The sequence below is a fragment of the Argiope bruennichi genome, chromosome X1, assembly GCF_947563725.1.
Source record: "Argiope bruennichi chromosome X1, qqArgBrue1.1, whole genome shotgun sequence".
NCBI lineage: Eukaryota > Metazoa > Arthropoda > Arachnida > Araneae > Araneidae > Argiope > Argiope bruennichi.
The window spans coordinates 39,685,218-39,757,306 of record NC_079162.1 but is presented as its reverse complement, the minus strand read 5'-3'; the positions used below and the strand labels follow the sequence as shown (position 1 = coordinate 39,757,306).

Genomic DNA, 72,089 nt, shown 5'->3' with positions numbered 1-72,089 from the left:
TCGGTATTCACCGCATTGAGTTCATACTCGGCCGACCAAAAATTGCCAGCAAAATGAAAATATCACCTTTCGATATCTTATTCACTTGTTACCTTGTCGGTTATATTGCCAAAAGTAGTACAAATTATAAGCTTAATGAAAGACATTTGAAAGAAATGTCTAAGAATCTGCGAACTTATCATCTTCGACATCTATTACATTCAGTTCCTAGTCCGGTCTATCAAAAATTATTGGCAAAATATGGTATATTATTGGCCTACCACCCTATTGATTATTTTGCCGAATATAGTCAAAATACGTTAACTGTTACTTGGAATACTTCGACTGTTTACAATATATTAACTAAGGTAGATTTTAAATAATCATATTCGATAATGCTAAACTCTCTACAACCGTCCTGAAATGGTGAACACTTTTGCCGACGAAACTCTCAATCTCTCGCCGATGGGGGGGGGGGGCAATTGGCTGCCGAAAGGAGGGCAATTGCCCCCTTGCCCCCCCCCCCTACCGCCGTCTCTGCAGGCTTCCACAGTAAAATATTTATTTTTCTTAAAAGGATTTCAGCAGATATTTAGTGCTGCAAAGAAATTCCATATGTGATACCCCTTAAATGGATATCAAGTCGTAATTACTGTTATATATTTAATATTTTTCCATGACTGAAACTATTTGAGATTCACATAATTAAACTGCCTGTGCCCGTTTAGCATGAGAATTCCGCTGCCGCCAAAGAATGCCGAGTTTTTCCCCCCCAAGAGATATATGATTTATTTTTAAGTCATTTTTAAAATAAAATATTTTGAATAAAATGCCACTGACAAATTTCCCTATCACAGATTTTTAAATACATCTTTGATGATGCATAGAAATTCATCCAAATGGGAATACTTTTTTTAAAATGTATAACAGAAAATCTAAATATTGGCATATGTCATATACCAAAGATTTTTATATATCATCAATAAAATGGTTGGCAGTCTGGTAAAGAAAACAGTTTTGTGTATTAAAGTTTCTATTTTAATATTCATCTTCAGTGTAACATGGATTCTTCCCCAGAGGAAAAAATTACAATGTTCGCATTAAAATTATTTATTTTAACTAATTCTTGTTTTTTTTTCAATAAATTAATTTTAGAAATATTTTTAATTGCAATGCACATAAATAAATTGCAATTTTAACATAAAGTTTCTAATGTTTTTGTTGCTAAAAACTATATGAGAGGTACAGAAAAGAGAAATGAAATCAGTGGTCGAGAATATAGTAAGTCATAAATTTTCTATAAAGTTTTTTAAAAAAATGCCGATAATACTTGCTAACCTTAATATCTAAAAAAATAGAATAAAAACGAAATTTCTGAAAATTATAGAATGGGAAAAATTATGAAAAAGGGTTGTAACCCACCTTTTGACTGTCAGTCAACTATATTCCAGTGTTTATGATGTCTACACGTTATTTTTATTGGAACTTTATTTTATTTTTTCAGAGAGAGTTTTAATAACAAATATAGAGTACATTAAAAGAATCATAAAATTTCATTCATTACAAGATATTTATTATCTAAATAAAGATATCTTCAAATCATCAGTTTTAAATGTTAAAATGAATTCTACATTAAAAATTTTTTTTAAGGTTCTTAGTTGTTTTTCACAGAAAATGTTTTTACAAACTAGTATCGTGCATAAATAAGCACAGGAAAATGCCGCGCTGAGTCGAACCAAAAAAGTTAGTAATACACCAAATTTCAGACATTTTAGAAATGACGACTTGAATAAATATCAACAATCGAAAATGAATGTATTCAAGCACAAGGTTCTCATTAAAACTGTGACTTGCATTTTAAATTTAAAAGACTTAACATATGTATTGATATTTCTTTTTTTTTTTTAGGAATAAGTTAAAATGTCAATTATTTTCAAAAAGTTATAAATATATTTTAATTTGGTCAATAAAAATTATTAAAAACACTTGATTTTTAATTAAATTTTCCTTCGATCAAAAAGTACTTTTGTTTATCTTTATTATTAAAAAAATAAATAAAAATTTTGTAAGTTAAAAAAAATAATCGTCGTAGGATTGAAGATTTTTTTTATATATATTTCTCAAATTTGGGTCGCGGCTTAAAAAGGTTAAGAACCACTGGGCTAGCGTAACATTTACTAAATAATGGTTTCATCAACGTTATTGGCAGACATCCTGATATGTGCAGAACGGTTGAAAATTGAAATGAAGCGGTTTGTTTGGTACCTGACACGTGACCGTGAATTGACCCCATTCAATAGAGGTCCGCTTTAATCTCATTGTATTTACATAATTTTCTAAAAAATCTGTCTTTTGTTCGGTTCAAATATTCAATTTATAAATGAAAACACTTAATAACAATCTATTCATTAAGAGTGTAAAAATCAAGCTGAATCTATAAGATACTCTTATGTAACTAGCGTAGAATATAAAATTAGTTTACACAAATTTAATATATAAGTTAAATAATTCCCAAGTTTGGTGTTTGCAAAGTATTAAGAAAATTTTAATAAATCTGATGAGTTAAATACTATAATGTTATCTATATTTATTGTTTCCATACAGATTTCTAAAAATTAAAAGCTATTCAAACGAAAATTGAAATCAGTTAATAAATTAATTCAGTTAAATTTAATGACTGAAAAGGTATACCATTGAAGAGATTTCTATTCTCGAAATATCAAATTTTATCAATATCAATAAATGATAAATAGAAAAAGTTTACTTCAACCATTTACTTAAAAAAATAGAATTATTTTTTTCATATCTTTTGCATAAAATGAGTTAAAACGTTTTTGATGTCAATCGTAATAAAACGCATTAAAAAAATTGCGTAAATTAATTGCATTTTTTTTTCTGGCAAATATTTTATCTGGTTGGTTAAATGTTTTCACTCAAGTTCAATCCTTCTTAGTTCCCATAGAATTTATTGACGAAACTACGTATCAATCAATGTCAGGAAACTATGATCCCCGCAGAGAACATCTGCCGCCTGAAATCACCTCAGACCAACACCTCCGAAAGAAGGTGCAGTTTAGCCAAATATGGCTCTTGCACCAAAAAATCTCCCCCCCCCAAAAAAAAAAAAAAGCAAAAAGAAGGGGTGTAAAGAAGGAAAAAGAAAGGCTGTCCCCCGCAGGAGGGGAGGAAACGCCAGAAATAGAACTTTCAGCTTGAAGGAAACTATTCTCCCATTCCTTAACTGAGGTCATAAAAGGGAAAATGAGATTTCTGTGAATATTTTGAAAAGCGGACGGACCAGTTATTCTAAGAATTTCAGTATCATCGAAATCATTCGAAACCACATATCACTGTAATTGATGCTATTCAAAGGAAGTGTTTGTAAAAGTGAAATCATTGCTTGCTGAGTGGTATCAGTGATTTTTTGAACGTCACACTTGATAATACCAGTATTCCATGAAGATAATTTCTAATTGCCTGTGACGTGACCTTCTATTGGCATTCATTCTGGTGGCGACATCTATTGGCATATTATGGAACTAAAATTAACATTTTAAAGAAATAACAATTTTTTTTTATTTCAATTTTTTTCAGAAAATACTTTACTTCAATAAATGAATTAAATAAATGGTTTTGAAAAAAAATCAGACTAAAAACTTTAGCTGAAATACATAAATTAAGTCAATCCCAAGTTATTTAAATTAATAAATAAACTTTTAATTGTAATTAAAATTTTTATTATTAATACTAGATAATAAATTTTAATCAAAAATGTGATTAAAATAACAGTTATTTGGAACAAATGTTTAAAAATAACTATAGCAAAAAAATTTGTTATTCAAACAATCGTGGATTATGCATCTTTTAACCACAATCTTGTTTTTTCAGGGTTGATGAATATTTTAAACATTATCATTGTTACAGCTTCACGCCGATAGATGGCGTATCTGTCGAGTACAAAGTTCTGTTAATTCCTTTTTTGTATCAGAACGTAGAGTGTGTAAGAACGATTCTGTGAGGAGACGAGGCATCTAACTGTGAGAGGTCTCCTAATCTGTAACAGTCTACATGAAGTGGCACAAAAAATGTGTCCGAAAATAAAATGGTGTTCACCAGAAAGAAATGAGTAATTATTTGTAGAGAATTACATTAAGTGGTCCGTCGACTACGCAGTATTGAACCATCGAGAGTTTAGAGAAGTCGGCAAGTGTTTCTGTTTTGCCGCGTGTGTTTATTTGATATTGTTCTCAGTGAATTCTGAATCCTTAGAGTGATCTTCAATGGATATAAAAGTGTAAATTCCTATGATTGGACTATCCGATGATTGGATTATTATGTCCGTTTTGGTTTCAGGGTAACTGTGAGTATACTTTTGTTTTCCAAATTTGTGTATTAGTTTCGTTTTTATGAGTTGCATATATTCAGAGTTCTCTTTTCAAAATGCTTTCAAAACTTAAAAAGAGTGAATTAATTGAAGTTGCCGAGGAACTAGAAATTGATATTCCTTCGGGTGCCAAAGTAGTTACTATTAAAGATTTAATTGAAAAGAGCGAGATCTATATAGATAATTATGAATTCGTAAAAACTATAGTTGAGTCAATAATTGATAGGAAAAAAGATTACGAGAAAAATGAAGCACAGAAACTAGAATTGGAAAAACTTAAACTCTACGAGAAAAATGAAGCACAGAAACTAGAATTGGAAAAACTTAAACTCTACGAGAAAAATGAAGCACAGAAAGTAGAATTGGAAAAACTTAAACTCGCGCAATTAGAAAAACAACTTGAGCTTGCGAATTTACAAAAAGATGTAACACAAAAGGTTAATGTTACAAATAGCGATTCTGATTCTAATTTTAGCTTAGAAAGTTTGATAAAAAGTGTCAAAACTTTAACTATTCCTGTTCCTACACGAGCAGAGTCGTATAATTTATTTTTCCAATCGCTTGAAAGAGCTTTCAAAACCAAAAATGTCCCAGAACAATTCAAATCAGAGATCCTATTAAATATTTTAGGCGAAAAAGTTACCAACTTAATGATATATTTAAATGAAGATGAATTGTGTATGTATGACAAATTAAAAGAATTAGTGTTAAAAGAATTTCAGTCCACCCCACAAGAAGTTTTAAATAATTTCCGTAAAGCGAAAAAACGTCCAAACGAAAGCTATATCCAGTTTGCATCGCGACTTAGTGCAGCTTTTGATTATTATTGTCAATTAAGAAAGGTAAATGATTTTAAGGGAGTTTGTGAACTCATGGTTTCGGAAAAAATATTTGATTCATTAGATCGTGAACTACAAATTCATATTGGCGTGAAACAAGGAGAATCTTGGTATGTGCCATCAGATTTGGCCAGGCATTGCGATATTTATGTATCGTCAAAATTCAAAAATGATAGTAATGTGTTTTCACGACCGCAAATTGTAAACCATTCTCAAAAATATCGTAAAGAATACAGTCCACAAAAAGCTTTTGTATCGGAAGTTAAAACTCCGAAATGTGTAATTTGTAAATCTAATGAAAATCATTCCCTGAATGTATGTCCTGTGTTCAAAAATATGCTTGTTAATGAGAGAATAGAAGTCGTTAAAAATAAGCAATTATGTTTTAATTGTTTAAATCACCATAAAATTGCTAACTGTTATTCAAAATCCAGTTGCTCCATTTGCAAAAAACGACATAACACTCTTTTGCACTTGGGAAATACTCAAAGCGAAACTGAAACTCGCTCGCAAAATGCTAACGCGGGATTAAATCCAAGGTCAAATGTATTCGTTCCGCGAATTGAAAATCCTAGTCATAATTCTTCACAACTGACGAATGAGTCACCTGCGAACAGTACGCATTCATTCACTGCTACCAACTTAAATCTAAACAAAATGGTTTTATTAAGTACTGCAAATGTAATGATTCAAAATAATGGAGGAATGTTTATGAGTGCACGTGCGTTACTGGATGTTGGTAGTATGAGTCATTTCATTTCAAAACGTTTAGCCGATAAACTGAATTTGAAAAAAGAAGGACGAAACATTGTGGTTTCTGGACTAAATCAATCTTCTTCTGTTATTAACTGGATCGTAAAAACAAAAATTTCGAACGTTAGCGGAAGCTTTGAAAAGGGAATTGAGTTATTGGTAGTGCCGCATATAACAGATAGTATCCCCTCCAAACAATTTGACATTGATACGCTAGAATTAGATAGTTTCAATTTAGCGGATGTGAGTTTCAATGAACCTGGAGAGGTGGATATTTTATTAGGTGCCCAAATATTCTATGAACTTTTAAGATCGGGTCAAATTAGGTTTCCGGGAACAGACATTGTTTTTCAAAATACTGTGTTTGGGTTTGTTGCTACCGGAAGTGTTCCAATAGAAAACGAAACTACTGTTCATTGTGGGTTGGTAATAGAAGATTTGGATGCAAATTTAAGGAAATTTTGGGAAATTGAAGATGTTGAGGGGGATAAATTACAAAATGATGAGAGTTTAATATGTGAAGATCATTTCATGAAAACACATTTCAGAAATGACGATGGAAGCTATGTTGTTAAAATGCCGTTTAAAATAGACCCCCCATGTTTAGGCGAATCAAAACACATTGCTACTAAAAGATTTAATTCACTTTGGCAACGTTTGAAGAGAGAACCAGAGTATAGGCAACTATACAGCGAATTTTTAACTGAGTATGAGAATTTGGGGCATATGCAGGCAACTTGCGAAACTCCAAGGTACATTATGCCTCATCATGGCGTTTTTAGGCCAGAAAGTAGTACTACAAAATTACGCGTTGTTTTCAACGCATCAGAGGCAACGTCATCTGGACAATCGCTTAATGATAATTTGTATTCAGGATCTGTTGTCCAAGATGATTTGTTTGCTATTTTGTTGAGGTTTCGAAAACATTCTATAGTTTTCACCGCTGATATAAAAAAGATGTATCGTCAAATTTGGATGCATCCAGATCAGTGTGATTTACAATGTATTTTATGGAAGGATTTAGAGGAAGAGAAATTACGTGTATTTAAGTTGCTCACTGTTACCTACGGAACCAAATGCGCTCCTTACTTGGCGACCAGAGTACTAAAACAAATATGCTGTGATGAGCAGAACAACTATCCTTTAGCCGCTGCTGCTGGCAAAGATTTTTACGTCGATGATATACTCAGTGGTACCGAGGATTTATCTTCTGCCATTGAACTACAAGACCAGTTAATACATTTGTTAAAATCAGCTGGTATGGAGCTTCACAAATGGAGCTCAAATAATCCTGTTTTGTTACAAAATGTACCAACGTCGGACCGAGAATACAATTTCGATAACCCCAACTCAGCAACTTTAAAAACTTTGGGATTACAATTCAATCCTGAAAAGGATACATTTAGTTTTAGTGTTCAAAAAATTGTGAGACCTGCAACAAAAAGAACAATGCTATCGGACATATCCAGATTGTTTGATCCTTTAGGTCTCTTAGGACCTTTGATAATCACAGCGAAGGTGTTCTTGCAGAAGTTGTGGATTTTGAGAATTGATTGGGACGATGAAGTTCCCTTACACTTAAATAGAGAGTGGGAAAAATTTAGTTCTGAATTGAGTCAATTGAAAAATCTAAACATAGATCGTCATGTGTTATGTTCTGAAGTTCTGAAAGTAGACCTGATAGGCTTCGGAGATGCTTCGAAAAATGCATATGGTTGTGCTGTCTACACCAGGTCTTTGTCAAGGTCTGGTGAAATAAAGGTGTCACTCTTATGCAGCAAATCTCGAGTGGCTCCCATCAAAGAAATTAGTATCCCACGTTTGGAGCTGTGTGCAGCGGATCTGCTTTCCAAGCTTACCGTTAAGGTTCTGTCATCCTTGCAACTAGACATTGATGGAGTACATTTGTACTCGGACTCCACTGTGGTGCTTGCTTGGATCAAAACTCCACCAACATTGTTGAAAACTTTTGTGGCTAATCGAGTCGCTAGGATTCAAGAGTATACTAAGAACTTCCAATGGCATTATGTAAATACTGCTGAGAATCCTGCGGACTTGATATCACGAGGAGTTTTCCCTTCAAAGATCCAACAGTTGGACATTTGGTGGAATGGACCGTCTTTTCTTTCATCTAGTAGCTGTCCAAACTTCAATGACGATCCTGGTGTCTCAGATGATGAATATCTTCTTGAGGTGAAAAGAACTGCAAGGAACTCTGAACTGAATAATGATCCTATGATTAATCTTTCCATTTGTAATACTCCTAGTTTTTTACAGTGCATATTAGATATAAGTAATAATTATAGTAAAATTGTTCGTATTTTAAGTTATGTTTTCAGGTTTGTCAAGAATCTAAAAGAAGCAGTGAAGACGACAGGCCCACTGAATGCTGAGGAATTGAACTATGCAGAGACATTTTTAATTAAAAATGTCCAAATCCAAGAGTTTGCCAAAGACGTCAGTAGTCTCCAAAAACACCACTGTGTGCCTCCTGGTAGTAAATTAAAAACTTTGAATCCTTTCTTGGATTCTAAAGGATTGTTAAGAGTCGGAGGACGGTTGGATAATAGTAATTTTAATTTTAATAAAAAGCATCAAATAATTTTGCCAAAAAGCCATAGATTAACTTTAATTATAATAGAACATTTTCACAATAAATATTTACATGTTGGTGCTTCTTCCTTGCTATATCTGGTTAGAGAGAAATTTTGGCCTCTAAATGGACGTAATAGCTGCAGAAAAATCGTTCATCAATGTATCATTTGTTTCAAAGCCCAACCAATTGCACCTTCTCAAATCATGGGCAATTTGCCCAAGGAAAGAGTGTCTCCAGATTTTGCTTTTAATTGTGCTGGTGCCGATTTCTGTGGGCCGTTTTATATTAAGAATAAAGCTCAGCGTAAAGGTGCTTTACAAAAAATTTATATTTGTATTTTTGTATGTTTTTGTTTTAAAGCTGTTCATATAGAAATTGTTTCAGATTTGACTTCTGATTCCTTTATATCGACTTTAAAACGATTCATGGCTCGAAGAGGTAAATGTGCGAAACTATTTTCAGATAATGCTAAGAATTTTGTAGGAGCTAATAGAGAAATTAAAAAACTTCATGAAATGGTTAGCAAACCAGATGAAAAGCTGGCAGGCTATTTAGCTGCAGAAGGCATTGAGTGGAAATTTATTCCACCTAGATCCCCACACTTTGGCGGTCTTTGGGAGGCAGCTATAAAGTCATTTAAATACCATTTAAAAAGAGTTGTTAAGGGAATAAACTTAACTTATGAAGAGTTCTTAACGAGATAATGAGGGGTGCAAATTGAGGGAATTTTGAATTCTCGTCCACTTTGCCCCTTGTCAGCTAACGAGGACGATTTTGAGGTTCTTACTCCTGCACATTTTTTAATAAATAGGTCTTTAACCTCTTTGAGTGAGCCTGATTTGACAAATTTAAAAGAAAGTCATCTCAAGAAATGGCAAAAGGTAACTAGACTTGTACAATATATGTGGAAATTTTGGCATCGTAATTATTTAAGTCAATTACAACAGAGATCTAAATGGATGTTTGACAAAAATAATGTAAAATTAGGAGATTTAGTGTTATTAATTGAAGATAATTTGCCTTGTTATAAATGGGCTATGGGTAGAATAATTAAAATTTATTATGGCGATGATAAGAAAATTCGTGTTGTTAAGATTAAAACACAGTCTAGTGTTTGTAAAAGAGCCATTTCTAAAATTTGTGTATTGCCTATGGAACATAATTAATTTGTAATATTTGATGTTGAAATTTGTAAGGTTTGATTCTTATTTCTTAGAGATATTTATTATTATGTATATTGTGTATTTTTTACTAGCTTTGTGTAAAAGTTGTAATATTGTTTATGTTATTGAACATTGTAATGTCTTGAAACCTTGGGGTTTCAAGGTGGGGAGTATGTTACAGCTTCACGCCGATAGATGGCGTATCTGTCGAGTACAAAGTTCTGTTAATTCCTTTTTTGTATCAGAACGTAGAGTGTGTAAGAACGATTCTGTGAGGAGACGAGGCATCTAACTGTGAGAGGTGTCCTAATCTGTAACAGTCTACATGAAGTGGCACAAAAAATGTGTCCGAAAATAAAATGGTGTTCACCAGAAAGAAATGAGTAATTATTTGTAGAGAATTACAATCATAAAAATTAAGAATTAGCTCTAAAAATTATTTTTTTTTAAATACATAATACTCTCGAAATTTAATGTATATATTATAGCAAAATTTACTCGAAATTTCAAATTTATCAAACTGAACACGAATATGGATCTAGAGATGCATAATCCACGATTTTTTGAATAACAAATAATATTGCTATTGTTATTTTTAAATATGCGTTCCAAATATCTGTTATTTCAATCATATTATTAATTAAAAATTATTACTTAATATTAAATATAAAATTTATTAATTGTAATTAATACTTAATATGCTAATTTAATTAACGTGTGATTGAATTAATTTATCTGTTTCAGCTTACTTCTTAAATATTATTTTTTTTTCTCAAAATTATTTATTTAATTTATTTATTAAGAGTGAACCATTTTCTGGAAAAGATGAGTTAAAAATATATGTCATTTCTTTAAAATGTTTACTTTAGTTCTATATTCTACCAATAGATTGCGCCAGCAGTATACAGAGTACATGTAATCAAAGTCAATCATGTCACGAACAATTAAAAATGATCTGTATGGAATAGCGCATCATCAAATACGAATATCGGTCACTCCCGTAAAGTGGAGCGGTGACTTCGCACTTTCCTGTGAAATCACCACTCCGATAAATTTCAGTGATATGCAATTCAATGATACGATACGATAATTCCAATAACCAGTCCGTTCACTTTTCAATCCAATCACATATTTCTTCCATTGGACCAATCCAATCACAGCGCTTCCATTGGACAGATCGTTTCGATTCTTAATTTCCAGTAAAGTCACTGCTCCGGCAAATTTCAGTGATATCGTATCGATTGTTACTTTCTATCGTGATCCAAAACCTGTAATCGAAATATCATCAGTAAGATCGTATCAAGGATTTGAATCACACCCCTCTTTGAAAAGTATTGATCACTTGTATTTGTGACTTTTTGATATTGGTTACGTAATAACCGCTCTGAAAATATTCGTCATCCCTGTATGGATCAAGTTTGATTGCCGAGAATATTAACTAATTATTGGTATTTATGAATATTTTTTTTATTGAAAACATTGCCTGATAATAATAATATAAAAATATAAAAAGTTTTGATAAAAAGAATCTAAAAGTTCGTTTTAATTTTTCAAAAGACAATACGGTCGATTATAGTGTGTTTGGTTTGCCCACCTCTTTTTAATTATTATTATTAAGTAGCCTCGAGCCCAAACGCGGTGCTCAAGGTTTATTATCATTTCACGCCAAACACGCCAGTGTGCTCGTTATTACTCTCGTCGTAAGGTAAATATTTGTTCTTGTGCAGTTTTGGCTGAATTTGAAAATTCTAAAACACGAGTTTGGAATAAAAAGCTGCCTTTATTTGTGGTATGCTTTTGCTTTTACTTCTGGAAATTGCTGATCAATTGCCATAGTTTAAATTTGAAAGCATTTTTTTGAAAGGTGACGGACAGTAAATGTATATTTATTTTGGCTTCTTCAAGTTGCTAAACATTTGCCATATTGTAAATTCCTCCTTACTGTAAAGGTTTTCTATTAAATTTTAAAATATGAACTCTAATTGTTCCATCTGCCATGAACCATTTAAACCCGCAATTGCTATGGTTACCACCCTGTGTGGGCACATCTTCCATTTCAGTTGTATAAGTAATTGGCTTGAACACTGCGGCGTAAACGGATCTTGCCCAGAATGCAGGAGAAAAGTTGATAAACAAAGTCTCATCACACTTTTCTTTAACTGGGATGATAATAACGTAGAAGATGAATTAAGAAAACAACTGCATGAAATGTACTTAGAAATAAAGGAACTCCAGACATCTAATGATTTATTAAAGAGGTCTTTGAATGAATTAAATAAGGACGTAGAAAATTCTCATAAAGACATGGAAAGCTTGAGACTTTTAAATCGTTTTGCTCTTTCTGATAAAGAAGATTGTGAAAGGAAAATAGAGACATTATTGGATTGTCAAAGAAAATATTGCGAGGATATCCAGAATTTTCAGATAATTTGTACTCATCTTGAAGAAAAAAACAAAATTTTGCATCAAAACGAGGAGGCATTTATTGAAGAGATTCTTATTATAAAAAGGGAAAATGAAAAGCTAGGCCGTATTAAAGCTGAATATGAAGAGTTATGGCAATTATTTGATAAATTAGAGTTTACGGGGGAATATATCAACTATCTTAAGAAAATTGTTTTCTCAAATGTTGATGACGTAAATTTAGCTTTAAATGGATGTAGTGAAGAAGAGAAATTAAATAAAATAGCTTTATATTGTTCAGAAATAAAGCGAGGGAATTCTGTTTTGATGGAACAGAAAGCACATTTACAAAATATATCAGCTCTATCACGTTAAAAGCTCTATCACGTTCTTCTCCTACCCTGATTACCATTTTAAAAAATGCAGCAGATTTGACAAGTTTACTAACATTCCAGGAAATAAGAGACTGAATGTTTCAAAAGTATTTCCTTATTTTCCTGATTGCCAGGAATAGAGAAAATTCAAAAGACAGAGAAATCCACAGCACGGATGCTTTTAATGCTGTAATTACTTTTGTTGCTAGACATATTATTGTGGACAGTGAAATGAGGAAAATACCATTCAGAAAGAAAACTATGTAATTTTAGAAGACATTATAATGTTAATATATTATAATGTTTTATGCAATAATTTTATTTGTTAGAGGTATGGTCATCACATGCTGATGTTCAGCAGAGTACTGTAAAATGTATAAAGGTAATTAGAGGTAAATTATATACTTGTTTTTAAAGAATTTGTATGGTAAATAATTTTTTGAAGATTTAAAACAAAGCTTTAGAGTCATGGATCTTTTATGAGAGTGCAAATTTAATCATTTATTTTAATACTTTTTAAATATTTATTTGCATTCCTTTAAAATATTTTTACTTTATTTTTTAAAAAATGAAAAATGGTTCTAATGTGGATATGTTAAAAAAAATTAGAAGAGTATAGAAAATAAGCATACAAACATTATATATAACTTAATTTTAAATTGGTATTTTATAAATTTTCCTAAATTTTTTTAAGTTATCAATTGAGAAATGCACATTTCTATAGATTCTTCAAGAATAATTTACTAAATAGTTGAAAACATATCATTAAACTTGCTGGAAGTAGCATTTATATATCTATTCTCTAAACAATCTGCTTTCAAATTTTTTGTAATGATTCTGAAGTTTAAAATTTTATTCAAAAAGCTTCATTAGTATTTTCTCTTGCATATAATGTGCATTGGAGCATTATAAATTTTATTAGTGTAAATAAGGCTACAAAATATTTTTCTATTAAAAATGGGTTAAAGAATGAAAATTTTTTTATAACTCCTGCTATAGCTGAACGAAACGAGTAATTCTCTATCAGTTATGTCTAGATCTTTAAAAAATGTATGAAATTAATACTTTTAACTTAAAAATTAACCATTTTTATATTTGATAATATTTTTACCCAAATAATTGTAGGAAATTTTAATCAGTCAGTTAGTGAACTTGATTCCTGTTAAGAGAAATATTATTTTGTGGAATTTTTACGAATAAATTTTTTTTTTCTATTTTCTTCCGATTATATATCAATATTTCAAATAACTTGTATTTTATAAGATTAATAGAACTTGGCGTTTCTGAACAAATTTAAATGTGAATTTTAATCGTAAGTTTTTGATTTTTCATGTTTGCAAATAATTAGTAATTTGTATATGTATAAATTTGGGTTTATTCGTATCTTCATGTAAGTAAGACTTTAACTGTTCTAAAAACTAAACTAAAAAAAGGCATTGTTTCACATCTTGAAAATTTGGTTTTATTTATTTACAATATTCTTGTAAACCTGTATATTGAAAAGTTGTAAAATGATATTCTTTTTTTTTATTTTTAGTATTATATGAATATTTTAAGAGAATTTTCAGAAAATTAAAATTCTTTGTTTTATTCATAATCTTAAGACTTAAGCTGACATATATGAACCATCTCAAGTACGACTTATTGTAATAAGTTTTTTTTCTTCTTTTTGGTAAATGTGAATATGCTTTTTTTTTTTTTTTCACTCATTTCATATAAACTAGGAACATCTTAAAAACTGAAATTAAGAAATAAAGTTTTTCAGACTATTGTGATTTTATGCGAAAATTTCAAATGAGATTTGAGAACTTATGATGAAATATAAAATTCATCACTTAGAGGAAATTAGAGTTCGCTTTGTTTTGGAATGAGTTTTCATAATATTCACTTTTTGTAAAATATGAAATGTTTTATATTGTTGCTTGCCTTACTTATTATTATTGATAAAAAAAAGCTTTTGTAAAAAGTTAATAAATACATATTCCAGGGAAACTACAGACTATAGTATTATAAAAGTGGAAGAATATTTTAAGATGATGAATGATGTTTTTCCTTTTTTCGATTAACAAATTAAAAACTGGAACAATATGATCCAGTATTTGCTATATTCATTTTTCTCTCTTTTAAGATAAAGTTTATTTTGTACTCATTAATCAAAATTGATTATGAAAGAAGATTAAGCATTTATTCAGTTTTGTCTTTTTATGTACACCTTTGTAAACTTTGATATGTTTAATATTTTAATAACTACACAATAGTGAAATGATCATTCTGAAGATGCTATAATTGAACTGAACCATGGATAAAGGAATGAAATGTTTAAAAAATTTTGGTGAATATATATATATATGTATATAATTCAGTATTTAAAAAAAATTTTATCTTTGAAATTTTGATATTTTTTCATATGTGTACACTAAAAATGGTTGCAACAGATGAAAAAACTATTGCTACTAGAATAGATGTTCTGTATGTGTTTAATGTTTATGCAATTGTATTTATATATGTAATCTTATTTGTTCAATTAATTTGTCATGTTTCTAAATGCTATGCAATAAATAGAGAAAGGGAACTATAATCAGAGCTGTTTCAGTGTAAACCTGTAATTGAAATTCTGTAAAATGGTATTCTGTGTATTATTATTATTATTATTAGTAGTAGTAGTATTAATTGAATATTTCAACTGATGCTTGCAAAAATTAAAACTTTGGTTTTATTCTTTCTTTAAAGATTTAAACTGATATATGTGAGCAATCTCAAGTGGGAATTTTTATTTCATATACATGAATGCTTATTTTTTCATTTTCTTCATAAAGATTTGGAATATCATAAATTTTGGAAAACTATTTGTAAAAAAAAAAATCATTGTTTCATTTCGTGAAAACTTTTTTGTATTATTTTGTTTATATGTGAATATTTCAAATGATATTTGAGATGAAATGAAAATGTCATTATTTTTAGAAGGAAATTAGAGTTTGTTTCCTTTTGAAATTAGTTTTCATTATATTGACTTATTGTAAAATATGAAATGCTTTATTATTATTGATAAAAAAAGATGTTGTAAAAAATAAATTTATTTGTCATAAAAAATTACTGGGTAAAATAATATAGAAGTGGAAGAATATTGTGACCAATATATTAAAATCAGTTATTGCATATTAAACCATGATACATATGTTAATCCTTTTTATTAAAAAATATGGTTATTTAACCAATTATAAATTTACATGATATGAATTCATGTTTATTATATTAAATTTTTAAGATGGATTTTCATTAACCAGAATTAATTTAGATAGTGAATTAAACACTTAACTTATCATTTTATGTATATCTTTGCGAATTTTGATGTGTAATTTATAAAGTGAAATGATCATTTGTAAAATCCTGTAGCAAATGTGAGCAGTGGAATGAAATATTTCAAATATATTTAGTGATGTAATTTTCCTGCTTTTCAATTCAGCGCTTTTTATTTTGTTTTCTGAAATGTAGATACTGTTTCTATGCATTTATCTAAAATGACCTCAACAGCTGAAAAAACTGTTGCTATCAAAGTAGCAATTTATTGCGTGTATTTTTCTTTAAAAGATAGGATATAAGAATTTTTTATCTTGCATATATTTACTTTTAAGGTCATGTTCATTTATTAATTTTTAATATTATTTGACTTTGAATATTTTTTTTAAAATCTTAAAAAGATGTGATTGGAATTATGGATACGGTTTCTATGTGTTACCAAAAATTACATCAACAGATGAAAAAAACTGTTGCTAGCAATTCGTTGCATGTATTTTTCTTTAAATGATATGAACATTTTTGTTAGGAAACTGAATATATACAAAATGTTTCTTTGTTGTAAGAAAAATTATATTTCTATCTTCTTACTTATTTGTAAATGTATTTTTGTAATGTTGATAAATATTTTGTTAGAAGAGTTTCTTCCCATATTTTTCCTCATATAATCAGTATTTTTTTGTTTTTGTTTTTTTGCATTCATTTTCTTTTAAAGTTAAATATTTCAAAAAATTGTATTGTTTTCATTTTAATAAATTAATAGAAAGCAAATGTTATTTTGTGATTATCAGCTGCCTCTGTAATTATAATATTTCCTATATTTTTTTAGATATTATCATTGTATTCACATATACATAGTTTTTTTTTTTTTTCTTTTCCTTGCATACCTTGTTATTAAGTATACTTCTATCTATCAAATTTTTCAAATTCAAAATCAGTATTTTTAACATATAGATGTAATTCTTTTTTCATTGGCATATTTGATATAGAAGTGCTTTATATGATGCATTCTCATCTCTGCATTTGTTTTGAAAGATTTGAGTTTAGCTTTACTGAAAAATTTCTATTGTGTGGTTACACTATATATATTGTCTATACAAATAATTTTATTGTCTCTGTAATTAGTTTTTATTGCTGAAATAAGATTTACATCAGTGCCATAGCCGAAGATTTAGAGCCCCTTTGCAACAGATAACAGGGCCCACCACTCTAACTACTTTTCTTTCTTAATTAATTTTCTTCATAAAATTTTTTTGATAAATATCTTGTTGGTGTATTCTTTTTTTAATCTTTTTGGTCAAAAAGAATACAATATCCAAAGCTATTTGGTATCACATAAAAGAAAATATGTAATGTAATTAAGGTAAAATGTTTGGTAACAAATTACTGAATATGTAATTTGGTTATTTTAGTGAAGAACAAGGATAGAGGTTCTATCAAGATATCAAAATATAAATGTAAAAAATCAAATATTAATACATTAATTCTATAAAGATACTACAGATATTAATGCAAATGGAACACACATATGATGACAGATTACTGTTGAAATCTCCAGTGCTAATTTTTTAAGGCACATACAAGAAAATAATATAAGAGGAGTCTTCATGAATTAATTGGACTAATTTATTTAGTTTTCGGTTTATTGGAAATCATGCAACATCATATTTTTTAGTATAGCATTATTTCTGATCTATTTTCATTTCTTGCAATTTATTAATTTATTTCATTCATGAATGTTGTCATAATTTTTAATTAACTTACGTTTGATACTGATTTCATGCATAGATTGATTTATTTTCTGATAAATATGTAATGATATTTCTTAATTTAATTTAAATCTTAATTAATTTTTTTAATTTACCAACATTACTTTAATCTAAAATATTCTTTTATTTCCTGATCTCTTTTTTAAAATCCCATTTTTTTAAATTTAATTATTTCCAACATGAGCTCTATAAAAGTGTGATGTTTTTAGTTTCTCATGCTCCTAGCGATGAGTTAAAAATTCCTATTCCTAACACCTTGACATAACTTCAAAGATATATAAGATTCCCATTTGTTACTCGACACATGTCAAAGAAATCCCTGAAAGTATATCTCATTAAAATCGCTAAGGGAAAAACATCTTACACTTTGCTCTTTTACTCTGCTGCGAATAGATGTGCTTCGCCTTTGCCTCTGTGTACAAACCATATCTCCCCTAAAAAAATAAATTGAATTTTAATTCCAAATTTGTTTTCCTTTAAGCCTTGCTTGTAATTACACACTTGTAAAATTATGTAACAACAAAATGATTTGACAGGATTAGTTATATCTTAAAGAAAATCTTAAAATTAATAATAAAATTTCCTTGCAAATGGTAAATTAAATCAATCTCTACAGTGAACCACTTCAATGAGTATGCAATGACTTGCCACGTAATTTCCATATAGATGGCGAAGCACTGATTCCATGTTTGCTACATCTGTATGGCATATGTTCTCAATTCGTCTATTTTTTTGATGTCTCTCGTCTACAGTGCTCCATGCATTTCCATGTCATCGTTTGTGGAAAAGTTCCCTCCATTCCTGTATTTACATAACCTTCCGAGGAAATGTTGACATCACTTATATATCCCCCCTCATCACATTAATTTGTATTTCTGCTGATGAATTCAAATTAAAATGTACATCAGTAAATGTGTATTTCTCTCCTTAAAGTTGCTCTAATTTTGTTGTTTTCCTGTGATTGGGTTGATTTAAGTGCTCATGAATTCCAATAATTTGAAAGAAAACAAAAAATGCTGGTGTTCTCAACAAGGGAAGGGTATTATTAAATTCATAAAATAATATCTTTATTTCCTTTCATCTGTCAATATTTATGTTGCTTCGTTGATTTTATATTGAATTGCATATTTATATTATAATAGTAAATAATCTTTTTAAATTATTATTTTTGAAATATTGTGAGTTTCAAAATCTTTTAGCAAATCCATAATTGATTTTTTTTATTGCATATGAAATTCTAAAATATTTTTCAGTTAGAATTTATATTAATGTCTTTAAAATCTCTAAATATATTCTCTAAATATTTTGCAGTGATATGATTGTATATATCATTTTCTTTCATTTATTAAATAATTAGGAATTTCAATAATAAATAAAATACAAAAAATGATATGTTTGAAGAAAACTTTAGTTTTCAATTGTATATTAACCACATGCTAACAATTAATTGCCAAGGATCATTGCTCATAAATTCTTTCATAATTAAATCTTGACTCTATTCATCAACAGCATGCAGTTAATATCCAAATACTTAATTTATATGTGTAGTTTATTCAATAATTTGTAAATAAATTATTTTTTTTTATATATTATGCAGTTTTACACTATAGTTATCATAACATTATTTTGGATTTATTTAAAAAAAAGGCATCTTTTATTTTTTTATGAATAATAAATATAAAAGTTATTTAAAGGCTGTTTATAACATATATAGTTATTTGTCTTATAATAAAAATGTGAATACAGATCTTGAAAATTTTAATATTAAAATTTGAAATGGTTCCCAGGAAGAAAGATTGACAATAAATGTGACTATTTTAACATATTTATCACATATATTTTGTAAATAAGATTCAGATTTATATGTAATTTTACAGTTTTTTTGTGTATAGTTTTACATGGCTAGTATGATTTTTAATAGCCAATCTAATCTTGCAAAATTTTCTATAATGATTATTATATTGTATGGGTTTAAAGAAACTTGCTAGAAACTCACTGTATGCATTATAGGAAACATCTAGTTCATCCCTACTTATTTTACACAAATTCGAAAAGGAGATTTTAGAATCAGTCAAATAAATAACTCAATTTGCTAATTGAGTTATCTTTGAGTCTTTAAAATAGCTCAGACTCAAATTTTATATGAATCTTTTCTGTTTTTAGATTAATTTTAACAATAATTATGTCTTAATTTTCAATGAATTCTAATTTTATTTTTGCATAGCATTGTGAGAAATAAAAAACAATATTTATAATTTAGTTTTCCATTTTATTTTAAGCTGTTTTATTTATGACAATTTTTAATGATACATTATTTCCTCTTGCTTCATCGAGTGTAAAGCATTGTAATTAGGTCATTTTATAATAATTTTAATAAAAAACTTTCTTTTATTGTTAAGTTGTGATGTTATGTTTACATTTACTTTAACAGCATTTATGTACTTTTCAGTGCCCTGTGGCTTTATTTATACATAATATTATTCAATCTAAAGATCAATATTTAGTTTTGTTTACCTCCAATCATTCATAACAAATTTATTAGTTATTATGTAAATTTCTTTCTAATTCAACAAATATAATATATAATAGTTACCTGATTGACAATGATTTTATAAAAAAGTCATCTTCTGTCTTTAGATTTTAAGTTACAATACTAGATTTTGAGCTACTTATTTATTTTTCATTTGGTTTCTATAATATTATTTTGTCTGTGTTTTTTCAGTGATTATATCTCTGTTTTCTAAATATCTCATGTTCAAAAATGGATACAGTATTGCAGTATTGATGTTTGATAATATTCAACGTGAAAATATTGGATAAGAAAGTGGAAGATTTGCTAAGGAAGAAAATCCAGCTGGCATCCGTGGCAAACTAGATGATCTGTTCATCTGTGATAGCAGTTATTTGCATGCATCGCAGCTGTGATAGATCTTCTTGAATGGATATGCCAATAAATTATTCACATGTATCTTAGTGTAATATTGATTTTCATATTATATTGAGATCTGTGATCCGCCTTCCCAAATAACTCTTTTAAAAAATTTTAAATAGTAGCTTGATTATTAATACTTTTATGTGTATATTCAGTTTTGATATATTTACAATAGAAAATTGAAATGCTATTATTTCATTCTTTAAAACTAAATAAAAAAATGTCATGTATGTAAATATTTTGAGCTACACCTGCAAATTTGTTAACATTTTTAAAAAAATTTCTATTTTTAAATTGAGGTTATTTAATTTCTATTATATGGATTTTAAATGTATTTTTATTTCTTATATAAATTGATATTTTCAAAAAATAGAATAAATGCCATAATTCTGCGATGATTATAAATGCATTTTAACATTGAGTACTAAGAAAACGAATTTTTTTTTATTTTTATTATTAAATAGAATTCACAATGAGAAGGTATAGCTTTCGAAAGATAAAAAATATAAATACTGCTTACTGATACACGTTTCTCCCTTTGCTTTCCATGTAGAAGAACTTAAATGATTATCCTACTTTATATAGTATAAAAGTAATCCTGAAATCCTAACTTAATTTCATGGTCATCTACTCCAATTTAATTCCTCTCCCTTTCAATATGGGTTTCCTGTTACTTTCTTTATTAATATTCTTATCTTTTATTTTCTACGGATTAAGTACCACAGTGTAAAATTATTACTAAAATTTCGTCTTTCTCAGCTGATTATCTGTTTCTGTAGTTGGAGGGCTAAATTATTACTTTTAATATGAAAGGTGAACAACTGGTCACCGAAGGCGGTTAGTTTCTTTTAAGCTAAAAGAATATCTATCAGTCTTTTGTTTATTTAATGAAAAGGCTTAATTTTGAATAATATTTACCTCAAACGTCGAACTCTGATGCTATAGTGTGATTCTTCTTTTCTGCTTGAATCAAAGATGCCAATGATGAAGGGATTCACCCCCCACCCACCTTTCCATCGAAAATGTCATTACTGAAGGCGAATACCTCCATTTTAAAAATGTCAGATCACTTAAATTGATGAGAATAATAATAATATTTTTTTTCTTCTAAATTAATAGAAACATTCTAAATTCAATGGGTTATAAATGGTGATTGAATATTTAAGTAAAGATTCTTTGTTTGTTTTTCATTTATTTTCTTCCGGATTGAAATCTAACGGAGATCCATACCGAATCTGTAATGCAAGTTGAAAGAGACCGTTTTTTTTTTTTTTTTCTTTTCTAAAATAGTTGAGAACTGTTTGTGGAATAGTATGATTCAGTTGTCTCCGTTATTTATTTACCCACCTTTATTTATTCACCAAAGAAATATGGACAAATTTTCGCAGTTTAAAATAAGAAAAGTGACATTTTGATATTTTTATGTTTTTCGATATCAGTTTCTATGTTTGTTAAATTTTATTTTCAGTTTTTTTTTTTTTTTTAGTATTATATCAAAAGTATAAATTTATTGCGACTTAATATGCACTTTTGTACCTCCCTCTAAAATTGAATTTAATTTTGTTTGTTATTTCAAATTAATATTTCTTTATCAGAAGATATGCTAGATTAAAGAATATGCCATTCGAGTTATTGAATGGCATATTCTTTAATCTAGCATATCGAACGTCGAACTCTGATGCTATAGTGTGATTCTTCTTTTCTGCTTGAATCAAAGATGCCAATGATGAAGGGATTCACCCCCCACCCACCTTTCCACCGAAAATGTCATTACTGAAGGCGAATACCTCCATTTTAAAAATGTCAGATCACTTAAATTGATGAGAATAATAATAATATTTTTTTTTCTTCTAAATTAATAGAAACATTCTAAATTCAATGGGTTATAAATGGTGATTGAATATTTAAGTAAAGATTCTTTGTTTGTTTTTCATTTAGTTTTCTTCCGGATTGAAATCTAACGGAGATCCATACCGAATCTGTAATGCAAGTTGAAAGAGACCGTTTTTTTTTTTTTTTTTTTTTTTTTTTTTTCTTTTCTAAAATAGTTGAGAACTGTTTGTGGAATAGTATGATTCAGTTGTCTCCGTTATTTATTCACCCACCTTTATTTATTCACCAAAGAAATATGGACAAATTTTCGCAGTTTAAAATAAGAAAAGTGACATTTTGATATTTTTATGTTTTTCGATATCAGTTTCTATGTTTGTTAAATTTTATTTTCAGTTTTTTTTTTAGTATTATATCAAAAGTATAAATTTATTGCGACTTAATATGCACTTTTGTACCTCCCTCTAAAATTGAATTTAATTTTGTTTGTTATTTCAAATTAATATTTCTTTATCAGAAGATATGCTAGATTAAAGAATATGCCATTCGGGTTATTGAAAGCTGACATTGTTTATTTCAGCTCGAAGTTCAGAAAGGATATAAAAATTCCCCATAATAGTTATCTGTTTATAATAAAATTTATTATAATTCATAAAAGAATTAACTGATTTATGAAGTCAAGCCCATTTTTACTTACTAGAAAAACGAAGTATGCAAATAAAAAGTATTGTAATCGTCAAGAATCCGACTCGAAATTTTAACTAATCTCAATATCTTAGTTTTAATTAATTTCCTGAGTCCATAAAGCACAATTTGGAAACTATGTCTGTTCATAAGTCTGTGAACACCATAACTCAAAAGCATCTTTAGCAAGACAAATTGAAATTTGGTTGCATGTTCTTTCAACAAATTTGAAGATTTCTATCAAATCGATTGATGAATGAAATCCATTGATGTGAAGTCTGTCTATTTGGCTATTCGAATAAAAATGAATAGGATAGACAGTAAATAGCTATACGAATAAAATCGGTATAAAAATTTAACATTTAAATTAGGTACTTATCGAATTTTGAATTAAATCCGTCAAAGAGTAGAATGTTAGTTGGTCCGTACGCGATAAGATAAAAACACAACGAGTTAGATAAATGAAATTTAACATATAATCGTGATATTAAAAATGCATTCTGTGTTAAATTTTGATTTCAATTGGTTGAAAAAAAGGGCATTCGCAATACATATTTGGTTTTCTTCACTGTACTGTGAAGCACAAAAGTCATATGCCATTGTCTAAAAATAAAAATCTGTGCATTTTTGGCGTTGACGGTATTGTCCAATGCCCATGATTTTATTTGGGGAGGGAGGTGATGTCTTTATTAGAGAGTATATTCGAAAGTTATACTTATTCATTGGACTATTTTTGTACAGTAATTTTCGTATTTCGAATATTCAACTGTACATAATTAGACTGATTTTATATAGAAGAAACCCGTCATTCGAAATAATATATCTACTTTGAACAATGAATTGCCTTGCGGTTTTTCAACAACGAGCTTGCATTTTCTTTCAGCCTAAGAGTTTTACTCAAGCGTATTTAAATTTTTTAGCATGAAGCATTTCGCTGATTGATTTTTTGGGGCAATTTTTTTTTTCTTTCAGTACAACAAATTTTAAATTTTACATTATAACTTAGTGAATAAATTTTTAAAGAAAAGTTTCATATTATGCTTTCAAACATTTTTGTTTGGTTTTAATGCGTTGAAACGAAAACTGACATTAATACCCCATTTTAAAAACATTATTTTTCATCTAATTTTACTAAGAATTCACTTTTAAATTATTAATAAAAATTATTTTGCCAAATTTAAATAACAAATCATATATTACCATAAAAGAATTTTGTTATTTGTCAAATGCGATTCAATAATAGAGATGATAAAGTTTTAAATCTTCATTTCATACCGAAATAACGGAACCTACTAAGCAATCAATAACAAATAACACTTTTTGAAACATTTTATTCATTTCGAAAATAATATTTCTTACGACATTCGGCTTAAAATTTTACTGTAATTATCTTCAGTATTGCATCTTCAGAATAAACCATTATTGTTATTGATTTTTTAGCGTTGAATTTTTCATTATAAAACACGATTTGGAATTTTCTGAAGCAATACTAAGAATTATTTTTTTCTTAGAATTTTAAATAAATTTTTAAAGAAGTTTATACATTATATTTCTAAAAAGTTATCCATTCTTATTTTGAACTAAATCATTAAAAAGGAATTTTGGATATATTCCAAAAACATCTTTAACTTGCAACTTATTTTTACTAATCTCTTAATCTACTTAATCATTAAGTAGATTACTAATCTACTAGTAGATTAAATCTACTAGAAGATTAAATAGATTTACTAATCTACTTAATTTTCTTATTTTATAACTTTTAAAATTTTGTCAAACCAAGAGATTATGTCATATATTATGTTTACAAAATTTCATTTATATCAAAACAATTCTATAGACGAGATAACAAATTTTTAAATCTTCATTTAATGCTGAATACAAAAGTGTGCTAAATAAAATTCGGAATTAAAATATATTTTGAAAATACATTTTGCGAGCTTTCAACTTAAAAATTTACTTTAGTTCGTCATAAGCATTACTTTTTTAGTATAAATCGTTATGCTTTTTGAATTTTGCATATTGAATTTCTGAAAAAGTAATCTGAAGTTTTCTATAATATTATTACGATAAGTTTTTGGTCTAAAGCTTCATATTAAATTTCCAACAATTTATTCCAATCCAGTATAATCTAATTTTTTCCAAAATAATTCTCGCTAGTTTCAGTTCATATTCTTTATTGAGATACATGGAAGATAAGCTAAAATATCTTTGTTTTGGTCATTCATCAATTTCTCTTGACAAATTATCATCACTTTCATTAGAAGCAAGGAAAATTGTTTTAATATCTTCTTTAGTGATTTCATGCTTTCTTTTATTCATAATGCAAAAATTACTTCGATAACTTCAAAAATAGATTCAAAATACGTAAAATATAAAGTAACAATTCACGACTAAATAAAAATTTTCAGAATAGCACTTGAATAATGAATTTAGAATTTTTTTTCTTATATGTAATCATAAATATATATATATATATATATATATATATATATATATATATATATATATATATATATATAATCAAAATATAAGCATTATGAAATTAAATTTAAATTATTTCGGAAACGAAACTAAAAAAATTATTTCGGAATCAAACAAAAACAAATTAAAAACTGCATTTATTTGGTTTAATTTTGATTCAATTTTTTTTCCTTTTAACTTGGTATTTATTACTGTTACTAAGAGGTATTTATTATTGAGAGACTATAGTCTGTCTCTCTATATACATAAATCGCGGCAGTTTGAAGTTTTTCGGGTCTGCCTTATATGAAACCGATAGTTTCTATTGAGCATCAAAACTTCCGATAGCCCTTTTATAGAATAAGAAGATTACTTCCTTCCGCAAGAACAGTATTCACAATACATCTCATGAGAAAACTGCTTTGTAATTTGCCGCAGTGATAACCCAATAGTTTGCTATTATATCCTTACACAGCCTGAAAAGTGTGCCTGGCATTTATAGGGAAAATAAAGGTGTTGGTATTCTTACATATCATTCATCGTTAAGAAAGCAGGGGAAAACATTTCTTTCCGTAAATAGCCATAAAATCTTCCCTATTTTGAGCTAACAATACAGGAATATAGACACCAAAACCTTTGGAAACACAATAATTACGCAAGCCTATTAAATGAGTTCCACCCGACCCCTTCCGCCTTAAGGTATAGGGGAGTTGGCTGAGAAAAAGCCACTACCGTCAGTGATAAAACAGACCTCCTATGATGCTGTAGCCGCTTTTCACATTGATCTCCCCTCCAAAGAAAGCAGGCGCCCAAAATCGTCCCTCTTGAAATTCTCAAAGCACCCCTTCTTCTAAAATAAAAACTTCTAATATTTAATCTGTGACGAATGGGCGAAATGAAAACACCGAAATTATTATTTTGTAGTCTGTTTAACAAAATAATGATGATCTTGCTAAATTTGTATATACGGATACATTTAGAATTTTTAGGAAAATTGTTCAATTTTGTTTTATTTTTAATTTATTCAAAAACACCAGACTCGGTATTTTTTTTATTTTTTGCTGTACATTATTTTCTAGAGAAAGTGGAAATTCTTCACGATTTATAGGTATCTATAACAGTTGGAAAAAGTTATCAACTATAATTCAAGATCATAAGCGTTCTATTTGTCATTTAATTCATTTATTGCTTAGAACAGTTTATTTCAAAAGAAAATTTAATAGGCAAATAGATAATTTATTTAACACATTAATGCAAATGGAGAAAGATAGACATCTGACACATGCTTACAAATTATATATGGATTTTCCATTCAAAACTCAGTCATCCACAAAGATTGAAGTAAATCACAGAAAAGGAATCAGAATTAATAAAGAAGACGTCTATCAAGATTCAGAAAATACTTGGAATATGTCGGCAAATGAAAATAAAAACAAAGAATATAAAGTGGTAAAAATGCATAAAAATAGCCCAATACCAGGGCATTGTTTGGAGAAATGTACGAATATGACATGCGACTCATTATGTGGCCATCTTTATAAAGGTTCCAGATGATAATTTGTGCAAATATATCCACAAAATTCATTCTACCTTTTTTACAAATAAATCCATTTTAATATCGTATGTTTTTTCAACAGAAGAAAAAAATATCAATGAAGATAATATGTCCATTTCTGCAAAAGAAATCAATATAAAATCTACAGAAAGACAAATTATTCAATGTCAAAATCTTTATTCTGAATTAAACAAATTAATAGAAAATTCAGATGTTCAAGAACCAATGCTTAAAAATGTTATATCTACATTGAAATTTTTAGTAGAAGGATTCCGTGGAGCCGCAAAAAATAAAAAGCAGCCTCAAGAAATGCTCTCCAATGCCTCATTATTCAGTGTCATCGAATAAGAAAATGACGACCCAGATGAAATTTTACAGAACTTCTCAAAAGAGAAATAAAAACTAGTTTACAAAAAAAAAAAAAAATCTAACTGAAACTTCTAAAAAAAGGAAAAATACCAATGATTTGATCATTAGCAATAAGAAAAAACGGATATCGAATGAAGACAGTAGGGAAAATAAAACTGAAAATGAAATGTCTAATTCTGTAGAAAATTTTCCAATTAGTAGTAAGAATCGGCCAATTTTGAAAGAAGATAGTTATTCTAACATTTTAACGGGTGATGTTTCAATAAAAAAAAGACGGGTGATACTTCAAGCAAAAAAACTAATATTGTTTTTTTAAAACCAAACAAAATTACGAAGAACCCATGTGAAACAATTATTAAAATAAATGATGTAAACCTTTCCATTTTTATGCTGAAATCGCTTGACTTAAGTGTAATAACAGAAGAAGAAAAATATTTGCAATCTCTCTCTCCATCTTTTAAGATAGAATGGTTATATGATAAAATCATTGATGCCTTTTTTTTTTTTTCCCAAATTAACTAAAGATTCAGAATCGTGTAAAGCAATAGACTCAATTCATTCAACTTTACTCTTCCATAAAAAAGATATCTTGAACTTTCCAGTGATTCATGATGTACAGAAAATGAACTTTTTATTAACTCCGGCGAATTGAAATAATCATTGGATTCCTTAAATAGCTAATATAAATGAAAAAATACTTTAATGATATGATTCATTAGGTCCAAATGTAAATGAAGATGTGTGCATATTAATTCGTGAATGGAATGCATTAATTAAAAAACTACTGAACACAAAGAAGCAGTGGAAATTGATTACTCCACGTCATATAATTCAAAAAGATAGCTACAACTGCGGAGTCTTTGTTTTTTTTGCATATCAAAAATACCATAATTTACAAGTCGGTGAAAACTTTGAGTGCTAACATAATTTGAATTTATGTGATAATATTTGCATATCTGTGCAAATGATGGGGACCAGGCCTGATTAGATTTCTAATTGGGGATACCTCAGTGATGAATTTTCAAATTTGATATGATCGGAGCATATCATTGACTTCGAAATCTTGAAAAAATCTATACCAAAGCTATCAACCCAAGTCAGGTTTGTTGAAAGGAAAATAAAAAAAACATTTTATCATGACAGGAACTCTTGTATTTCGCATTAAAGCATGCATCCATCAGCACACCAGTATTTCCTCTGTTAACACATAATAAGAGGAAACAAAATGACTCAAAAATTATAACTTCAAATGTAAACAAAAAATCCGCTTCATACTTGGCGGAGAACTTTAATGGCAGACTGATCGACGAGATCGGCGCGGATGAAACTTAAATGCCATGCACAAGAGGTACATGACATGTGACTTTTACGTCACATGAATTGACCCCATTAAAACTACAAGTACTTCCTAAATTTGAAATATATATATATATCGGAAACGCTCAAGTTTTTTTATGCACCCTGATGTGATTTCATTTGATTAACTGAACTTGTCCCAATTCGACTAGTTGCAAATTGAAGAATTTGAAATGCAAAGGTTTGACTTCCAGTCTAGTTCTATATGGATTCAAAAATTTATTGACACAAGGAAAAAGTTGGAATTGATTGAAACAGAAATATTAACAAGCAATATACGTAAAAATGCAAGTAACGAAATTTTGGAAACGTGGAATTCAATTCCAGACACATTTAACTGTTTGGAGAAGTTGGTTCATGCTATTTTAACCATATTTGCATCTACATATGCCCATGAGTCATAATTTTCAGAGATGAATAACATTAAAGATCGTTTTGCAGATGACTCCAATTCAGCATGCATTCTGCCAAAAGTAACATCTTGCAATCCTAATATAAGTTATTTGTCATCTAATCTAAAACAAAAGAAGTCACACTAATGTTATTTTAATTTGAATTACACGTATAACTAAAACCTTTACTACTATACAGTGCAAAATGTATTTTTTCGTAGTAAATAAAGTTTTGAGTTGTTAGTATTCAGCTTTATTATTTTCCCAATAATCACAAGTCAAAATTATTTGACGGCACGTCTACACCTCATTAAAATTTTCTTTAGAAAAAATGGCACGTTCATCCATAAAGGTTCGTCATGTCTGGGTTCGGGTGTGAAACGTTTGCAGTCATTGTCATGTTTTATGTCGATGTTTCCGGCGGTAATCTATGATGGTATCTTTAGTTGAAATCTTTTTTATTTTATCTTTAGTTTTCATCAATAACGCACGACAAGCTGTTTTACGAAAACAAGGGGAATACTGCTGTCGCAGCTTCTTGAATTTTGTCGTGTAAAGAACCTACCGCGCAGACCAATCTCTACTAAATGTATCCGGGCCATGATTACGAGATTTGAAGCGACGGGGACATTAGAAGCTCAACCTGGAAAAGGCCGTAAACCTGTCACACTGATACTTGTTGACGCCGTCAAGACAACTTTTGCCGCACAGACATCAGAGTTTGGGGGCAGTAGTACACGTGCAGTTTCTAGACAGATAGGCTATTCTTACAGCATCGTTCAAAAATGCTCAGAAACATAATGCACTATTTCTCGTACAAAATCCACCTTACCCGAGAAATACTTGATAGGTACAAGCCCCAACGTTTCTCATTTGCAGTCAGTTTTTCCAACAGAATGAGTATTGATCTGTCATGGCCTTGGAATATTCTGTGGAGCGACGAGACTCATTTCTACCTCAATGGGACAGTCAACACACAGAATTGCCGCATTTGGGCTAAGGAAAATCTGCTGATGCACACTGAAATTCCTCTACATTCTCCAAAGGTGACTGTCTTATGTGGAGTCACGGTGACATTCATACTCGGGCCATTCTTTTTTGAGGATATAACTTCACGTGGTCCTATCACATGTTCCGTTATGGGCCGTTGGTACCATGACATGCTGAAGACGTTTACTATGTCGCAACTGCTGCAAAGGTAGGTCCTTACATCGACCATTTTCATGCAGGATGGTGCGCCCCCACATATCCATGAGTCCGTGAAGGCGCTATTGCTCCAACACTTCACAGGCGAACGTGTTATTAGTCACTTCTTTCGTAATACATGGTCACCACGTTCGCCGGATCTAAATCCGTGCGATTTCTGGTTATGGGGCCACTTAAAATGTCTGGTGTTTCGTGGAGGTGTTGCGACGTTGAATGACTTAAAGAACTCCGTAACGTTTCATGTGCGAAGCATCACAATAGATCAGTTACGATCTACTGTTGAACACACTGTCCATCGACTTGAAATTTTGCAGGTGAATGATGGTAGTCACTTGGAGCACCTTTCACTATATAGTCTTGGACACGATTAACAACTGCTCCTCTTGTGCAATTTCCTTCTGATCTCTTCTTGATTTTGCAAACTGTAACGTTTTTCCCCTCAAACAGTTATTTTTTCCTTACCTTTACTTAATGTGATTAGAAACTAATCGATGAGTCTTAATATTGTTTTTGCATTCTGTTTTGTTCGTTTATGGTGTTAAATTAAATGTTTTCCCAGAAAAGGCATCCTCTGGTAGATATTTTGGATCTAAAACCCTTTTTTTTTCTTCGAAATTTCGTGAGCGCATCTCGTGTATAGTCTATGTACCAAATTTCGTTGCAATCCTTTCACCCGCTTGCGTCTTAGAATGCTGCTTATATGGGGAGTTTAATTATAACCACCCTGTATAGTTGGATAGTTGGATGTCCTTTTCTTCACTGGACACGACCCATTCCCGACATACCTACACAGATTCCATCTGGCCAACTCTCCTTACTGTAGCTGTGGGGAGATAGGATCTCCAATTCACTATGCCACCGAATGCCTACTGACTCTCTCATGGCACATGAGAAAGCCAGAAACAAGTCTCGATGAAGAATGGTACAGGAGAGTTGCATCAAATACCCTTTCACGTGGTAAGATCCACTCCTTAGTAAACCATATTCACAAATACCAAGACCTCTTCAAGACTACACAATAGCTGAGACCAAAATGCCACTTCTCAAAATCAGCCGAAATTATAACTTCAAAAGTCCCTCAAAAGTGCAGTTCTCACGAAGGAAATCAAAACCACAGGATTCAGACGGACGCAACAGATTTCTGACTCTTTAGTAATTATTTATATGCTCATACATGTCATACAGACATTCTCAATGTAATTTATCAATTTTTCAGTTAGTAATCTCATTTCCCTGTAAGTTCAACTCAAAGTCACCATTTGTTTAAGTATTCTTGTCCCCTTTATCCAGTTATTACATCACCAAAAAATTGAATATAGTCATGTATTATTTGACACCAATGGGATTCTCTCTGGAGAACCCTGGATGGTCTGTCGTCTCTTTCTTTCTATCAACAATTTTCTTTCTTTTCTTTTTTCTCTTTTTTTCCTTCCATCTTGTGCTCATCCAACTGGTTAGATAACTTAGTGTTATAGGCACCGGGGGCACAGGATGGCGTTATGTTATGTATAGTTGGATAACAGTGCTTAATTTAGAATCATTTGCATTTTATAATATACATGGAAGGGATATAAAGTAATTTAAGTATTAGTAAATAACTTTGTTGAAAATGCACAGAATGAAAATGATCGCAGAAATTATGTGAATTTCCAATGTAAGCAGGTATAACCTTACGCAGGTAAGCAAATAACGTAAACTAAAACCCTGCTCAGGGTGAGACAAAGTAACAGATAAAAAAGAAATTAGGATAAAAATAAAGAATTGTGAATTAAATTCAACACTATGTACCAGAGAAAGAACTGATTTGAACTCAGTGCTTGATATTATATCGAAATAGATTAATTTGACGATTACTTAATCGAGGAGTTACTACATCATACATAAAACCGGAAATGAGTTTTGGGCACGGAAAGTCTGTGCACCCAAAATAAGCAAACAGAATGTTCGACAACAGTCCAAAGAATTTAAAATTTTATTTAGCAGTTTCTGTATGTGAGGTAGAACGTCAAACTGGAATTAAAACAAATGACTCTCATCCAAACCAATAGCGATAAGTGTTTTCAATAGCGTCAAAACTTAAGTTCTTCACTTTCAAACTGGAACCGATTTGTCTGTCCAACTCCATATGAGCGATGGAACGAATCACACTCTAGAAATCGACTCTCTGTGTGTCAACCTTTTAAAGTCCAATCATAGGCTTTCTTTCTCCGTCAATGTGGTTTGTTGCTTACTTTGTTGTGATTGGTTAGAAAATTACGTGTTTGTTTACATTATAGATGGAAGTCAAAGAGCGGCATTTGTATTATTAAATTATTGTTTATCCAGATAAGTGTGAAATGAGAGGAAAATGTTTTTTCCCTAATACTTTCAATCTTGTAACAAGCATTTAAAAAATTATTTCCATGCTGTCTATGGCTTTTTTTAGAAATTTTAGCGAAGATAAACAGCAGTAAGGTCAGAATAAGTATTGAAAGCTATTGTATTCCTGGCTTTCAAGAACGTTTTAAGAAAACAATTACAATTATTATTTAAGTAATATTTCATACTGTGTAGTAATTTAAAATTTTTCCATTAAATTTGTGCCTGTGTTAAAGAGTTATTTAATTTATGAATTTTTTTTACAAACAGTTCACTCATTTTAATTCTGTTAACCTCCTTTTGACAAACACATTGTTTTATGCATTTTTGTTATTTTATCTCAATTAATATTCATATAATTCTTAGTATTTAATTTAGATATAATTATCTAATAATTTTAATTAGTGCTAAGAAACAGAATTATTGAATTTTTTAAGAGTTCATAGAATTATAGTTTAAAGATTTTTAATTTTAAAATTCTTAAAACAAAAAGAAATTCAACATACAAAAAGAGAAAATAATTGCTGTAATTTCTAAATATTCATAATTCTCATGAAATATGTATTGGACATTAGAATATAGAAATAGTAATTCTTGTTTCATACCAATCTTTAAAAGAATTAACTAAAAATTGTAGAAACATCCTGCACTGTTTATTACTTTTAAAGTTTACTTTTTATTACTTTTGAAGTTTGCTTCATGATACTGTTAGTGTGTAGATATAATTATTATTAAAATAGATTTTTTAAATAGGGGATCTTTTTTCATGAAATTCAGCTGACAATGCATTCAGATATTGAGTGTTTAGTTTTTTTCTCGGTGCTTTGAAAATTTTTAAAAATCTTATATTAAAAATGAGTATTGAATATTATATTTCTTTTTAGTATTTTTATATGGTTATATTTTATTATTATGAATGTTATTATGTTGGTTATATTAAATATAGCGCCTTTATAAACTGTTGCTAAATAATCACTTGAACAAATATCAAAAAAGAAATTGCATACTATACATAAAAGAAAATTGCTGCATTTAGAGATATTTGAAAATAACATCACAGTATTTATGAATTGTGTGGAATAGTACTTGTGATACTAAATCAGAATAGAAATAAATTTTCCACTTTCTTTTTGTTTCTTATATTAATTCCTTTAAGTAGATTAAGAAAATTAATGTATAAGATTAATTTTTTAACACTTCAAATGAAGAGTTTATACTATAATAATTCTTAGTATTTTTGATAGGTTTCCTATTCATTCTTTTATTGACTAATTCTCTGTTTAATTTTAAAATATTATAGAATTCATTTCAAGTCATTTCTTATTTGTGATTAAATTGGCTAATGATCTATGTTGCCTTGAAACAAATATTTCATATTGAATAGAACGTCTATACTTATATTCATTTTATAAATATGTGTATGTGCTAAAAGATTTGTATCAAAAGTTATACTTATGAATTAAAGTAGCCTTTTCAAATATCCAGATAAAGTTCTGGCAAATTTTAAACAAATGTTTTCAAGTGAATTACTGATAAAAATTCTTCGCCATTTTACATTGGTATTGTTTTAAACAAAATCATTGATCCTTCAAATAGAAATAAAGTTCTTCCTTTAGTCAATAGCTTATGTATTAAAATAATTTTCAATAAAATTATAAATATATAATAACTTTTCCTTATATAAAAGATGAGATTGTGATTTTGATAACATTGTCATTTCTCAAAATATTTGGTGATATTCCTCAAGTCGTATATTAAGTAGTATTATAAAACTACTGTCTATTAATACTATAGTTTTATTAATTAAATTTCAAGTTGTTCAGTGTTATTTTTAAGTGTTTCTGTAACTAACCGAAATGAATAAAAAAATGTTATATTACAAAGGAATTTAAATAGACATTTCATTCATCAGTTATTTTCAAATATGACTCCATTGCTTGAAATTTGATTTAAAAAAATTACACTTCTTAAATTATTGTACACCTTAAAAAGTTGCCTCCCCCCCCCCCACACACGAAGTAGATTTAAGTTTTAATTTTGCAAGGAATTTCTCACACTTATATTGTTTCACTGAAATTCCTTTTTTATGTTTGATAATAATTATAAATCTCAAGATCATCTAAACAATTGGTAAAGAATCATAACTATTTTCAATATATTCAGTTTGCATCCTATGCAGTTGGCTGTCTATGTTTTCATTTATATATGCTTACTTTATATGTTCTCTATGTACACAATTCTTCTCTGACATTTATTTAAACAAAATCTGTAAGATGAAAAGCATACCTTTGTGACAGAATTTGAATTTGGTTTTGAAACAGTTGTAGAATGATTCAAAGTTCAAAATGGCAAGAATAAGTATTAAAACAAAGATAAGACTAGAAAAGCTTATTATTCTAAATTCATTTAAAAAAATACAAATATATATATGTCAAAGAAATAGACCACAATTTTTTATATAAATTTTGCTCATTTATTTATGCATTTTTTTTTTATTATTATTACTCACTCTAGATTAATAAATTTAGAAAGAAGTATGAGAGAAAAAAAAAACTCCTCTGATGCAAGTGTAAAAAAACCAGAACAACTTACTAATATTGTTTCCAAAGGGACCTCAAACTTCTTATAGTCTATTACCACAATCTTAATTTACAGTTTGATCAAAGAAAATAAGCTGATGCTTCCATTTTTTTGGTTATTATTTTTTAACAATAGCCCTTATACACATCTATATAACTCTCAACAATGATTGCTGGAATATCTTAGGACCTTCCTTTCATGGCAATGTCATGAAAAAGTAATAAAATATTTGAAAAAAAAAAAAAAAAAAACAGTTTATCAACAATTTTTTGAAATACTAGTCAAAAGCAATCAACATTTTCTTTTCTTTTGCTTGTTCAAATTAATGAATCTTGTGAATGAATCAAATGAATGAAATCCACACCTTTTGAATCATATAAACAATCAGTGAAAATATAATTATTTTTATTATTTTCAGTTTTCCAAATCATACAAATAGTAACTATTATCATCTAAATATTAGAATGACTCATTTTCACAATAAAGTAATAATAAAGTTGAATTATAAAGAAATGAAATATACTAACCATCAGTGTAGACTAATTTTATAACATTTCGATTTTTTTCTTTAAATATGATTAATATTAATTAGTTTTATCTAATATGTATAGAGATAGAGAAAGAATACTTTCGTGACCAATTGGTTCGCTAAAATTAATGATTGCTAGAAATTAAGATAAGATATATAATACGTCCATGTATACCTTAGCCAAATAATATACCAATATTATTACGTAGTGTACCATACATGCCAAATCTTTCTATTTTGATCATTAACAATGGAGAAAAAAAAACTGCGATAAAATATTAATAACAATAATGAAAATGATTTAAGAACAACATAAAGTATTAGTGAAAAGATAATTTTAAGGAATTGTATTATGTTATAAAAATTCTTTTTGTCCTGTAGTATTTTCGCAAATTATTTCAGAAAAACGTAAAAATTTTGTTTAAATTAAAATTTCTAAGGATGAGAAAACGCTCCTAGGGTTTCACTTCTTTAAAATACTTGTCCAAGTTAAGTAGCTCTTGGTGAAATTGTCTGGCCTATGGAGTAACAACTCATAACATTCCTATTTGTGATTATATATAAATAGAGAGAAAGAGAGATTAATAGATACAAGTTTATTTGATAGATAAAATGAGTTGCTTTCTCTTCCATACCAAACCCAGGAGGTGGAAAGCTCTGGTTCGCTTTTTTTTCTGCTGAATTGTCAAAATCAAATTTGAAAATTCATCACAGAGGTATCCCCAATTAGAAATCTAATCAGGCCTGGTCCCCATCATTTGCACAGATATGCAAATATTATCACATAAATTAAAATTATGTTAGCACTCAAAGTTTTCACCGACTTGTAAATTATGGTATTTTTGATATGCAAAAAAACAAATGAAGACTCCGCAGTTGTAGCTATCTTTTTGAATTATATGACGTGGAGTAATCAATTTCCACTGCTTCTTTGTGTTCAGTAGTTTTTTAATTAATGCACTAAATTCACGAATTATCTTCACACATCTTCATTTACATTTGGACCTAATGGATCATATAATTAAAGTATTTTTCCTTTTATATTAGCTATTTAAGGAATCCAATGATTATTTAAATTCGCCGGAGTTAATAAAAAGTTCATTTTCTGTACATCATGAGTCACTGGAAAGTTCAAGATATCTTTTTTATGGAAGAGTAAAGTTGAATGAATTGAGTCTATTGCTTTACACTATTCTGAATCTTTAATTAATTTGGAAAAAAAAAAATAAATAAGGCATCAATGATTTTATCATATAAGCATCCTATCTTAAAAGATGGAGAGAGAGATTGCAAATATTTTTCTTCTTCTGTTGTTACACTTAAGTCAAGCGATTTCAGCATAAAAATGGAAAGGTTTACATCATTTATTTTAATAATTATTTCACATGGGTTCTTCGTAATTTTGTTTGGTTTTAAAAAAACATTATTAGTTTCATTATTAGTATCACCCGTTTTTTTTTATTGAAACATCACCCGTTAAAGTGTTAGAATAACTATCTTCTTTCAAAATTGGCCGATTCTTACTACTAATTGGAAAATTTTCTACAGAATTAGACATTTCATTTTCAGTTTTATTTTCCCTACTGTCTTCATTCGATATCCGTTTTTTCTTATTGCTAATGATCAAATCATTGGTATTTTTCCTTTTTTTAGAAGTTTCAGTTAGATTTTTTTTTTTTTTTTTTTGTAAACTAGTTTTTATTTCTCTTTTGAGAAGTTCTGTAAAATTTCATCTGGGTCGTCATTTTCTTATTCGATGACACTGAATAATGAGGCATTAGAGAGCATTTCTTGAGGCTGCTTTTTATTTTTTGCGGCTCCACGGTATCCTTCTACTAAAAATTTCAATGTAGATATAACATTTTTAAGCATTGGTTCTTGAACATCTGAATTTTCTATTAATTTGGTTAATTCAGAATAAAGATTTTGACATTGAATAATTTGTCTTTCTGTAGATTTTATATTTATTTCTTTTGCAGAAATGGACATATTATCTTCATTGATATTTCTTTCTTCTGTTGAAAAAACATTTGATATTAAAATGGATTTATTTGTAAAAAAGGTAGAATGAATTTTGTGGATATATTTGCACAAATTATCATCTGGAACCTTTATAAAGATGGCCACATAATGAGTCGCATGTCATATTCGTACATTTCTCCAAACAATGCCCTGGTATTGGGCTATTTTTATGCATTTTTACCACTTTATATTCTTTGTTTTTATTTTCATTTGCCGACATATTCCAAGTATTTTCTGAATCTTGATAGACGTCTTCTTTATTAATTCTGATTCCTTTTCTGTGATTTACTTTAATCCTTGTGGATGACTGAGTTTTGAATGGAAAATCCATATATAATTTGTAAGCATGTGTCAGATGTCTATCTTTCTCCATTTGCATTAATGTGTTAAATAAATTATCTATTTGCCTATTAAATTTTCTTTTCAAATAAACTGTTCCAAGCAATAAATGAATTAAATGACAAATAGAACGCTCATGATCTTGAATCATAGTTGATAACTTTTTCCAACTGTTATAGATACCTATAAATCGTGTAGAATTTTCACTTTCTCTAGAAAATAATGTACAGCAAAAAAAAAAAAAAAAAAAAATACCGATTCTGGTGTTTTTGAATAAATTAAAAATAAAACAAAATTGAACAATTTTCCTAAAAATTCTAAATGTATCCGTATATACAAATTTAGCAAGATCATCATTATTTTGTTAAACAGACTACAAAATAATAATTTCGATGTTTTCATTTCGCCCATTCGTCACAGATTAAATATTAGAAGTTTTTATTTTAGAAGAAGGGGTGCTTTGAGAATTTCAAGAGGGACGATTTTGGGCGCCTGCTTTCTTTGGAGGGGAGATCAATGTGAAAAGCGGCTACAGCATCATAGGAGGTCTGTTTTATCACTGACGGTAGTGACTTTTTCTCAGCCAACTCCCCTATACCTTAAGGCGGAAGGGGTCGGGTGGAACTCATTTAATAGGCTTGCGTAATTATTGTGTTTCCAAATGTTTTGGTGTCTATATTCCTGTATTGTTAGCTCAAAATAGGGAAGATTTTATGGCTATTTACTGAAGGAAATGTTTTCCCCTGCTTTCTGAACGATGAATGATATGTAAGAATATCCACACCTTTATTTTCCCGATAAATGCCAGGCACACTTTTCAGGCTATGTAAGGATATAATAGCAAACTATTGGGTTATCACTGCGGCAAATTACAAAGCAGTTTTCTCCTGAGATGTATTGTGAATACTGTTCTTGCGGAAGGAAGTAATCTTCTTATTCTGTAAAAGGGCTATCGGAAGTTTTGATGCTCAATAGAAACTATCGGTTTCATATAAGGCAGACCCGAAAAACTTCAAACTGCCGCGATTTATGTATATATAGAGAGAGACTATAGTCTCTCAATAATAAATACCTCTTAGTAACAGTAATAAATACAAAATTAAAAGGAAAAAAAAATTGAATTAAAATTAAACCAAATAAATGCAGTTTTTAATTTGTTTTTGTTTGATTCCGAAATAATTTTTTTAATTTCGTTTCCGAAATAATTTTAATTTAATTTCATAATGCTTATATTTTGATTATATATGATTACATATAAGAAAAAAATTCTAAATTCATTATTCAAGTGCTATTCTGAAAATTTTTATTTAGTCGTGAATTGTTACTTTATATTTTACGTATTTTGAATCTATTTTTGAAGTTATCGAAGTAATTTTTGCATTATGAATAAAAGAAAGCATGAAATCACTAAAGAAGATATTAAAACAATTTTGCTTGTTTCTAATGAAAGTGATGATAATTTGTCAGGAAAAATTGATGAATGACCAAAACAAAGATATTTTAGCTTATCTTCCATGTATCTCAATAAAGAATATGAACTGAAACTAGCGAGAATTATTTTGGAAAAAATTAGATTATACTGGATCTGAATAAATTTTTGGAAATTTAATATGAAGCTTTAGACCAAAAACTTATCTTAATAATATTATAGAAAACCTCAGATAACTTTTTCAGAAATTCAATATGCAAAATTCAAAAAGCATAACGATTTATACTAAAAAAGTAATGCTTATGACGAACTAAAGTAAATTTTTAAGTTGTAAGCTCGCAAAATGTATTTTCAAAATATATTTTAATTCCTAATTTTATTTAGCACACTTTTGTATTCAACATTAAATGAAGATTTAAAAATTTGTTATCTCGTCTATCGAATTGTTTTGATAGAAATGAAATTTTGTAAACATAATATATGACATAATCTCTTGGTTTGACAAAATTATACTATACACACTATAGCATGAGAATTCGACGTTTGAGGTAAATATTATTCAAAATTAAGCCTTTTCATTAAATAAACAAAAGACTGATAGATATTCTTTTAGCTTAAAAGAAACTAACCGCCTTCGGTGACCAGTTGTTCACCTTTCATATTAAAAGTAATAATTTAGCCCTCCAACTACAGAAACAGATAATCAGCTGAGAAAGACGAAATTTTAGTAATAATTTTACACTGTGGTACTTAATCCGTAGAAAATAAAAGATAAGAAAATTAATAAAGAAAGTAATAGGAAACCCATATTGAAAGGGAGAGGAATTAAATTGGAGTAGATGACTATGAAATTAAGTTAGGATTTCAGGATTACTTTTATACTATATAAAGTAGGATAATCATTTAAGTTCTTCTACATGGAAAGCAAAGGGAGAAACGTGTATCAGTAAGCAGTATTTATATTTTTATCTTTCGAAAGCTATACCTTCTCATTGTGAATTCTATTTAATAATAAAAATAAAAAAAAACAGTAGTACAGATTTTTTGAGTCCCAATTTCCAGAATGCATTAAAAATAATTTCATATTAAAATACATATTTAATAATTTTAAAAAATAGAATTAAATGAATTTCTTATTGTAGGCATTTCAATTGTGTGTTTCTTATAATTTTTGCTAAGTTAAATATTAAAGCGAAATATTGATTAGTAATTTTACAAAATCATATTAATTTTATTATTAATAATTATCTAGAATAATTAATATTCATTAACTAATAAATAAGAATAATTATTTCATATTCTAATTCGTTTTCTTTGTACTCAATGTTAAAATGCATTTATAATCATCTCAGAATTATGGCATTTATTCTATTAATATCAATTTATATAAGAAATAAAAATACATTTAAAATCCATATAATAGAAATTAAATAACCTCAATTTAAAAATAGAAAAATTTTAAAAAAAGTTAACAATTTTGCAGGTGTAGCTCAAAATATTTACATACATGACATTTTTTTATTTAGTTTTAAAGAATGAAATAATAGCATTTCAATTGTCTATTGTAAATATATCAAAACTGAATATACACATAAAAGTATTAATAATCATGCTACTATTTAAAATTTTTTAAAAGAGTTATTTGGGAAGGCGGATCACAGATCTCAATATAATATGAAAATCAATATTACACTAAGATACATGTGAATAATTTATTGGCATAACCATTCAAGAAGATCTATCACAGCTGCGATGCATGCAAATAACTGCTATCACAGATGAACAGATCATCTAGTTTGCCACGGATGCTAGCTGGATTTTCTTCCTTAGCAAATCTTCCACTTTCTTATCCAATATTTTGAAGTTGAATATTATCAAACATCAATACTGCATCCATTTTTGAACATGAGATATATAGAAAACAGGGATATAATCACTGAAAAAACACAGACAAAATTATATTATAGAAACCAAATGAAAAATAAATAAGTAGCTCAAAATCTAGTATTGTAACTTAAAATCTAAAGATAGAAGATGACTTTTTTATAAAATCATTGTCAATCAGGTAACTATTATATATTATATTTTGTTGAATTAGAAAGAAATTTACATAATAACAAATAAATTTGTTATGAATGATTGGAGGTAAACAAAACTAAATATTGATCTTTAGATTGAATAATATTATGTATAAATAAAGCCACAAGGCAGTGAAAAGTACATAAATGCTGTTAAAGTAAATGTAAACATAACATCACAACTTAACAATAAAAGAAAGTTTTTTATTAAAATTATTATAAAATGACCTGATTACAATGCTTTACACTCGATGAAGCAAGAGCAAATAATGTATCGTTAAAAATTGTTATAAATAAAACAGCTTAAAATAAAATGGAAAACTAAATTATAAATATTGCTTTTTATTTCTCACAATGCTATGCAAAAATAAAATTAGAATTCATTGAAAAGTAAGACATAATTATTGTTAAAATTAATCTAAAAACAGAAAAGATTCATATAAAATTTGGGTCTGAGCTATTTTAAAGACTCAAAGATAACTCAATTAGCAAATTGAGTTATTTATTTGACTGATTCTAAAATATCTTTTTTGAATTTGTGTAAAATAAGTAGGGATGAACTAGATGTTTCCTACAATGCATACGGTGAGTTTCTAGCAAGTTTCTTTAAACTCATACAATATAATAATCATTATAGAAAATTTTGCAAGATTAGATTGGCTATTAAAAATCATACTAGCCATGTAAAACTATACACACAAAAACTGTAAAATTACATATAAATCTGAATCTTATTTACAAAATATATGTGATAAATATGTTAAAATAGTCACATTTATTGTCAATCTTTCTTTCTGAGAACCATTTCAAATTTTAATATTAAAATTTTCAAGATCTGTATTCACATTTTTATTATAAGACAAATAACTATATATGTTATAAACAGCCTTTAAATAACTTTTATATTTATTATTCATAAAAAAATAAAAGATGCCTTTTTTTTAAAAATAAATCTAAAATAATGTTATGATAACTATAGTGTAAAACTGCATAATATATAAAAAAATATTAATTTATTTACAAATTATTGAATAAACTACATATATAAATTAAGTATTTGGATATTAACTGCATGCTGTTGATGAATAGAGTCAAGATTTAATTATGAAAGAATTTATGAGCAATGATCCTTGGCAATTAATTGTTAGCATGTGGTTAATATACAATTGAAAACTAAAGTTTTCTTCAAACATATCATTTTTTGTATTTTATTTATTATTGAAATTCATAATTATTTAATAAATGAAAGAAAATGATATATACAATCATATCACTGCAAATATTTAGAGAATATATTTTCAGAATGAGATATAAAAAATTTCCTGACAACTGATGACATTTGCTCCAATAATTCTCCAGCATTATCTAAATATAGGGGAGAAAATATATGTTCAGATTATTCAGTTGATTTTAAAATGTAAAATGCACAATAAAAAAAATTAACTTGCATATAAAAAGATTTTTCTATATCATTTTGCTTATACTTCATAAGAAAGAATCATACAAAATGTTGATTAGTTTTTCATTGCTTCTTGCATCATTATTTCACTCAAACAAAATTTCTACATTTCTTTTAATTCGGTCTACCTATTTTGTGTTCAGTATGTCTAAAATTGTTTTGTTAATTTAGCAAAGTACAAACATGGTTAATTGCTCCTAATGAAATTAAACATAAAAGTAAATTCAATAGAATAAAGAATTTAAAGCAAAAGAAAGAAATATCAAGGCTGGCAAATTTGGATATCTGCAAAGTCTAACAGAGCAAAAGAAAGTGAATGATATTTATACACAGTTAAAGAGTATTAGTCTTTAAAAGAAAACACATGGTGATTGATGAAAATAGTAAGCATGGAAGGTGGAATATTATAAGACAATATTTTTTGAAGGCTCCGAAAGTTAAATCAGCCTTGATTAGTAAGATTCCTGCAAGTCCATAATTAGTTAACAAAAAGATAAAGAGATATGTAATAAATTTTCACTTCTGCATAAAAAAGCATATAACAATTTTTTGATACATATTTACTATCATGAGTAAATAAGAAATTAAAACGTATGCAATACGTTTTCGCTCTAAATAAACATAACAAGGAAGAATTTTTTTTTCCATACTTATCTATTAACTTGAATGTATAAATATTGTTCAGAAAGCATATTATATGCCATTATCAAAACTCAGTAGAAAGGAATTTAAAAAGAAACCAGAATATTCTTATACGATAACCAGAATATATTATACTCAGAGCAAAGCTTAACATGTCAATCTCGAAGTGTATCGTGTAATGTAAACATAAGCACCAAATCAAGGCATCGGTAAGCTCATGTCAACCTTTAGGAGTCCAATCACAGCGCAGTTCACATCAGCCTAATGCTTTTATAAGATGCGCTGTGATTGTACTCATTTAGGTTGACATGGTCTGGTCGATTTCTAGAGAGTGTCAAATTCATGAGCGATGCGATGTGACATCACAATAATACTAGAGAAAGCGCTAAACTAATGATGCAAGAACTTGGTCGATGTTATATGGAGATACACGAGCCGACATATATTTTTAAATGACAAGGACGCGCGTTAATGCTTGAATTGGTTTCGTTCTTAAAAATATAATTGATAAGTTTTGAACTGATTGTAACATATAGCAAATCGATTGTTGATTCGCATTTATACTGAAATCGTAAATCATAGTGTTTGTTTATTGTTTTGCTTAATCTTCGTGATTTTGCTTTATTATTCATAACCCGGAAAAGATTGAATAATTGGCTAAAATGAGTTGCGGTATAGTACCCTGGGCTTCTGTATTATGCGAATTAATGACTCCTGATCCTTGTTACTCGAAGGCGTTAGATATGCAGCGATGTTTAAAAGGTATTTCAGTCCCTTGAATAGTTACTTTTCTGTAGTATGTATTTTTCTTGTTTCTTTTGCAGTGTAAAATGCACATGGTAAATGATGCAATATTCTGATTATTTTTGCCATTAATAGGTAGAATTAAATGCGTAAATAATATGAAATTATATATTTTTCATTGACAATAGAGTTTTCCAATATTATTTATGTACAATTTAGATTGATAAAAATAGGCTAGCAATTTTTATATGAAGAACTTTTTTTTTTTAAATTTTAGATTAAACAAATTAAAAAAATATTTTGATATGATTTTAAAAAGCGAATTTTATTGTGATATTTAAATTTTTAGACGTGATTAAAAAAATTTTTTTAGATGTGATATAGAAATTTACTAGAAAATCTTAATAAATACGTTGTGGACTTTAAAATTAATTGTAAAATCAAATATTTTGTTCTAAAAATATTCAATTAATTAAAATACTCATTTTTTTAGAATTTCTAACAATGTTTCTTTGAAGTTGTGGAAAATACTATTTTGGATTAAAATCTTGTCTGGCTTGTATAATTTGCTTGCTGTACTTCTACAACAAATATTCAATTATTACCAAAATAAAAAAATTGGGTTTAACTTATTTTGTTTTTGTTATTTTAAATAAAAAATAGTTCATGGCTAGGTTCAAATGAAAAAAATTATGAAGCAGTTGCTTAACTATATTATATGATTTCCTTAATGAATAATGTAAATTTTAAGATTACTGGCAAATTATTTAAATCCATTGCTGTACTAAACATTTGTTCACTAATAGCATACATACACTTTTTGCTATATCTGCACATGTATGGAATAAATTTTTTAACTTATTTAAAGTGTTTTTATTTGAGATTAAATGTAATAATGTAGTTATTCAAGATGAAACTTCCATTTTTAAAATGTAACTATTAATCATTATAGAATTTAAATTTCGGATATTTTGATGTCTTTTTCCATTTATTTATTTTTTGCACTTTGGAAAAGAATATCGATAAATTGTTCATTATCAAAATTAAGCTGTAAAAAATAATGTTGACAAAATTCTTATAGATTCCTGGATATCCCTTTAACATTACTGTCTTTTTAGAAAACATTATTTTGAATTATTATGTAAAATATACATTTTTCTCTCAAAATTAAAAAAAAAAAAATCTCAAAAAGCTGATTAAAACAGTTTTAATTTTTTAATTACTTCTTCCAAAGAGAAGCGGAAGTAATTAAAAATAATGCTAATGATTAGTTTTGAATGAGCAATACAAGCATTTTATCTTTATCATGGTTTAGTGCATACATTTATATATTATTTTTGCAGTATTTTATTTTTCTTACCTTTTCTTTCCTTTTAAATATTTCAAGTTAACCATGAGTGATTTTTATGCATCTTTATAGAACCATTTAAAAATATAATTTTTGTTAACTGGAGGAGAAGTTAACTTTCATTTGAGAAATTTTCAGCCAAATTGTTGCCATACAAATGAGAAAGGTGATTAATTTTTTAAAACTGTTTTTGAATGCTTAAGTTGTACCTATTCCATTTAAATGTATTCAAGTTAAATGTGTTATTAAAATAAATCTTTATGATTTTTATATTTTTCAGTAATTTTATTATTTACGTTGTTTTATTTCTTCTTTTATAAATATATATATAATACATGATTAGAAAAGATAGATATATACTACTTAGTATGTAGATGCCAACTGATGTTTGCTTTCACTTATTTTTAAAAAAAATTAATGGTTAATGGTTGCAAACTACTACTTAGTTGTGAATTTAGATTTTCAGTATTGACTTTCTGATAATTAGTAAATCTGAAAAACTCCTAGTATATACATTAACTCGAATGTTACTGATATTTACTGTACATTGGATAGTTAACATTTAATTTAATATGAATTACTTATTCGTCATTGCTAAACTCCTTCCTGGATTTTCTGAGTAGAGGATGATGCATCTCTGCAAATGTTTATCCTACTAAGGTTTATATTATTAAATTTAAATTTGTTGTAAAACAAATGTATTCATGTTCAATTGTGGAACTTTTTTGTAGTTTTTGTTAAGCAATCATTTTGATTTTCGGTAACTTCGTGGTTAGATTGGTAATTTCATCATAAGTAAACTTAATAATATCAAAGTTCATTACAAAAAATATTTTGAACAATTTAAAATTTGAACTTGAATTAAATAAATTAAATTAATATTTTTCTACCTGTTTAAATTTATTTTCATATTAAACAAAGTTGGCTTTATAATTGTGAAAGGATTTTGGTTTGTAAAATTGTATTCTCTTAGATATAAATTCTATTAGGCTACTTTATCTGGATATTATTGTGGAAATGTGCACTTACATGAAAATATGTAGTCTTTTATATGAGCATATGAATTAAGTTATGATGTTATTTTTGTTTAATAAAAAAACACAAAGACATTGTTTTGTGTATATTATATACATATATAATATGTTCTTTTCCCCTTAAAGTTGTAATGTACTCATAAATTGGCATAAAAAATTGAAGAAAAAATAAATCTGATTGCAGTAATTGGGAAGATGAAAAAGAAACCATTTAATATTCTTTCTTTATATATTTTAAGATTGATTAGAGTAGTTTGTAAAATTGTTTTAATTTTTTCCGCAGAGCTAATATTTTTCATACTATTAAAAGGAATTAATTGAAAGGAAAATAATAAAATATTAGGACTTTCTTGTGGGATATTATAGTTTCCATTCTTATAAAATGTCATTCAAAATAATTAAAAAGTGACAGTGAGATTAACACATTTGAATAAGAATAAATGTAAATATTTTAGGATTTATACAAGAACTTTGTGAACTTTTTTTTGCAACTCCATATCTGCTTTTAAACAGTTGCAAGACCCTATTTACCCTATTTATGCAAGAAAAATGTTTTAGCAAACTCAAATAGTTAAGTATGTATTAGAGAAAGAAAAATGAAGTATTAGTTAATAATCAACGAAATTTTTGTTTGTTCAAACATAATTAAGAGTCATTATGTTTAGACATAATAATTTTTCAGATTCATTAAAAAATTATTTATTGTAAATCAAAATGTCTTTCTTAAATTACTTCTATTTATTAATAGTGAAGAATTAAATAGAAACTTACGTTTTCTGAGATTTTATACTCCCAGTAACAGTCTTCATAATATCTTTCTTGAAATCAAGATGTCTTTCTTAAATTACTTCTGTTTTGTAACATTGAAGAATTAAATAGCAACATGCTTATTCTGAGATTTTATACTCCCAGTATATCTCCTTTGGGGGGATGGGGTTAACCCAACAGTTTTAAAAATCCCCAATTTATTCTGAGCTTGTCAAAATTTTTCATTGCTGTGCAGAATTCTATTATTGCATTTTTAATTTTTATCTTTTTATAGCAAATCGATATCGGGAAGGAGTTTGCTTTAGTTCAATGTCGGTGATGGAGAAATGTTGCAATCGATGGAAGGATAGATCTGCTTGTTGCGTGTTGTATGAAAAATCAAGGCCACCAAGTAAAGTACAAACTCAGGCACAACATAATGATACAGAAAGAGATCATTTTATACTATCTGAACTTTTTATTAGTCACTGAAACCAGCTCAAATATTATCTTAAATGTGAACTGTGATAGCTTCACTGTTTCCCCACCATTGAGCTTTGAGAATTATATTTGTTCCTAAGTTATCCGCATCACTCATTTATATATTTAAGTATGTTATATCATTTGTTAAGGTATACTTTTTGCAATACTCAGTATGCAGTGTTAAGTATTTAAGTAGCGTATTTTATTTTGGTTTGTTTTTCTTTCGAATGATAGTTTTTTAGTTTTGTTTTCAAAAATCAGTGGATTAATAAAGTTTCATTTTATCATTTGTCTCTTCTTGTATCAAGTCTCTTCTTGGATAAGTATGTTCATAACATTTTTTTTTTTCAAATTTGATTTGTGCAAATTGTACAATGAGCAATTATTGTAATTGTCAAAATAAATAAATAAAATATCGATCTCGAGATTTTGAAGAAAAGATTTCAGTGAGATTTTGAGGGAAATCCATTATCAGGAAGTTTGTCGACTACAAATAAACACGGTAATTAAAAAATGCGAGAGCTAAATAGATGAAATTTGGTACACAGTTTCAATATCTAAACTGAATATCTGTATCAAATTTTGAGTAAAATCCACCCAGGAATTCACCGTCTATCAGTCTGTTCATACGCTTGATGTCAATTCGATAACTCAAAAACTCCATAACATAGGTAAATGAAATCTGATATGTAATCTTATTACTTAAAATTGTAGTTTTGAATTAAGTTTTAAATTCATTCATTGGACAAAAAGAGTACCCAAAATGGGTACTCGGTTTTCTGCACTATATTACGAAGCATTAAATGCTCACGTACGGGTTTCTGAAAATAAAGATCTGAGCATTCAGGGCCTTACTTAAGGTTCACAGTTTTTATACTAGGGGGGGGGGGTAGCACATGTATTATGTAATATAAAAAAATTGTTTCTGAGAGACAATTTTCGCATTTTTATTTTTAAGAAGTATGAATTTAAGCATATTTATGTTTTTTCTACTGTGAATAATAAAACAGGTTCTTACGTTAGCTGCACATTTTGTGGTTACTTTTTACATGCATTTTGAATAAAATTCTAATGGCAGAAAGTTCTTTCATATAATATCATTTAAACAATTTTTCCGAAATTGTTACATAAATGGTTGATATAGTAGAATTATGATTATAAAAAAAAACATGCATCATATTGATGTGAATTTTTTTTTCTTTTTAAATCGAATAGTTATGATAAAGGTGGAAAATTGCTGTGGTTATAATAATTATTATTATTTTGTGAAGAGCAATAATGCAAATGTTACACTTTCATGAAGCAGATTTCAGAAACAAAAGCAAAAAAGAAAAGAAAAAAAAAAACCCTGATTAGTTCTTAATATATTGAATTTTTGGTATGATGCTAAATTTCATATGATGTAAAATGTGATGTTAAATTTTACAATTAGGACAAAAGAATTTGAGCTTAAAACAAAGGGTTTTGTATAGAGTATGTGTATATACGCATATATATGTGTCACTCGTGATTCCATTTTATCTGAAAAAAAAAAAAAATTAGAGGAGAAAATATGCCAAAGAAAGTATTAATTAATGGAAACTAAAAGATATTTCATGAAATAATATTTATTTTTAGTAGTTTTTCGGAATAATTTTTAATATTTTGATTGTGTTTTATTGGTTAATTACGCTTCACCTTTCAAATTCGGGTTCCTGAGAACTCGTGAAAATTACGTTTTCAATTTAAGACTGAAATAATTTCTGTTTTTAATTTAAAGATTAACAAATAATTTCCTTAAATATATTTTCATACAGTTAACAAGCATGTCAACTAGATTAGGATTAACACGTCTTATGAAAGCCGATATGGTTTCATAGGCTACGTGTATTATTAAATTGGTTATTAAGTTGAAAATCATTGGAAAAATAGTATTAGAGTTCTGCTGGCTTCACTTAGTTACTATCTACATGTCCGAACTTAAGAGGCATGCGGCCCATTTAGAAACAAACGTTATTTGTTAGCAGCTCTAATTTGCAGTAAAATTGCAATGCAGGGTGTTCCTTCCCCATCTTTTCATATTTGGAGTGAATAAGACAAAAAGGAAACAAAAAAACAGTGGACTTGGAAATAGAAAATAACTTGGAGAGAAAAATTTCTTTGACTTTTTCTTTACAATGTTTAGAAATAACTCCTAACATTTTTGTTGCTTTCTTTAAATTGTAATCAATCAGTACAGAATTTTAACTTTTTCTATTAATGTTGCGAAAATAAATTTGAATCAATGGGAAAAAGAAAAAAAATCTGGAAGGTTGCTCTATCTGGAACCAAAATCAAGATGTAAAATAGAAGTGCATACATTAATTTCCCCAGATTTTTTATTTAAAGAATTACAAGATTTTGAGATAAGAAGAAAAAGAAAAATAGCTTTCTGAAGATAACTGTGCGAGCCTCTTGTAATGTCGTCGTCTTCCAAGCCACGTGTCCTGCCTGTTCCACTCTAATTGCGCTATAGAGGTAAGCTAAGAGTAAGCTGCATTCTGACACGGAGTCATATTAGATTGTATATTCATATATTCGGGTATTAGTTCTGAATAATATTCTAAACACATTTATTTAATTTGACTTGTTTCATGTTTGTAAAGATGGAATTTCATACTCGATTTTTCACTCACTTCCTAATGTGTTAGAGGAATTTTGTGCACTTGTGTATTCTCGATGACATTAAACTATTTTAATTGTCCCAGAACTTAATTATCGATTAATCTTTAATTATATTTTGTGTCAGCACCTGTGGTGCCATTTAATAGTGGAGCTGAAAACAATAGATGCCAAGATTAAAAAGGAGTAAATAAATAGATAAAAATAATCTTCTATTTAACACACTAATAAAAGCAGGCTTTTAAACACTATATTAGCGATTATCTTCTGTTGAGTTGGTTTTTAGATTTTGTGATCATAATTTTGATGTGATAAATCTATATGGTAATAAATATGTTTTACAGAATCATATGTTGTGTTTTTATTTAACTCCATTAAGTCAAATTAAAAATTTTCATTGAAGATGAAATTGTTTCTCATTAATATCCATGGAGCATTGAAAGACAATGCAACTTGATCTATGATTAAATAATAAATAAGTTGCTTCATCATTTTGCATCGTTTCGCTTTAAATATAACTTGATTGTTGATGAATGACAAAATAATTGCTTCATCATTTCCCTTTATGTTTCTTAATTGTATGATTTTTGTTTGACAGACAGAGCTGGTAGGAATGAATTCTCAGCATCTGAAATGCATATACTATGGTATGCTCTTTACATTTTCTGAAGCATTTCATGTACCATTGTTTATTATCGCTTTAGACAGTTTCAAAATACATTGGGTAAATAGAAAATCTACCGGGACAAAAAAAAAATATTGCTATAAGCAGGGTTATCGTTATAGAAAGTATTGCTATTCACAAATTTCACTGTAATTAATTACTTTTCTGAATTACTTATATTAATTTTTTTCAAAGAAAGATTAATAATAAATGTAGATCTTAATGATGATTATTCTCTTTGGGAATATAAAGATGAAGATACAAGAAAAAGGGTGTTAAATTGATTTTGCAACCACATTCACTCCAACTTAAAGATACTGACTATACTCGGACATTATATATTTTTACTAGATTTGCTCCCTAGACATAACAAAAAATATAAATCTAGTATTATATGTATATGCTCTCTTTCTTTATTATATATTATTTTCATTTTTATTTATTTTTTTCTTTATTTAAATGCTCATATATCTCAACTTAAACATTCAAAACTGTCATTTTTCAATTCACTTGTGCACATAATATTTAAAATCGTGATTTTTTTTTTTTTTTAAATATTCAAAATTTTACTATGAAAAAGTTTTTGATAAAGCAGTTTTGGATGCGGAACTCAATCTGTTAAACTTGTGTGATAAATCCTTGGTTATAGATACCGGTAGTGTACAATGGCATAATGTAATGTAAATGTTACTTTACTCATATTTTATATTATCACAATGTGAAACAATGTTATTGTGTATAAAATATTATGAGTATATGATGAAATTTAGTTTTAACATAGAAAGTATTATATAAATTTCATATGACGAAATTGTGAATAAAAAGTATTGAGTGGAAAAAAAAATAATGGAATTTGATTTTAATATTAAAAAACAGAAGTTATACACAAAAATCTTAATTTATATATTAGAAAATAAGACAAAGCTGTTATGTGATAAATTATCATTAAATTTTCTTAAAAAATTCATTTCAGTAGATGTCACCACAATCGATCCCATCAATAAAGTTGAAACGTATTTTTACCTATCAAGCATAATTATGGATTAAGCATTATTTTATTTTACCGGTTGACAATGCATTACATAATATAGATATTGATCTAATAAAATGTTTAATTATTTTGCCTTAGAAATAATTTGTTAGTAAAAATTCTAATATATCTTTAAGTCGTTTACTTCTCTCAGGGCCAGATTAAACACTGTAGATGTCCCTAAGCAATGAAGTTTACGGGGCCCTTTTTTTCTCTCCCCCCCAAAAAATACACATTTTTCATCCATTTTAATTTAATGTCTATATAAGCAGTTTTTAAGAAACAAATATTACAGAAAACTAAAATAACAAAGCATTTAATTTCGGCTGACCGGCAAGGCAGTTGGTTTCAGTATCTCGAATATAAAAATAAATATTTAAAAAGGAATTTTATTCAAGAATTAAAAAAAAAATTAACATATTCTTAATATTTGAAATCTACCAGGGCTATTGAATTATGAGTTTGTCAGTCAACTACAAAAGTATTAGGATAATACTGATATGAATGTGAATACATGAAAAAAAAGAATCCTCAGAATAATGTTCTAAACGATACTTCATTTTAATTCGAGTATGTTTGAGTGTATGGCTCTAATAAAACAAAATAAACCTTGAAAAGTAAGTTAATTGCGGCGTTGCCACCTCTCCCAAGCCACGGCTTTGAGAGAGCCCTAGTAGTTGCCTATTTGTTATTAAGGTCATGCTTGTTTTAATAAAGATTAATAAGATCTTTTCGAAGAAAAGATTTTTCTTCCCCTATCAGAAAGTTTATTCTTTATTTTGAATTTTAATAAAGATTTTTTCACCTGGATTAATGATAAAAGAATTTTTATGGAAAAATGGTTAAGTTGAATCCATTCTTTTAGTAGCAATTTATACAAAAAAATTTGCATCCTTAAATTTTGTTATGCAATCTATACATAGTCGCTCTGCATAGTTAAAAAATGATATGGACCAGAACATTTTTAATTAATATATTGTGATCCAAAATGCTGCCAAATGGAAGAAATTTCGGCATGACGAAAACTTAAAAAGCACATATTCTATCATTTGTTAATAGTCAGTGTCAGTAAACAAAAATAATTAAGTAAATCATCTGATTATAAAATGTTATCGGCTTTCTAATTTTGTACATTTACTAATTAAATTAAATTTCTTTTACTTATAAGTTATATTTTATATGTATATTATTTTCAGTTGTCTGTAAATAAAACATTTAAATATTCGTACATCTGCCGCCTTCCCTTCAGATGGGACAACTATGTAGTTTCTTTCCCAGATGTGCAGAGGACACTGGTTAGAATCTCTGCAATCAGCTGTGGTCAATTGAAACGTTATGAAAGTACAAGGGAATTCTGAGATTTTTGTAGAGTGTTCCTAACCATAATTGAGTCTGGACATCGAGACTACTGATCGAGACCAGACTGACGTTTAGAGGGCGTTCAGCAGTGAGACTTTCTACGAATTCAAATCTTAAATATGATGAACTCCTATCCGGGAAATGTAAATAAAATCCTTGCATTTTATGTAAAAATATTTAATTCAGATTCAAAAACTGAGCGTGCTCAATTGTTATTACATTACTTCAGTACGTTCATGACCATCCAGTATTCCATAGATAAACTTTTAAAAAATATTTTATTTAGACGTGGCAAGGCTATAAGAATTACACTACATGCAGGTAGCACCTATGCATATAAATAAATGAAGTAGAACCCATCCAGTACATACTTTCATCTTCAAAATTACTTTTTAAGCGTCGTAAAATCCGAATTATAAGCATTGCTCTTCATGTATGTATCTTTAAAAGAATATGCTAAGCATTAAAGATTTTTATCCCTTCACTCGGAGCGCGAGAAAATGCAGAAGTAAGCATTTTTATAGAGAGCGTGTAGCATTAATTAAATAAAAAAAATTGGAATTTGATCAAGAAATAAGAGACAATTTTAGAATAAAGTTAATATTAAGATAAAAATTTGGAAATTAATTAAGACTTGAATTAGATTAAGAGACAATTTCCCCTCACTGTAAGACGCGGAAGTGCATCAGGGCCCTTTGACACACAATCTTACCTTACAGTGGTGTCCAAGTAAAAGTTTAAAGTTTAAAAGCGTTTGAAAAGTGATACCTAAGTTTCCATTACCTTTACATTAATATAGAAATAATTTTCACCAAGGATATAATAAATATAAAACAATAGAGTCATATTTGCAAAGATATTATGTAAAGCTAAATAATCAACGATTACGAAATATTAATAAACTAGCCGCCTTTGGCGACCAGCCGGTTTGCCAATCTTAATGTTCGTTAAAATTTTAATAATTAAATATTTTATGCAATTCCTACTTTAATAGCTTCTTCATCAAAATATTTTAAAACTTCAAATTTTGATAGTCATACAATTCACTCATAATATTATAAAGACCTTCAATTATAACGAAATATATATCTCTCTAATTTTCTGTTAGCTCCCGTAGAATTTATACTTTAAATTAAAGTGGAAATGATTAATCTGCAATTAATATAATAATATTTTTTGCTGAAACAAAGTATTTTTTTGTAATATGATTACTGAAAACAGTCACTGAGCGTTTAAACTTTATGGGCACTAAAGAATATCTTTTTTAATTTATGTAGTATTTCAAGAATTTGTCAACAAAATTTTCTCAGATATCGACCAGATCGATTAATTAACAATGTTTAATTTTAAATGCATCAAACACTAAGAAAGTAAAACGAATCGTTTAAAATAATCGGTTGAAAACAGGTTAAAAAAAACTACTTAAAAAACGATGTACTTAAAACTATAAGCATATACAAAAATATATATAACTAACATAAATACAATTTAATTACAAAAGCATGCAATTAACCTAAAAATAATTTAAATCATGTCCGCAATCAGTCACAACAATCAGAACACAATGCGCATGCGTGAATTTTCAACGCCAGTTACGGTAACGCAAATGCGTGAATTTTTCTACGTCAGTTGGGGTAACGCTATGCAGATTAGAAATTTTTAATTTCCTTTATTCTGTTTTATTTTAATTCAAAAGTACTTCAGAATGAATCTGAAGGATCGATTAATTAACAATGTTTAATTTTAAATACATCAAACATTAAGAAAATAAACAGAATCGTTTGAAATATTCGGCCGAAAAATGTTAAGCCTAGCCTCATTACTGTTGGAAAAAAACTGAAGCCTTACTCATTTGGCGGTGGGGAAAAAGAAAAGATTTTTTTGGCGGGAAAGTTAGTTTTTAATTAATAATTAAAAGTCTAATTAAAAATTCAAAAAAAGGAACCTCAGGTGCACATTCCCGACCTCCAAGGTATACATGTACTAAATTTGGTAGCTGTAGGTCAAACGGTCTTTTCTGTAGAGCGCCAACACACACACACACATTGAGCTTTATATAAGTATAGATTAAAGGTTATAATGCACAGATGTATTCCAGCCGTTTTTTGTAGAAGCTCAGCCAATGAACTTAATTTGGTAAGGATTGTCTATGATATGCTTGCCTATATTATTCTTAAATATTAGGAAATTTGACTCAACAAAATTATTAAATTGGTAATGAAATATTAAATAAAATACCAATATTGTTAGGATTTCACTTAAATGAAATATCAATATACTGATTTTAAATAAAATACTTGCAATTGAAACTAATAAACCTAAGATTCAAAATTTTCATATAAAACATTTGGAAATGGAAATAATAAATGAAAGATTCAAAGATTTCGTATGAAGCACTTGTAAATGAATGTAATAAACACAAGATTCAGAAATATCATAAAAACACTTGTAAATGAAAATAACAAAAGCAAGATTCAAAATTCTTTAATAATAAACATTTGTTATTAATTAAATAAATAGTATAAAAATATTTGTGTAATTGAAACTAAAACATTTGTGTTTGGAAACTTGGGAGTATTCTGACACAAGAGATAATAGAGGATAGCTTATTTTCAATCAGAGATATAAAAAATTTCCCCTGAGGTATTTACTACCTTGTTCTGATTATCACATGTCATTATGAAGTATTAGAACTTCGGATTATTTTTTTCCTTCATCTACAAGATTTGTATGCTCACTAAAACATAAAAGTATTCTGACGCAGTAGATAACAGAGGATAGTTTAATTACTATCAGTGGAGTAAAAAAATTTCCTCTGAGGTATTTACTAATTTTCTCTTATTATCATGTGCCATTAGTTTTATTTATTTGTTTTTATTTTTAACTTAACCTTGGGATTAGATAGATCCAATTTATTTGGGTAAATCATCTTTCTAATCTTAATAGCATTAAGGTAGATTTCAAGCACAATACATTTTGATATTATGCATAAATTTTAAATAATAAATTTGATAAAAGATGTAAAAATTCACAATACTTTAAATAGATGATTTGTAATTGTATTATAATTTAAATAATCAATCGGAAAGAAAATACATACAAAAAGTACACAGTATAAATTTTAAGTTGCTGTAAGGAATGATGATATTGTTTCGAAATTTCCCGGGGTTCGTTTGGATAGTGGAAGATATATGGTGGGGAGAACGCTCAATCAGCAAGCGGCAGTAGAAAATAAAACAACGACGTTTATTTACACGAAAATACACAGGACAGCACAAAGACGACAACTATATACAGCATAGAAGACGATTATCTTCAGCCGAGACGTGCAGCATACAACAAGACTCTACTGCAGACAGTAGCGCACAGCTTAGTTCAGCACTAGCTTGACTCCGTTGCTGCTCTGCTAATCTCTGGAAGACTCGTTCTTCCCGTCGATTCCGACTACTCTTCTCTCGCTTCCCACTACTACCACCCTGGCAGCACAGACTACCTCCTTTTTATAGGTCTCAGGAAGCGGGGCTAGAAGCCTCTCAACCAATCAGGAACGTTCGATTCGTATCTCGGCTCCTACTGGACGGATCGGGAAAATTCTCGATGTTTCGGGTGTAATCTATTTTGGGGCCAAAGTCACCAAATTCATCACTAAGTCGCCAAATGGTCGCCAAGTTTGTCGCCAAGCTCTGGGACCTCCTATGGAACCATCTATGCTGGGAAGCCGCATCACAGATTCGTAACAATGTTATTGATGAATTCATTTATAATCTTTCATTTGTTCAGTCAGGAACGTATGCTGGAGACAAATATATATATATATATATATATATATATATATATATATATATATATATATTTAATTCTTAGGCATTTCAATCACTTGATGAATCATAATCACGAAAGGCAAAAATCACTGTAATGTAGAGCAACACATAACACGCTTAAACTTTTAGACGGCGAGGAAGGTGATAATTATTATTGTGGTGAGAATGGAACACAAAAATATCAATATCTGGATGGGTCACTTGGCCCAAACAAAGAGCAAGAAGTGAATGGCATTTCTCGAAGAATTGATGAGGCGCACACACAAGGAATGAAGGCAGCGATGGAAACAAAAGGAATGCAATGAGATCTGGAAAGTTGAGTTACGGATGGCAGAGGGTAGGGGAGACGGAGGCAGTTTGACACCAATTTTGATTGCGATTTTTTTTTTTTTTTGGTAATGATTAAATAGCTGATATGTATTCCAACACATTCTTATATGATTTGGCTGGTATAAAACGGAATTAATAACAATTTGTTTTAAAAAATAAGCGATCAATATCGAGTTGAATGAACAAACTCCATCGGTGTCAACGTTTCCCGGAGCCGGGGTACGTTGACACCATACGTGGGGCAGGTTGGCATTATATATTTGTACTTTTCTTAATTACACTGTAGTATTTATCTAAAAAGAAAAAAAATGTTTTAACTATTAACTTTTGTTGAACTAAAGTTTAAATAATTGAATTTTATCAAAAATTACACTTTCTTTTTCGCATTTAAGAACATTTAATCGAGATACAACGAACTGAGATCGACTTCAAATTGCAAAAATGTTTTTACATTTTTGTTGCCTCAATGTTAAAAGGTACTGGCAGAAATATTTTTAAATCAGCCCTTCAGACAACTGCTATTTCAGCGTTATTGGAAAAAATAAATGCATTCGTCATTTTAGAACTTTACTTGAGGAAACTCTTGGGGGCTGTTTCGGTTCAAAATTTTAGCCATGAAAATTTTGAAATTTTATTATCTTCAACTAACAGTTTCACTAATATAAAATCAATAATCTCTGGATCTTTTTTCTAAACTCAAATAATCAGAGCCTTCAATTAAATCACAGTTGATATCAAATCATCTTCATAGGGAAAGACACATTCTTCTTCTTCACTTCTTCACCATTCAGAATAAAAAAAACGTGTCTCTTGAATTTCATTTTCTCTTTCTCATTTCATATTTTGCCACTTTCCTATTTTTTAGCTTGCCTCCTTCAATTTTTTTTTTTTTTTATTGTGTACGACTTTTGTCTTGATTTTTACAGTTGTTTTTAATCCTTTTATCACAACGGCTTGTTTTTTTTTTTGTTTGAAGCGCATCTTTCAGAATAGCGGCTTCTGTCAGAATAGCGGCTTGCCTCTTCCTTTGTCCTTTTTTTATTCCTCGTCTTGGTGGTAAGGTCTCGGCTTAGGAACCGGAGGACTTCAGGTTCGAGGCCCGATTCCACCGAAGAACCGTCGTTTAAGTGGATCTGATGCACGTTAACTCCGTCGGGGTCAAACGTCCTCCCTCTGGTGTGGTGTGCAAATTTGGAGAAAGGGGGGGTAGTGCCAGCTCAGGTGTCGTCATCGTCATCTGACTGCGGTTCAAAATTGCAAATAGCTTTAGTGTTGCTTTAAAACGAGACGTTAATACAACTAAACTGACTAAACTTCCATGAATCAGATTTAATCCATTTTAATAAAAGAACAAACTGGCAAGTAAATATGCGTACTTCTTTCGAACTAAGACCAAAATAAGCATCTGAGGCTCGTTTCATATATTCTGCACGATATACTTCCTCCTGACAGCTGAAAAAGTTCGTATCAGGTCGCTGATAGGCACTCCCGGCTTTTGAAGCTTTTTAGCAGTAGCGTTTTAGGGAAAGCAAAGTTATCCCATACTTTTAGCAGCCTTCTAATACAATTCTTTATGAGATATCTCTTTTACTGCTTCAGAAATGGTCTTTCGAGAGTCGAAGCTCGATTTGTCGCACTCTTTCTGTTTCTAACCAAGACTCTGAAAAAAAAAAAAAAATTAGTCGTCCACATCATTCAAAACACAAGGCTAAATTACCCTGCCCAGCCTGGTGCCAATATGCCCCGTTATGCCATTTTTATTTTGATTCCATTTTTTTTAAAGAAATATTAAATTGATTAAAACATGTGTCCTTACGAATACTTTCATGAATGTCAAAATACTAAATGTATCACGCAATAAACTTCATTGATAATATTGTATACTCTAGAAGAAAATCAAGTGAGTGGTAGATAATTATTTCTCAAGCAAAAAATAACAATTTGACCTCTAGTGTCTGTGGATTCATATGAAACTGACTAAAAACTTCTGAGCATATGAAGTCATACTTCCTGTTTACTCTATTCCCACTTCTACTACCATTTAGTGGTTTTTAACAGCGCTATTAGCCGGGTGCCAACTTGCTCCTGGTGCTAACTAGCAACGGTCTCCCCTACTCCATGAAAGAGAGGTAACTCATAACTTAAACCTCAGGCTCAAGCAGCATGGTCGCCAAGACAGGACGAAGCCGGCGCCCAGCCAAATATAAGGAATCATCTTCACAGCAACTGTAACTCTCGGCGAGTCGTGGAGTCACGGCGTAAAGTCTCGTTCATCTCCCTGATTTGCGAATTAATTTTAATTCTTTAATAATGTAATATTGTAGCACAATCCTGTCGACTTATTAAAATGTAAAACATATTTTTTAGCTATTGCGTGGCCAAGAAGACACTTTTGAATTTTTAACTTTGATTTATTCCATCACGAGAAGCATATTATTTACAAGGAAGAAGCGACGAGATACGTCCGTCTACATCGCGGCACAAGAGCAGAGAAGTAAACAATACCAAAATCTTCCCTTCAATGGTTTTTACAATGAGATTTTGATAGATATTTCTTTGACAAGTGTTGATTTACGATAGAGAAAGCTAGATATTTTTAAAAGAATCTACTAAGCATTATGGATTTTTATCCCTTCACTCGGAGAGTGAAAAAATGCAGAAGTAAGCATTTTTATAGAGCGCGTGTAGCATTAATTAAATTAAAAAAAATGGAATTGGATCAGGAAATAAGAGACCATTTCAGAATGAAGTTAATATGGGTTAATTTAAAAATTTGGAAATTAATTAAGACTTGAATCAGATTAAGAGATATCATTATATATATATTGCTTATATTGTATTTTTTACTCAATCTCATCAATAAAAACTATTAATTCATAATTTTTACAAACGTACAGTCTCAACCCCCCTTACCCCCCCCCCAAAAAAAAAACAGTAAATATCTGATATCACATTCCGAATGGTGTTTTGGGACAGCAGTTCAAAATTTGAAGTCCGACATCGTCTAAAAGTGCCAAAACCATTAAAGGGCCCCAGAATCTGGTAATAAGGTGCTGTCGGTTCGACATTCGATTCCACAAAAAATTCATCGTGTTCGTGGACTTGATGCACATCAAATTCTTTTGGACTAAGCGTCCTCCTTTTGGTGTGGTGTGGAAACTTGAACAGTGGTTACCAAGTTAGATGCGATCCTCATCATTTCAGGATCCATCCTGTAATAACCCGGTGTTGCATCAAAATGGTATGTTAATCGAACTAAACTAAATTATGAATGTTGGAACGGAAAAGGCAAGGGGAGTTCGACTGCATAAATTTATTGACAGAAAGTTTTGAGCAAACTCCACATCGAGTTAGTATGAGATGACACTTTAGGCTGCTAGATTTATTGTGGTTGGCTTCTATTTAATTTCTTAAGGAAGTGTATCTGAATAAAAAGATCGATTCAAATGTATGTGAAGTACGAATTTATTTTTAGTGAAATATCCCTGATCTGAATGGATTCAACATACGGATCAACTATTGCATTTAGTTAAAAAATATATATTTTATCACTTACGTATTAAATGTCCCCGATCAACAAGAAGAAAAAGTTTCAACATCCCTGATCTGAATAATGTTTACAAACGAAACTTCAATAATTTTAATCATAAAAATTGCAATTTTACTTTATACTGCTCAAAAAGAATGACACTGTAAATCCCTTAAAAGCAATCCATAACCCGCTGAGATCATTGACCGAATGCGAAGATTCATATTACCACAGAAATAGGTGCTAAATTTCTTAGTTCACCGGATTTGAGGCGAATCATGAGGGAGAAACGAAAAGAAGAAAAACACAAAGGGCGGTTCCCTTTTTTTGCGTACTGATGATTCTTGTATCCTTGCTCTTACGCCCCTTTACGAAGAGCATTGACTTGGCCGGAGATGTAATTTAGCATCCTGTCTGTTGCAAGTTAAAAATCAACCTTTCTAAAGAGTATTTTCTAATTAGTAAGAGAAATATTTAACAAGATTGGTTGTTTGGTTTTTGTGTTTTTTTGGCGCAAGAGCCATTCTTGGCTAAACTGCGCCAAACTTTTGTTGAATAAAAATAAAAATGTGGAAACGATGAAGATTTAAAAACATATATGATGCAAATGTAAAACGAGAAAAAATGATAAAATGTGTTAAGTACTCATAAGAAAAGCAATTGATTTTAAAAAGTTAAAAACATTTGGATGGTGTTTCTCACCAATCAAGTCTTTTAAGTTATGAGACGTTGAATTAAAATGGTAATAACGATGATGATTAAAAGAAGGACATTCAACAAAAATGTGCTTCACACTAAAATTCACATGACACGTGGGACAAATTGGCGCTCTATCACCAAAAATTAGATGACGGTGAGTGAAACGAGTATGACCTATACAGAGGCGAGTCAATTTAACATCAACCTCTCGTATAGGTAGAACAGGCCACAAACCAGTTGTGGGTTTTATTGAGTGTAGTTTGTTCTGGATCTGCAGATCTCGTGATTCTTGCCAATTGGTAAAGAGTCGACAAACAAATGTCTTTTTAACGTCACAATATGGGAAGGCTTAAGCAGAGATATTCATGTAGATTTAGCTGCAACATCAGCCCTTTCATTGCCCGAAATACCCACGTTACCCAGAACCCAACAGAGAAAAATATTGGCCCCTGTTTAATATTTAACAAGAATATATGCATCGAGAGTTTATATTAAGAATCTTAAAACATTTCTCTTCTTTAATGTAATTTAAAATAATTCGAAAATTATTCTTTAAAACCTTTTTTTTTTTTTCCCAATTCATATTCAACATTTTTTTTAACTGTTACTAATTAAAAAAATATATATATTTGGGCAGTCACTTTTGAGTTTCGCCAAATTCGACTAAAATTAAAGGCACATCTGAATGTAATGATCAAATGTCTCATATTATTCTGGACATTTACTGTTTTTGACATTTCATCCTGTTTGAAAAACTTCCTTGAATAATCTTGTTTTTGAATAAAATATATCGCATTGCCTTGCATTTTATCTTTAATCAAATAATTCATGAAATTTTTAAAAATGTATATTTAATTTAATTTTAAAAAGTTAGCTATAAGGAATTTTAATTCCTAAATGTCATTATGTCTGTAATAGAGACATTGTATTTTAATGAATAATCCCAGCTCCATTATGTAATTCGTTTATGTATTATTTAATTCAACTTGTAAGCTTATTCTGCTCTGGAGACAATAAAGTAGACAAATGTCCGGGATTAGATGGAATAATTCCAATTCCAGACTTGCTGTTCCAAACAGATCATCCCAATACCAATGCCTAAAGTATCACTAGTTCATGAAGTCTGCTTACTTCAGTTTAAATAAAGCACACAAAGGGGAAAAATAATAGAGTTTTTGTGCAACAATTTTCTTAAAGAAAATTATTAGAATTGTTTCAGGGAAAGTTATTTTGCGCCCCCCCCCCAAAAAAAAAAACATTAATCGAGACTGCCCTTCTCTCACTAATTTTACAATCTTACTTGAAATCTAAATTGTATAAATGGTTTTTTTTTCAAATTTGATTATGAAATGAAGCTGTTCGCTCTTTTTCAGGTCAGTGAAAAATCAAAATTCGAAGAAACCAAATAATTTCCTTAGATGTTATATTTTTCTACGTTTTTTGTTCCTTTTTTTTTTATTTAAACAGAGCTTTGATAATTTTCCTAATAAAATCGTAAAGTTTTTCTTGATAATTGATATAAAAAAAAAGAGTTGAGATATTTCGAATTTTTCTTGCAAAATTCTAGTCCCAGTTTTCAAGGATAACTTTGAGGCCAACGCTTTGGAAATGGCCACTTATAATCGTGACGAATAAGTGGGAATTTGTATCTTCAGACAGAATGTGAAAGTCACGAAAAAATCGATCAAGAATTAAGGTCAAGAATTTTTTCTCCGTCTGCACTTACAGTATTGAATAGAAATGAGATAGAGGCAAACTCATGGAGGTGTGTTTTATTATTATTATCTTCTGAGATGATTCTTTATAGATTCATTTGTTAAACATGATGACAATGCTGTAAATGCTGTAAGCATGATGACAATGCTGTAATGAAAAGCTGGAGATATAAAACAAGCAAAATCTGTTGCAATGAAGCTAAAACACACACACATTTAGTCATTTTAACATTTTAGTATATATTATCAATTGAGACTTTAGTTGCGATTTGTTTTCCAAATGATACATGCAGCAATTGCCTTGTTTGCTATATATTGATTGTTTTACTAGTGTAAAAATTATATTAAAAAAGGCTTTTAAGCTAAATAGGAGATATTCTTACATGTTACGGCGGTGCAAAACCAATAAATTAAAAACAAAACTAATTAATTCGTTGTTCTGTATTTTTATTATTCATTTCAATGTTTAAAATCTTTTTATAACTTCTCCTATAATTTTAGGATATATTTTAATTCACAAGGATTTATTAAGAATTCAGAATTCTCTGCAAAGGAAAAAAACAATTTTTAACAAATAACAACAACAAAAATTTGTCTCATTTTCTTAAAAACTCCTAAAAAAAAAGAAACAAAAATCAATGAATACCGCTGTGAACATAATCAGTTATAAAATGATTTAAAATATAGCCAACAAATCAATAATGGATAGTTTAAATTTTTTTAAGATTGTTTAAAATTATAAGTATAATAAAATATTAAATGTTTATGAGATCTCGTTCCATTATTTTATGCAGCTAAAGTGAATAATTTATCGCATTTCCATTATGTTTACATTTGATTCGATATGACGTTGTTCTCTTTTGTATGATCCTTGAACGACGTATTAAAAAGGTTTTAACTTTAATACTGATGCCAATTGTTTTTTAGCATATACCGGTATAATGCAGAATATTTCGCTAACCTGGAATGCGAATAAATTGAATTTATTATATATATATATTCACACACACTCAGACACGTTCAAAAAATAAGGCATTTTATGTAAGCCAATAAACACTTTTGACGTTAATCAAATTTTTTATGACCAAGAGGTAAAATTAATATTAGGGGGCAATATCTAAAGTTCCGCATAATAGAAAAACAAAAGGTCGACATGCCATCTGAGTTTCTATCTCATTCGCTGAGTTTGTCAACAGCATGTTAACCATAAACGCTTTATGCTTGGATTATTTTACTGCATTCTGATATATTTTCGTATCTCGCTGATTTTGATACAGCTATAACGGAAAGGTTTCTTCTGTTTTGTGCTCAAATACTCTCTAATAATAATAATTTTTTTTAAAATACAAAGGCGGTTCCGTATTGGGGACATTACTGTGAAAGTAAAATAAGCGAATAGAGAAACGCATTCTGATAATACAAATTTATTCACAGCAATATATAAAAGAAACAAGAGAAGACAGCACGATATTATCAGTTAATAAAAAAGTACTTAGAAGTTATGTATACATGTATTATAAAGATAGAATGTCTATTTTATGGAAAATAAATCATCCGGAAAAGGCTTGTAATTTTTTCTGGTTCGTGCATTTTTTTTTTTTTTTTTTTTTCCCTTCTCCACTTCTCTTTCTTACATTACTGCTTGTTTTATTGTCCGAATATTTATCCCATGAGTAGGAGAGAGAAAGATGGGGGGGGGGGATCCTAATGTGTGAGACTACGTAACCTTCGCTGCTTTTGTAAACAGCCTTCAGTGCAAATGCTCTTCGTCCGATCTCTATTAATCACAAGTGAACACCGTTACCAGAACAAATACTTTTGTTTTTCTGATAGGATCGATCTTGTTTTCTTCCTCACGTAAGTTGCAATTTCTGAAGTCTCACAATTGCCCGTTTTGCTTGCTAAAATTTGCTCTTTTGCTAATATTTTAAAGTATTAAGCTAAGCTCCTATGGTTGTTCTGTGGATTCATACAATTATTTTACAATAATCTATAATTTTAATCTTTTTTTTTTATATATTACCAAGATACCACTTTTTCAAGATTCCGATTAAGACAAAATTGATTTTTACGGCCGGTAACGAAAAAACCACAATTCTCCCCTCCTTCATATTAATTAATATATTTTTAAAAACTGTTTCTCAGTTTTTAATTTATTTCAACAGTTGCATGCATTTAATGATCCAATGACCAATTTTTGACTTAAAAACGTTATAAATGATACAGATCAGAAAAACTAAACGTTGAAATTATTATATTTATGCCATTATATCTATTTTCCAACCATAGAATAGAGCCCAATGAATCAGTATTGGTCAGTTAAATAAATAATTCAAATTCTACAACGAAATAAAATTTCCTATACTAAATATATCTAGATTTATTCTAAAATAATTTTTCTTAAATAAAATTTTCTAACAAATTTTTCACTAAGGTCGCTCGGGATATAAAGAGCGGGCATATTTAACGAAAGAAAATAACTAAAAAAGGAAAACAATTTTTTGAAATTTCTCGTTCTCATTTGGAATTAACCAAAGATTTAAAAATCATGTTCATAAAAAATTCAAGAAGCTAGAGACACTTTTCACTTGTCAATGAATTTGAATTAAAATGTTCAAATGAGTCAGATTGTACAGTAGATTTTTTTAATAACAAGTGGTTTATATAAAGTATATTTTTACAAATCATTGGCAAACTTGTTTTTGAGCAGAAGTGAAATGATACATTTCGTTCCTTATTAGTATTATTTTTGTCAACGTTTTCACTTTCTCATATACAAAGTATAAAGAAAGTACTGTAATCTTCAGAAATTCGAACACGAATTTTGACGAATCTTCACGTTTTAGGCTATCCTGATTTCGAAAAACACAATTTTTGCATTATGCCTGTCTGTTTGTAAATGATAACTTAAAATTGTTTTCAGTTAGATGAATGAAATTTGGTATATGGACTTTAGATAAAAATTGTAGATTTCCATCAAATTTTGAATGAAATATTTAAAAGATGTCTGTCTGCCTGGCTATTGGAGTGCAAGGGAACTTGATAACTATAAAACGTAAAGAGCTACATAGATACAATTTTGTACACAGGTTTAACCTCAAAAATGTAGATTCTTATCAAATTAGAAACCAAATCCAACAAAAGGCTGACCGCCAGTAAGTCTGTATTTTCGCATACGTGTAAACGCAATAACTCTAATGACTTAAATACATGAAATTTGGTAGGTGGTTTTGTGACTACAACTGTAGTTCCGTGTCAAATTTTGGTTTTCAATTGGTGAGAAAAAAAGGCAGCCAAAATACATATATACACGATAGATTCAGTAAAAAAAAAAAAAAAAAAAAAAATGCTAGATACCCGCCAAAGATCTATATTTCGTAATTGTTCGTCAATGAATGCAAGATATTTATGACCTTATCCAAGGTCCAGAGTTTTATGCGGGGGAGAGGGATAAGATCTTTATTAGAGAATATCCGGTAAAGTTTCGGTGAGTCCGCTTATGCCGATTTTTATCGGAATCTCGCCAATTTTGGCGTCCTTTCCGATCATTCACCCGAGGCAAGTACCTCATTCATTTTACTTTCCCCCCGGCTTTCCTTCACGTTTTCACAGAAATATTACAGCAATCCATTAGAGGGCAGACATGTCATTTTCATCTTAAAAATCAATGAGAAACCTGAAATATGACACGAATTTTCGTTTCAATAATAATAATAAAAAAAAAAGGAGCCATAAATCAATTTTAGAAATGTACTCGTACGTATCCTTTCGAATCTGATTTTTCTGTTTTTTTTTCATAGAAGGTTCTTTATAATGGTTTAGAAAAGAATTTTTTTTCTCTGTTTAATTAAATCAGAGTTTCTTAAAGCTTTTGTTCTTGCTGCTCAGTCTATGATCAAAAAATTAATTTTCAATCTTAAATGTATGTGAAAATAGAAAATAAAGTAATAAAATGAATTCATTAATGATAAGCAAAAATAATTACTTAACTAAGTTTATTAATATTATTTTAATGAAGTGTTTGAAAAGAAGATGCATTTATGAATTATGTTTGCTTACTAAAAAAGAAAAAAAAAATATTCCATTGATATGTTTGCTCATTCCTATTTGGGATCGAAGAGTATAGTTTAAAAAGAGCTGATCAAGGTTCACTATGAACTTTCCCAATAAAGTCATTTCATTGTATTTGACAACCACAATTGAGCCACCCCCACCCTGCATCAGTATCCTGGAAAATCTGAATGACCGGACTCTGAAACAATTAATCATGCACTGAAAGGGTAGTAAATTACAGCTCAGTAGTCCTTATTACAGCTCAGCTCTCATTTAACCCGTCATCAGAGTAGAGGTAACTCGACCCCACATCCTTTTTACACCGGCTGCTCCGGGAAATGATAATCTAATTATTTTATATAGAAACTTCTCATCCCCGTGTTTCACGTACTTCCGGGGGGATTGATATTTGATGTAAACATGATTTGACTCCATTGAGAAAGGTACCAGATCAGCACTTTTTAAGCTATGCGCTTCGACCACATATGTGACCCTCAAGCATTATAATCATTTCATGCTTGCATCAAATACTAGTCCTATCGGATTAAAGCATCTCAAATATAAATATGAAAAATTTCCATATAAGTAAGCAGGTTCTCACTTCATTGGTGGCTACAAAATTGCTAGTGTTGCTCTCTGGGCTCATCACCGATCCTGGTCGTACCTCTGTATAAGGATCGGTTTATATGATGCTCATTGATGCTAGAGTTATTGTGCATCGGTCACAATGACCACTGTCTCAGCAGCTGAGCCGTTCTGTTCATTCCTGGTGCTGCTGCAGGATTGGGGTTTTCTCTTTGCAATTATACCAAATAGCACCACTGTTGAATACCAGTTAAAACTGGGGATATTTCAGATATGGGAATGAGAAGCTTTCTATATGGCGGTTGGTTCTCACTTCCTTAATGGCTACAATAATGGTGTGGGATTGTGTCTTCTTCATTCTGGTGATGGGTCGTACCTCTCTGGTACGCTTGAATTGCGCCATAATGGGGATTATAATACATGCACCACAATATTATCCGTTTTAATTTTCTTGAGGACTCGATCATTCTGTTTGCCAAAGATTCTAAGGTGGACATTTGTGCTTACATCAAATATGCTGCGCTAATTTAATTTTGTTATCCACATTTTGCATGAGAAAAAATATGCGTTTACACAGTCAGAAGGAGAATTAAAAACAAGATGCACCAGACCGCTCCAGGTTCTGACAATTAAATGCCATATTTTATTAATAAAATTTCTAAAAATATGTTACAGTGAAAAGAAATTTTCAAGAAAAGGAAACATTGCTCTTATTTATAAATTACTCATAAAATTTTATTTAATTATCTTTTATATAAATAATGCAAATCTTCAAAAATAGCATAAGTATGTTCTTTTGCTATGATATAAAACGCTCGGTTGATTTTGTAGGCAAGTAGATATCTTAATTTTATGATATAATTAACAATAATAGTTTTATAACATTTTATTTTATCTAGTCGAATCGTTGTTGTATCTTGAAACGAAGTAAAAACTATTGAAAAAGTTCGCTGTCAGAAGGCAGATTAAATAGCATGGAATTATGGTACTTGGAAAAAATAATTAAATACCTGTGGTATAAGTAAAGTAATTTAAGAATTTTCTAATGAAGATCCTGATTTTTTTTATGATTCCTATTTTATATAAAAACTGTCTACAAACTGCTTTAATCATTTCATTTGGAAATACTATGTATGAAATTACTATTTTACATCATATTCAATACACACGGAACATTTTAAAAACTGAAATAGAATTATTTATTTTTAAGAATTATTAATCCATCTTAATTTTTCTGATTTCATCAGTTTTATATGAGTTATTAATGAAAAATGTCAGATTCCATTATTCCCGAGATTTTTAAAAATAAAATTGTCGTTCTATTCAAATTCATCTGTGCGACTGCTAAAAGTTTGGTGATATTATAACGAAAAAAATGATTTATATTATTTTAAACTTAACTTAAATGATGACTGGAAATAGTGAATTCTTTCTTGAATTGAGAAATAATCTGAGAACAATTACAGAATAATTGGAATTTGAATTCATGCCATTAAAAATTTTAAATGGTTAAAGTAAAGGAGAGAATTTAACCATTTTTAAGAGTTTATAAAAGGATGTGATTCTTCAAGAGAAAATTGAAAAAAGAATTTAGTATTAAAAAATTTAGAAAAAGTATTTAGTTTTTTTTTTTTTAGTAACATTATCAATATTTAACATTACATTTACGATTATTTTGATTCGTGTGTGTTATTGAATGTTGTTCATGTGAAAACAATTATATATTCCACGACCAAAAAAATTTTGCTAAGAAGATAATTTAATTTTTTTCTTAATCATGAATCATTTAATTCTTTCATTGATATTTAGAGGGAATATTAATGTGTACACGAACTTCAGGTACACAATTTCGGAACATTAATTTAAAAGTAACGTAATTGTCACTAATTGTCACGTAATTGCCAAAACTAATCAAACTCGGTAAAAGCTAAATAATTTAGCAATCGTTATTAATAAAAAAAGTTCCAGTATTACGAATCGAATAAATTAAAAATCAATCGATTCTGCGATAATAATTTTTCTTTTTTTTTTTTTAAAAAAAAGGGCAAATTATTGCTTACAAATTTTTTTTTTATCTTAAAACAGTCATTATCCGATACTTATTTTTTCGTTTAATAAATATTGTATTAATCCCACGATATTTATTTTCATTTATCCAAAGATACTTTAGGCTTAGGTGTCGTTCTTGCCATTATTTGAGCACTGTTCAAAACTACGACATCCTTCTCAAAATAACCCTCGAGTATATTTAAAAGCATTACTAATATAATTAAAGTAAACTAAGCCAAGAACTTTCAAAATTAAATTTATCGTTATAAATAAATGTAAAGTACGCTGGGAAAATCATTAAAAAAATTAATTTTTAATTTTTTTATTTGACAAATATAATTTTTAAATTAAAATCATTAATTATTCACTTAAAGTACCTTTTATAAAAAGGTTTCTTCTTCAAGTTAAAATGTAAAAAAAAGCAATTTTATTAATGAATTTTAAAAATATTCAAAATTAATGAGGAGGAAAGAAAATCTGGCTGTGTTCCAAATATGAACCGTTGAATAATATGGATCAAAAGCAAATATATTGTAGATTGTTTAAGATAAATTGGATTAGTCATGAAAGAATAAAGAAGAAAAAAGACAACCGGGAAATAAACTTTATTCAACAATGAGTTTCATAGATCAAATAAATGTTTTCTATCCGACTGACTGAAATTGAAAAGTTTAACAGAATTCCCCAAACTATTATTCTTCATCGCCAAAGTAGATGTAGGAAAATTATTGGAATGTAGCTTTCCTTTTTTTAAATTTTTTACCCTAACAAAATTATTGAAGTAAGATTGACCACAATAAAAAAATATTCTCAATTAATTTATAAGTAAAATTTTCATTTGTTTTATTATTTACTTGATTACGTGTTTCTGTAGTCTATTTATTTTATATTTTAATAAAATAAATAAATGGAGTTCAATATTCATGCCAATTTTAGAACTCTCCTTAGACTGTGTATTAAATCATATTTGAATCACAATCATTGTGCCTTTTTCCGTTAAGTTTTAATAATTGATTAATAAAATTATTTATGCCCTATATTTTTGATATGATGAAGAAAAGTTTTTAAGAGATTTTAATTAAACAATTATCGTTTATTGTTTATTAATTTTAGTTAAAAATTAAAATTTTAATTATTTTTTATATTCTTTGCATACTCTTACATGGAAGTAAGAAATAATGTTGAAAAATAAAAATATATATATATATTACGAGGAGTACTAAAAATTTAATTTTATGTTTATACATTAAATAAAAAAAAAATTGTTTTAAACGCAAAATGAGGACATACTGAAATTCATCTTACGATCCGAGTTCTTTTGCATGTACAGCACATTTTCTTTATTGGCAGAATGCCATCTCCATTTCAACGGTGCAGAATTTCCTGTAGCTAGAATAATTTATAAGAATCAATAAATGCAAGCTCAAATAAATCATCGCTAGAATTCTTCTAATCTTCTATTTAACAAAGACTTTCTATGATATT

At 28.8% G+C, this 72,089-nt stretch overlaps 1 protein-coding gene and 1 long non-coding RNA gene across 2 annotated transcripts; both read left to right on the top strand.

Moving 5' to 3' along the window:
• Positions 1–11,396: 11,396 nt before the first annotated feature.
• Positions 11,397–12,971, top strand: LOC129958779 (E3 ubiquitin-protein ligase TRAIP-like). The gene has a single exon (XM_056071455.1). It carries the CDS (start codon positions 11,686–11,688, stop codon positions 12,490–12,492), a length of 807 nt encoding a protein of 268 aa, XP_055927430.1. The 5' UTR covers positions 11,397–11,685; the 3' UTR covers positions 12,493–12,971.
• A 31,109-nt stretch (positions 12,972–44,080) lies between these two features.
• Positions 44,081–48,421, top strand: LOC129958725 (uncharacterized). The gene is made up of 2 exons (XR_008783292.1): positions 44,081–44,536; positions 47,943–48,421. It is a non-coding gene; the product is annotated as an uncharacterized LOC129958725 (long non-coding RNA).
• The last annotated feature ends 23,668 nt before the right edge of the window (positions 48,422–72,089 follow it).

Excerpts from the sequence above, each read along its gene's own strand:
- LOC129958779 (XM_056071455.1), top strand. The coding sequence starts at position 11,686 with ATGAACTCTAATTGTTCCATCTGCCATGAACCATTTAAACCCGCAATT.